This window comes from Ursus arctos, unplaced genomic scaffold, assembly GCF_023065955.2.
Source record: "Ursus arctos isolate Adak ecotype North America unplaced genomic scaffold, UrsArc2.0 scaffold_1, whole genome shotgun sequence".
Taxonomy (NCBI): domain Eukaryota; kingdom Metazoa; phylum Chordata; class Mammalia; order Carnivora; family Ursidae; genus Ursus; species Ursus arctos.
In genome coordinates this window covers 82,554,914-82,627,002 of record NW_026622763.1, presented here as the reverse complement: position 1 = coordinate 82,627,002, position 72,089 = coordinate 82,554,914, and the positions used below count along the sequence as shown (strand labels likewise).

Here is a 72,089-nt window from a genome sequence, read left to right as displayed (position 1 = left end):
AGACTATATAACACACCGGGAGTGAGCCCTACTGTAAACTATGAGTTTGAGGTGACGATGTTATGTCACTGTAGGTTCATCGGTTGTAACAAATGTACCACTCTGATGGGGGACGTTGATACATGAGGAAGGCTATGCATGTGTAAAGGCAGGGGAAACACAGGATATCTCTGTATCTTCCTCTCAATTTTGCTGTGAACCTAAAATTACTCTAAAAAGTAAACTCTTTTTATTAAAGAAAATAAAACAACATATTAAAATATATGTGGTGCTAATAAGCAGTGCCTAAAAAGAAATTTGTGACCTTAAGTGCTTAGTTAGAAAAGGAGAAAGTTCTAAAACGAGCAATTTTCTATTTTATGAAACTCTGAAAATAGGAACAAATTAATCCCAAAATAGAAAGAAGAAAATAATGAAGATAAGAGCAGAATTCAATGAAATAAAAAATGGTGACAGGATAGAGAAAAGTCAAGGATATTAAAAACTGGTTCTTTGAAAAGCTTGAAATTTTTTATAAACATCTAGCTGAACTATGAAATAAAGGGAGAAAATGCAAACTAGCAGTACAAGGAGTGAAAGAGGGGACAAACTGTATAACTACAGACATTAAGAGGGTAATTAAGGAACTATTATAAATATTATAATATATTATAATAGTATAAAGTTATGCCAATGAATTTGACATCTTAGATAAAGTAATAAACACCTTAATAGACACAAATGATCAAATTGAATCAAAAAGAAGTAGAAAAACCAAATTTCCTCATATCAAATTTTAAAATAATTGAATTCATGATTTAAAATATTTCCATAAAGTCCACATATAGAGACTTCATTAGTAAATTCTATCAGACATTTAAGGAAGAAATAATGCCAAGCCTACACAAATTATTTCCAAAAAACAGAGAAAGAAGGAAGACTTCTTATTTTGTAAGACCAATATTGACCTGATTCCAAAACTATGGAAAAATAGAACAAGAAAATAAAACAGGACAATAGTCCTCATGAATTTAGTTGCAAACACCCTTAAGAGCAAGCTATAAAAATAATAATGTATCATGACCAAAAAAGGTTTTTCCCAGGAATGCAATACTGGTTTAACATTAGGGAATTGATTAATGTAAATGACCATATTGAAAAATAATGATATACATCTCATTCAAAATATAAAAAATATTTGATGAAATTTAATACCCTTTCACAATAAAAACTCTCAACAAACTAGAAGAAACTTCCTCATCCTGACAAAGGGCATCTATGAAAAACCTATGGTTCACACCATGCTCAATGGTGAAAGAATGATCACTTTCCTTTTAAGATGAGGAACAAAGCAAGAATGCCAACTCTCACCACACTTATTCAACATTGCTCTTGAAGTCCTCACTATTACAATTAAGGGGAGAAAAGGAAATAAAAGGCAAACATATTAAAAAGAATGAAGTAAAACTATCACTATTCACAACTCACATGACTGTGTAGAGACGATCCTTAAGAGTTTACGAAAAAACTAAACCCTTAAGCATGGATAATAAGGTTACAAGATACTAAGTTGATATTCCAAAATCAGAAAAAAAACCATTTCTACAAGAATTCTACCAATGAACACTTGGAAATTTAATTTTTTAATAGCCTTTCACAATCACATCAAAAGTATGAATACTTAAGGATTAATTTAACAACATATATGTAAGCACCATACATACAAAACCATAAAACGTTACTGAGTAAAATCAAAGGTGATATACATTTTTCAAAAAATGATATAAATAAATGAAAGCATATAACACATGCTGGGTCAGAAGACTTAACGTTGTTAAGGTGTCAGTGCTACTCAAATTCTTGTATCCATTCAATCCCAATCAAAATTTCAGCAGGCTTTTTTATACTAATTGAAAGCTGATCCTAAAATTTATATAGCAATGTAAAGGAATTAGAATAGCTGAAACAATTTTGAAAAAGAATAAAATTGGAGGACCAGTATTCCCTGGTTTTCAGACTTATTATAAAGCTCATAGTAAAGCTTATTATTGGCGCAAGAGTAGGTAAATCATAGATTGATTGAACAGAATACAGAGTCCAGAAATAGACCCACACCTACATGGTCAATTGATTTTATTTTAAAGTAGGCTCCATACCCAGCATGGGGCTTGAACTTATGACCCTGAGATCATCAGTCGCATGTTCTACGGACTGAGCCAGCCAGGCATCCTTGGTCAATTGATTTCAGACAATGGTGCTAAGGTAACTTCAATCAGGAATAGGACTGTATTTTTCAGTAAATGGTGCTGTAACAGCTGGATATCTACATGGGGGGAAATATACCCTGGATATTTCCTCACCTCCTACACAAATATGCACTCAGAATGGATCTTGATTCTCATGATAAACCCTAACCCTTCTAGGAGAAAGAATAGGAGAAAATCCCTGTGACCTTGGAGTAGGCAAAGGAGTAGACCTTCTTAAGGCCACAAACCCATGAATCATTACAAAAATATTTTTGACAAATTGCATTTCATCAAAACTGAAGACTTCTACTCTTCAAAAGATATCATTTAGGAAATATAAAGGCAAGCACTGACAGAGAAAATATTAACAAAACCACAAATCTTTTATCTAGAAATGAGTTGTATACAGAATATATTAAGAACTCTTACAACTTGACGATTCAAAGACAAATAGCCTAATAAAAATGAGAAGTAATATATGAACAGTTACTTCATAAAAAAAGATACATGAATGGCCAATAAATATGAGAAAACATACTCAGCATCACTCATCTTCATGGAAACGCTAATGAAAACTACACCAAGATATTAACTCTGTGTCCGTTGCAATGGCCCAAGTCAAAGTCTTTCATATATGGCTACTGTGAGTACAAAATGACACCACCAAATTTGGAACACAGTTTAATAGTTTCTTATAAATTTAAACATACACTTCACACACGACTAGAATTCCATTCCTAGGTATTTACCTAAGAGAAATAACACATGTTCATAAAAAGACTTGTTTATGTATGCAAATAGCAGCTTTATTGGTAATAGCCAAGACCTGGGATATCTACCAGGTTCACCAAAGATGAACTAATAAAAAAATGTGTTAAACAACCATGTGATGGAATGGTACTCAGCAAGAGATGGAACAAGCTACTGATACCTCAGCGACATGGATGAATGTCAAAAAGCATTGTGCTGAACAGAAGAAGTCAGCATGCTGTGTGATCACATGTATCGAAAACACCAGAAAGGCAAATCTAGTCTGTAGTGACTAAAAGATTGGCGGTTGTCTGGTCCCCTGAGGGACAGGGCATTGACTGGGAATGGCCACAGATTAAAACAGGTGATGAAAATATTCCTGAACGCAGTGGTAGCACACAGGCATACACTTTTGCCAAAACTCACTGTGCAGAATACTTAAAATAGGCACGTTTCATTCTAGGTTAACACAATAAAGTCCTTTTTAAGGAAACAGAGTCACTGGGAAACAGCACAAAAAATGTCAATTTTCAAAAAGTCTGCTTTTGTTTACAGTCAGAGGCAGACAGATGCTTTTAAATAAAACGTTGTGACGGGGCACCTGGCTGGCTCAGTTGGTGGAGCGTATGACTCTTGATCTTGGGGTTTTGAGTTCGAGCCCCACGTTGGGTGGAGAGACTACTTAAAAATAAAATCTTTTAAAAATAAATAAATAAATAAATAAATAAATAAATAAATAAATAAAATGTTATAATCACAACGGCATCATATGGCAAGAGTAAGAATTTGATCAGAAGGAAAAATGGGTTGTAGCAGCTCATTAGTAGTGCAGAAGGGGGTCCAGATCACCACCCTCTTCCCTCCCCCTGACAGCACAGCTCCCCACCCCCACCGTGATTGTAGGTGATTGTAGCCCCCTGACAGCACAGCTCCCCACCCCCACCGTGATTGCAGGTGATTGTAGCCTCATAGTCCGCATACCTGGTGCCCTGTTGCTAGGTCTTGCTGGGAGATGGCATATCTGTGTTTGTCTTTGTCTCTTGGCACACAGTCTTGACGTTTACACAAACTCAATATCTCTCAAACTTTAGCCTGTGCGTCACAGTTTCCATGGTTGAATTTATATGCTACATTCCACACTTAATTGCTTTTTGGAAAGTTACGCGTTATTTCTTTTAACATCACAATTTTTCGTTGTAATGTTCATGAGGTGCCCTTTGTTTTCCCATGCTTTCTATTAGAATCAAGAATAAAGAAGGTAGCGCTTAGATAACAGGACCGTTCATTAAATACATCTATCTACATCAATATATCATTCATAGTTTTATAGCTATATGCATACTGCGGCTTTATGACATTTTTTTAGAAACCTAAAGAAAGTTACATAATAAATGAGGGCAAGTAAGGTGAAGTTAATTAAATTCATATTCATTTTTCCACTTGGACAATGGCTAGATGGGTGCGACAGACTTGTCTCTGCGTTCTGAATGACAACATGAAATGAGATTCGGTATGTCAGAGACTTCAGATCTTTCCAGTGTTTGGAGCTGCCTCATGATTCTTCATCAGTTTGCCTTCAAATGTTATTTTCAAAATTACAAAATCATGCCCATTGAATGGTCCCATGTCAATTAATCTTGCTTTAGCACTTTATGTAAAGCAACAACTGATAAATGTTTACCAGTGAAAGTTATTCTGTTTGCCTTTATCTTTGTTTTTCTGATATTCTCTCTGATATTAATATACAAAGCATCTTCTAGGGGACTGCTAAAAGGTAAGCCTACTTCTGAGTCTTCTCATTTAGATGGCAGATTTATGGGTGTGTGCAAATTTCTCTAGTTATTTTTCATAATCTATCTGTCAGTCTGGCTTTCAGTTTTCTAAGAAAATTTCTAGAAAAACTTATAAACATATAATCTTCATTAATACCATTAGAATAGTTTTAGATTCTTTACAGAATTTCTGAATTTATTGTTACGAACTTAAGGCAACCTTAAAAAGATATACATATAAAACATTACATTGACAAGCATGCATTGCTAAGACCACCAGCAACGAATCATACACTATATTTGATGCTAGTTGTGCTCTATGATAGCACATAAATCTTTGCATTAGAAAGCTGCTTACAAGCCAGAAAGTGGGGATCTCGACTGCAAGGCAAGAGGCTTAGGTCTGAGAAGGTCACACAGAAGATGTCATGGGATATGGAGCAGGAACTATAGTGCTTGGTAGAGCCGGTGGTGAATGCGAGGAGACAGAGCTCAAGTTTCAAACACTTAGCTGTTAACACAGGACTGCGAAGTGCATGAGATTCTAAAGGCTCTGGGTGAAAAGAACTTTCAAAGACTGTGAAATTCTCTGAAACAGGAATTCTGAGTCATTCATCCGTTTATCTGTTGTGTCTATCACAGAACTTGGTACAGAAAAGGCATAAGTATTAGTCAAATGCATAACTTATGAATGAAGTGGAAATCCATCTGGGTTAAAAATAGGGGGTAGTATTTATTCATGAGAGCGATACACCAAGCTCACCTCTCCAGTCACCTCTTGTCTCTTTCTTGCTCATTATCTTCAAATAATACTGATTTTCATTATGTTTTTAGAATATTCAAAGCTGTTCCCTGCTGAAGAATTTTGCCCTGGCTGTGTGCCATCTGCCTCAAACATATTTCCATAGCTAGAAGCTACATCCTCAGATAAAGGCCATCTCTGACCTACTGTATCTTAAGCATCTCCCCCAACATTACTTTCTATCACATCACCCTATTAATGTTCTTCGTAACGACTAACTCAATCTGGAATTATCTCGTCTGTGTAAGACCTCATTTATTTACAGTCTGTGGTTGGTTTAACCAACATCTACTGAATTGTGATGGAAAGCCATACATTTAAGGGAGAGAAATAACATACTATCCCTCCTCTCAAGAAGCTCACAGTCAAATGTAAAGACTATTATGAGGAAGGTTGTTGTGGGGTCACAGAGGGGAGGCACTTGGTTCAGACATGGAGTAAGAAGCAGGCTTTTTGGGGGAGGTAGAGCAGAATCTAAAGAATAGAAATTCTAGGAACTTCTCTTGGGAGGAATCTTTTCCCAAAGAATACAATTTTCTTGAGAATAAAGACCCTATCTATCTTGTTCACTGCTTTAATCCCGGCTCCTTGAGCACAACCTGGCACATGATAAATATTTGCTGAATGAATAAAACAAACTTCTAAATAAAATATGACTTTTTATATCAACATAACTCTGGGTTGAAAATGGCAGAAAAACCTCAACTGGCAAAAAAATAAATAAAATAAGGACTTGATTGGTTTCATCATTTAAGCGATTACATACGGGGTAGAGGAATTGCTACCTGAAACGACGTCACCAGGATGCACACAACAGCTTTGTTGGCCTCCTTGGGGCTGGCTCCATTGTCATCTCTGCCCCGGGCACACATCTTAACAATCAGTCCAGGAAGGCAGAGAGCTTCTTTTTCCTGGGAGCCCAACCTATTTCTCCCTGGTTACACCCTCATCACCAACCCAATAACTGGCCACAGGGAAGAAATAAATGGCTTGATTGCAGCCTAACGGGTCCCATCTGGGAGTTACAAGTGGGGTCAATCCCACCCAAATCACAAGACTGAGAATGAGGGAGGCGTGGTTTCCCAAAGGAAACTTGGGGTCTTATTACTAGAAAGAAAAAGAGCAGATTCTGGGCATCAAACACAAGATGCCTTCTACAGTATCTTTCTTCTAATCCCTTAACTGGAATGAATCATAACTTGATTCAAACCTATCCCTTTTATCTGGATGTCATTTAGCTTTACACAGTTCTGCTATTTCTGATCAGAATAAGGAAGACAGAAAGGAACGGAGAGGCTATGGTATTTAATATTCCTTTGGTTGTTCATGAATATTTCTACAGTTTCTAACAGCTGGTTGCTACTCTGCCCCCCAGAATCCCCTATAGCTCTTTCCTTTGAGCTGGAAGCTGATAGATAATACTCAAGTGGTATAGCCAGCAGAACTCTGGAAAATGCTTGCTCAGCAGGCAGGGAGGTAGATTTTGCAGTTGAGGGGTGTTGAGGGGAGACAGAGAGTAATGTCTCTGCGTTAGAGGAATTTCCTCTGACTTCTCTTCTGCTTCCATCCTCAGGCTACCTTGACTTACAGAGCTCTCAAATTCAGCACGCCCAACTCTGGGATTACCAGTTTTGCTCTTTAGTACCTCCACCTGCCTTTTACCTCTTAAGTACATTCTCGCTCCCACTTCCGCTGCCCTTGTCATACTTTGGACTGATGTGTGTCCCCTGCATCATTTCACTCACCTCCTAACTGCTTTGTGCCTATTTAACCTTTTCTAGCTCATTTTCACAGCTTGAGAGTTATCTCAGAAATATATACCTGCTCCTTTCCTGCTTACCTCTATCAGGGATTCCTCACTCCTTTTAGATTATAGCGAGGGATAGAAGCCTTTCCCAGTATCTTCCCTGCCTCCCTCTGCAGTCACATCTCTGATATCTCCTCCTTCCCAGCTCACACTTCATCATGAAGCCCGGGCAGTTCTCGAATGTACTGCATTCTTCTACACCTTTGTAGCTTTCCACCTGCAGTTCTGACTGCCTGGAACACCTTCCTCCCAAGAGAAGTTCCTAGAATTTCTATTCTTTAGATTCTGCTCTACCTCCCCCAAAAAGCCTGCTTCTTACTCCATGTCTGAACCAAGTGCCTCCCCTCTGTGACCCCACAACAACCTTCCTCATAATAGTCTTTACATTTGACTGTGAGCTTCTTGAGAGTAGGGGTAGTATGTTATTTCTCTCCCTTAAATGTATGGCTTTCCATCACAATTCAGTAGATGTTGGTTAAACCAAAGAGCTACATATTACTGTTGCAGGTGGAAATTTCCAAGATTGTAAATGCGCAACCTAAAACTCTGCAAAAAAGAACTTCTAAACATTACTTAACTCCAACTTTAACCAATGAATATATAAATGTATGAGAGTTATGACAAAAGGAAAACAATGGAATTATTTTGACTACTTCATTTCAAAGGGGAATATGTGATCTAGATTACGTTATAGAAACTGATACCTTCACAAAAGGGAAATTGTCAAATAGGAAATACCCTGAAGAATACACGTTGTATGCTTGATGATGGTATAGCTGATACAATAAAACTAGAGCAGTTGAGCTCCTTTCCAACTCTCTTCAGTGTAACAGAAATTCAACTAGAATAAAGATAGCATTCAAAAGACCGGGAGGGGGGACAGAGACAGATCTCTGTTGACATGTTCTGGGGAGGCCAAGGTGAGCAGACTTTAGAAATGTCTTTGGTCAACAAGAATCTGCTTAACGTCCTGGAGATGTGAAAAAAAGTTACACAAACTCATAGCTTCATATACTAAATTTGTTTTCCTATTCAGCCATTTAAACCATGAATTAAAAGAGCCCATAAGCTCCCAAAATGAAATGTGATGTTGGAAAAGATTAGGTGTCTAAGTAGGAGCTGAATTTAAGTGCTAACAACATTAAACTAAGAGTCAGTGAGAGAAAAGGACGCTTACCGTTTTACCTGACTTCTGCACCATTTATAGATACTTCCAATCCACTGAGTGGTTTTTATAATAGCGAATAAGTAGAAACCCACACAAAAGCTATCTTTAAATGCCATAAAGATGAGTAATCTAAAGATGAAGTGTTCAAAGTCATCTTTGCAACAATACCTGGGCAAATTTTCCATGGTCTCATGAGGCAGCTTACGAAGGATTTAGATCTCTGTATCTCTAGTTAGAGATTCTGTCTAGAATTAAAAGAAGAGCTGAGATTAAAAAGTTATTTTTTATTCTGATCGTCATAAAATACTGGGAAATAAAAATGCTTTTACCCAAAACTATAATCATGTTATTACTGTTTTTCATGTTCTCATAATTATTGGTAATTTGCCATCACAATAGTTAAAATAAATTTTTATTTATTCCCTGGTTGACTTGGCATACTATTAGTTTCTCAATAAAGAAAGTGAAAAGGCCCATATGCTTGAGAGAACAGTCAAAGGCCTTGGAGTCAAACTGAACTGGGTTCAAATCTGAATTCATTCTCTTCGATTTGGAGCAAGTCATCTAACCTCCAATTATCTCTACATTTTTGAAATGGCGATAATTTCACAGTATGCTATGAAGACTATATGATAAAATAGACAAAAAAGGCTGAGCTCAGTTCCTATGTTATTCTTAAACTACCCACAGGGTGGGCCATCTTTTCAGCCTAGAAATTCCCTGGATGAGCAGGCAAGAGCTTTACTGAGCAATTGAGTCCCTATGTGTCTCATGGAGAGGGTCTGAGGGTGAAGGACATAGGCAGAGCAGGCCTAAAAAGAGACAAAGATTGAAATCCAACTCATAAAAACAGATACTTAGTAATTCTTTAGAAAAGATGAGAATGGCCTTTACTGATAAAAATTTATGTTTCTAAAATGAAACAACCCCTGGTAAAAAAGTGAGTTTGGCAAATAGGCAACTTTCCTTCCTGTGATACATGCATCATATAAACTACCATAAACACTAGGGAAATAACTGATCTCCATGAAGCAAGCAGACAAATAGCAATTATTCAGCACAATTCTAATCAGCCATTGTAATTTTTTCCATGTGGATCATTGATATAAGTCTCTGTAATAGGTTTCTATGGGTACCATAACGTATTACCACAAACTTAGTGGTTTAAAACAACATGAATTGAAGGGTGCCAGGGTAGTGCAGTTGGTTAAGCATCCTGTTCTTGGTTTCAGCTCAGGTCATGATCTCAAGGTCCTGGGATCAAGCCCCATGTCCGTCTCTATGCTCAGCACAGAATCCACTTGGGATTCCCCCTGCCCCTCCCACTCTGGTCTCTCGCTCTCTCTGAAATAAATAGATACATCTTTTTTAAAAACACAAAAATTGATTATTTTACAGTTCTGTAGGTTAGGAGCTCACTGGGCTAAACTCAAGGTGTAAATAGGTTTATATTCTTTCTGCGGGTTCTAGAGGAGAGTTTGTTTCTTTGCCTTCTCCAGTTGCCTACATTCCTCAGCTTATAGCCCCTTCTGCCATCTTCACAGCCAGCAACAAGAGGCATTCCTTCTTATGTTACACCACGCTGACTTCCTCTTCTGACTCCTTCTTTCACTTTTAAGGATCTTTGTGACTACACGGGGTTTACCCAGCTAATGCCCTGATGTTAAAGTCAACTGATTAGCAATACCTAATTCCATGTGCAACCTAATTCATCTTTGGCAAGTAACCCCACATAGTCACAGGTTCTGAGACGTAGTAGGCAGATATCTTTGGGGGAAGAAGGGTGGGCATTATTCTGCCTACCATAATCTCCAAGGAAGATCACCTCTGAATTATACACTATTAATCTCTGGCTGTAAATAATACACTGCAACTCACACATACCTTATTCATTCTCTTCCAATGATTCAAAAACAGTGGAATTCTTTCAGCAGCTTTAGCAAAGGTGTTTCCGTTTGGAGGCGCCTGGGTGGCTCAGTCGTTAAGCGTCTGCCTTCAGCTCAGGGTGGGGTCCCGGGGTCCTGGAATCCAGCCCCACATCAGGCTCCCTGGTGGGAGCCTGCTTCTTCCTCTCCCACTCCCACTGCTTGTGTTCCCTCTCTCACTGGCTGTCTCTCTATCAAATAAATAAAATCTTTAAAAAAAAAAAAAAGGTGTTTCCTTTTGGTTTAACAAGTACAGAAAGAGACAATGCTCTGACAGTTAGAGTTATGTAACCAAAATCATTCCTGTTTATACTAGGCAGTGGAATTTTATTTTCTCTGATATCAGGCTTCCTTTGGCTACAGGAAAAATAGGGTATCAAAATTTAATATCCATGTCAATAAGCCATATATGGCTGTCTTCACACACCCCTGTAACTCACCATACTATTCAATCCTTTTTGCATCTAGAACTTCCTGGTTTGCCAAAGAGAAAAATATCTGTTGTGTTAGCAGTAAGTCAGAGTAATGATTTAGAAAGTGAAGCATAGTGTGGTTGGGATCTGAAAGCACAGAAACTGTGGGATGAATTTTGCTCTTAATAGACTTATCTAAACAGAATAATTGTGATTTCAAGCCTAAATACCACTACACATAAAAATACTTGGTTGCAAAAAATAAAAAATAAATACTGGGTTGCTTAGCTTCATTAGAAAAATTAAAATTATATAGAATGTCACTCCCCAAGAACATTTTAGGAAACTAAAGGTTTATGTAAGTTCATTGTCTAGATCAAGAAATGTAGATTAAGGGGGGTCTGGAGCCCAGGCAGGTAACAAAAGTAAATAGATGAGGCCAGGTGGGCACTGGGTATACTAGCACCTTTGTTGCCCCATCTGAAGACGTCAGCCACCACTCAGCTCTAACAGCTGATTTTTGGTTCATAAGATTGTCTGACATTTTTATAATTCAGAAAATACAATTTGATGTGGAAACATTCATATTTTCAAGGCTGACAACTTAACAATATACCGCAATCCTTTGACAGAGCAATAAAATACAGCCATGGACCGAATTTAGCTAATCAGCCAGTGTTTGCACCTCTGAATCTAGATCAGCCAATCCTTAATAACTACCCGATACTTTACTTGATAAAATCAAGAGTGGTATAACTTATTGTCTAGCTGGATGCAAACATCAAAACATAGAAGAAATATGTGTGTACACAGATGAGGTCAAGAGCCTTGGCATGCACCTAAGGGGCTCTTTGTTCCTTGTAGGGAATCGATTATGCCTTCTGTTTTGTCATGGCCCCAGCACATAGCATAGTATCTGTCACATAATAGGCTTTAAATAAATGTTTGTTTGATTAATGAATAACTGAACTTTAAAGAAAATTTTGATTACTCTGAGGATTATACTCATACTTGTTAACATAAAGAAGTTGTGACCTAACCTTAAAATGTGGGGTTGACTTAGAAAGCAAGAACATTGGGGTGCCTGGGTGGCTCAGTCAGTTGGACATTGGACTTTTGATTTCGACTCAGGTCATGATCTCAGGGTCATGAGATTAAGCCCCATGTTGGGCTCCACATTGAGAATGAAGCCTGCTTGGGATTCTCTCTCTCCCTCTTCCTCTGCCCTTCCCCCCACCTTGCGTGCGTGCACATGCACGCGCATGCTCTCTCTCAAAAAAAAAAGGAAGTACCCTTTATTAAGGGTTTATATATATATATATACTATTTATATATATATTTAGTATATATATATATATATATATATACACTAACAATTATTATGTTGCACTGACCAATAGGATCTTTTATAATACAATGCGGCAAAGCCAAATTTTAACTTGAAACTATAATGTAACAACAACTCAAACCAAGTATTTGTATTATATTTTTATGTTACAAAGTACTTTCAATATGTGATTTCTCTTATCACCAGCACATTTTTCTGAGGTAGACAGATATTATCTTCATTTTAAAGATAGGAAACTTGAACTACAAAGGAAGCTAAGTGATTTTGTACAGACTTGCAGAAAATTAGCTATAGAACTGAACTTAATCTTTCAGCCCCTGATCGTTCTCTCCTGATAAGGAGACAGTGTCGGTGTGACAATAAAGTATAGAATCAGATGAATTAAATATCTACAATGGCACCTTCATAAGCAGAATGGGAAAGAAAGTATCTCTGTGTGGTACCGAAGAGGAAGGCAAGAATAAGCGTAGAAGGAAAGTATAGTATTTTTCAAGAAGGCGTGTAGACATCAGGGTACCTTATTCATCATGACGCCAGCTGCATGCATGTTGGTTAAATCCTTCAGCAAAATGAAAGAGATCAACTTCACCTGTGTTGTTTCACTTGGAACACATTGCTCTGTAGTATTTTCATTTCCTATATATATTTGTCTACCCCACTAGAGTGGAAACATCATGAAGGTCAGAAGCTAAGACATAATAAGAGTTCTTAAGCACTCTCTACCCAGAAGAAATCAATTGAATATTTTGATTGGATAATGGGACACATATATATTGGTGATAGTGGAGCGTAATGATTAAGAACACGGGACTTGAAGTGAGTAGATCTGTGTCTGAAACTACGTTCTGTCAATGTCTAGCTGTGCACCTTCGGTCCAGTTACTTCACCTCTACGAGTCACACTGCCATCTGTAGAGGGTGACAGTGATAAAACTGAACCATAAGTTTGTGGTGAGAATTAAATAAGTTAATGTTTGTAAAAACCAGCAGGATGGTGGGTACCTGACATACACTCAATAAATGTGTCCCTACGGCAACATACTGAAGTGTCAAGTTTGGGAAAGTGCTGGAGCTACAGGCTGATCTCTGTAGATTTGAAGAAGGAACGTTTGGTTGGTTCTCAAAAACAAAATTAGATGCTGAGAGAAAATCTTTTAAAGAGACCCAAAATGTATTTTTAAAACAAACTTTTAATTTATTCCACATGCCATTTGGAATATAGTAATAGACCAAAGAAGAAAAAGGCACGAGTGCAGTGTGCCTTACTATCAGTACAAATGATTACAAACAGAATCAGTTTGCAGACACAAGCTCACTGACTGAGAAAACCGGGGGGCATGTCAAGGTTTACAGAGGAGTGAAGGCCTGAGATTTGGCTGGTCATGGAGGAGACATTCAAAAGAAAGAATAGGTGCAATACTATTTTGAGTAATTTTCCTTGTTTCTAGAAAGAAACAAGTATTTCACAAATTTATTATCTTATCAAAGTCCAGCCACTTTTTCCCCCTAGTGTGTACTTGTACTTAGCTTTTTCATGGTTCAAGGTATGTTTTCAGACCCTAACTGCTCCTATGCACAGGCAAAAGGAATGCAATGGTAGAAGCACATTAAAATGAGAAATCCTAATTTCTTAAAAGGGAAATGACACATAAGGAATGATCTCTATCATACTTAGAGTGATATTTTCATGAGAGAAAACTAGAGCCAAGCAATTGAAACATTTTCTACCCAAAAGTAGCAGAAAAAAATGACCAATCACAGAGCAAGTACCACACAACAATTTAGAAGAAAATCTGATGACAAAATAAGGTAATAAACTACTCCACTGACACTTCTCCTTTTGTGTCTTTACTATTTATAGAATCCAATTGATGCGAGCTGAAAACTTCTGTGAAGTAACACTCTGAACCCTGAATTTTCCGTTCTGGGGCTCAAGCAGAGGAAAGCCAGCCAAGCTCCTCTAACACAACCAGACGGCGCAGCTCCTCAAAGTCACACGTGTTGACTCAGGGAACGTCCTTGGTTTCCCCTCTGCTTCCTTCCGGGTCTGGGTTCAATTCCAAGGGCCTGGGAGACTCCAGCATTGGAATCTCCTCTCCCAGCCTCGAGCTCCCGTCTTTGGTCTCCTCACGGACCGAGGGCGGCAGGCAGTCCTGCTCCGAGTGACTCCAGACGTAGCCGGGTAAGGTCACGTGGGTGTCGGGCTGGCGGCCGGCCGTCCTGGTGGTCTTGCCGGAGAGGAGCACCGTGCGAGCGCTGGCTGCCGCCTGCGACTGGCTGCTGGTGCTGTGGGTCAACGTGGTGAGCACGGAGCCGTATCTGTGGCCGCCGCAGGGGGGCGTCCTCTTCCAGTCGACGGACAGGTTCCACCGACTCCACAACTTCTTCAACTCAGACTGAACCTAAGTCGCAGGAAACACTGTGCGTCAGAAACCATCGGGGGACTCTGAGAAACAAACTGAGGGCTTCAGAGGGGAGGGGCTGGGGGAACGGGATAGGCTGGTGATGGGTAGTAAGGAGGGCACGTATTGCATGGTGCACTGGGTGTTATACGCAAGTAACGAATCATCGAACTTTACATCAGAAACCAGGGATGTACTGTATGGTGACTAACATAATATAATAAAAAATATTATTTAAAAAAAAATAAAAAAAAAAAAAAGAAACCATCAGGGGGACCCTGCAGCCTTGTTACATGGGTACTTGCCCTTCAATGACGGTTGTCACTGAGTGTCTGCTGTGTGCCAGGGACTTGAGGTACACACTCTCTCAACCTCAAAAACCGTGGAGATGGGTGTACTACCAGAGATAAATAAACAGGCTTTGCGAGAGGTGAAGGGACTTTTCCAAGATTAGTATTTTAATGGAAGTTGAAATGCAGCCCATAGAAACATCGGACAGGGCGCCTGGGTGGCTCAGTCAGTTAAGGGTCAGACTCTTGATTTCGGCTCAGGTCATGATCTCAGGGTCCTGGGATGGAGCACCCTGGTGGCTGGGCGTCAGCAGGGAGTCTGTTTGGGGATTCCCTCTCCTTCTGCACTCTCCCCCACCCTGCTTGCGATCGCTGATCTCTGCCCCCCCCCCATCTCTCTCTCAAATAAATCGAAGAAAGGAAGGGAGGGAGGGAAGGAGGGAAGGAAAGAAACCTCTGACTTGGTGGGAGAAGGAAAAGAGGATTCTGGGTTGGAAGAGAAGGACAGATAAATAGGGCCAGCTGTGGCTGAGGAATGGCATGGAAGGTACTCAACCTGAAATGTCATACTATCCCTTTTGCATAGGCATACTGAAGGAGGAAAAAATGGGAAAGAAGCTTTTATCATGAAAAGCAGGCACTGTGAATGCGTTATTAATGGGGTGGGGCTCTTGCTTCCAACTGTGGTTGAAGATTCAGTTCTACTGCTATTGCCATTTCCCAAAAAGGAGCTTATCTGGAAGTTCCATGGAAAAAGGTGGAAATCTGGTAAGCATGGTGTCACCCAAAAGAACAGTAGAGCTACCTCTCTCCCGCCAGCCCCTGAGTGAACTGAAAGCATCCTGTCACCATTGTATGGTTTTAAAAATATCAAAGTATTCTTTCTTGTCCCAAGAAAACTTTTTTTTCTTACTTTCTTATAGAACTTGAAATTGAATATCAGTTTCAGTATTAACTGGAATATGAAATTCACTGTCCTTCCAAGTATCAATTTACATTCCAGCAAGTTGGTTTTTTGCTATCAGAGTTTCCAATTGAATTAACATTGAAAAGTGTTAGAAAAGAAAGACTCTAGCTTATTTACATTAATTCTTGCTTTCTCAGAATCATTTATGATTGACATATCTCCTTTCTGCCTGCTCATTTTTTCCTGTAACTCCTGGGGATCCTAAAGAGATTCAGGTCCCATGATGGCCATTTACAAGCTTACTCAGAGCTGGACCCGTGGGACGTCCCGGGGACTTCAAACCTACCTCCCCATTGCAGTAGCAGTAGATGATAGACACAAAGAATCCCTGCAGAACAAAAAGAATGTTAACCTGCTGACAGCTCATGACGATCACAGCACTGAGGTGTCTTGTATCACAATACATACATTGAAAAACTGGGTTGTGTTATGCTTCCTTCAGGAAACTATATGAACTGTTCTCTCCTGGTGTTTCCGAAACTTTAGTTTATATTATATTTGTCTGAGATCCTTCCTTGGTGTCAGCAGACCCAAACAAGTAACTGAATAAAACACCCCAAGACACACAAATAGCTGATTTCTATGATATTAGCTTCATTTATGTTGCCACTCGAAGATCACAGAATACCTCCTGGTTGGTAAGAGATATTTATACGCTGTGAATGCTGGAAACGACAGACATAGGCTATTACATGGTAAAAAGACAAAGAAACTTTTCGTTCACTCATTCAAAAATATTTATTGAGCTTCTACAGGACACACTGCTCAGCATGCCAGGGACAAACAATTCAATCAAGACAGACAAGGTCCCTGTTCCCTTCGAGCTGCATACTCGAAGGAAAAACAGATGATGGGTAAAAATATAAACAACGAGCCACACTCGAAAAATGTAAGATAATAAGGGCTACGCAGGCCAAGCAAGTGGTGTGAAAGAGAAGAACGGTGAAGATACCTTGAATGGGGAACTCAAGGAAGACTGTGTTGAAAAGATGGCATTTAAGCTGGTGGGAGTGACAAGAAGCCAGGCCTTGTGACTATTAGCGGGGAGTGCCTTCCAAGGGGAACAGTAAGTCCGAGCCCCTGAGACAGGAATGAGCTCAAGGAACAGAAAGTGTGGAAGCGCTAGTGGGGCTCAAACTTAGCGGGCAACCAGGACCATGATGGAACGCGACATCACAGTCGGACAGGGTCCCTGCCACAGAGGGCTGTGCACGCCAGCAAATGGCATTGGATTTTATTCTGAGTGCAGTGGGAAACCTCTGGGGACTTCGGGTGGATAAGGGACGAATGAAGAGTAGATTTAAGGTAGCAGTGGGAGGCAGCAAGCTGGTAGCCAGGAGGAGAAGTTAGGTGTCCGCAGAAAGCCATGTGAGGCATGATGGTAATCGTATTTTCAAGTGAGATAAAATGGGTAGAAGCTACTTTTGCTTCTTGGTTGTCTCCCTTTCCCTTCCCCCCCCTTTCCTGTCTGCTTTTTCTTTGGCTTTCATTTATTCTCCATACACGCACGCCGCTCTGCACGCCTTACAGATTCTACGACAATATGCTTTCTTGTCTCACTGCCCCGGCGGGTTTGTGAGCAGCACAGGCTCCAGAGAAGGAGGACTTTCCATGGCCGTCTGGGGACAGGTCCACGAAAGCCAGACAGAGGGGCAGAGAACAAAGCTGCAAGGGGGCAATAAAAGCAAAATGCAAGAACCACATTCCTAGCTGGCGCTGTCTACCTGAAAGGAGTTGAAGAAGAGCTCGCAGTGCATGCGGACCTCCCAGCCGCGCCCCGCGAAGGAGTGGGGCAGGCACAGGAACACGATGTAGTGCACCCCAAAGACCAGCACGAGGACCAGGGTTGATTTGGCGAGTTTCCTGAAAGAGAATGCCAAGCCTTTTTATTCCTCAACTTCGAGTGCCCTTCAGTAGAGACGCTTGCTGGGAAAAAAGCAAAGCGTAGCCGGGCTAACAGGGGCTGCGTTTTTCCCATCTCTTTGGACCCCGTGGCTTCTGCTAGCGTTTCCCCCCCTCCCTCCTCTTCCTGTCCTTTCATACTAAGTCATTTATTCTCATTTCCCATGATTAGTCCCTTAAATCATTCTAACCTCATTTCCACTCTCCTGGCATCGGACACTATTTTCATAAAGCCGTGAAATGCCCTTTTTTTCTGTCCTAAGTTTATTTTCACGTCTATGTTTGAGACTTAACACAAGTATGCCCTCCATCCTTGTTAACTGCCTTTACTTTCATAGACCGCATTGTGGCTCATTTTGTTCATTTTAAAAATGAACTTCTCCCTCATTTCTTCTTACATTTGGGTCTGCATTAATCATTTCATACTTTCTTATGGTCTTATGGATTTGCATGTGGTCAATACTTCCTACTTTCTCCAAATATCCTCTGTCAAATATTCTACAAAATACTACAGTCCTAGGTTTTGTGGGGTTTTTTGGTTTGTTTGTTTTTTTTTTTTTTTTTTTTTTGCAAGCTAAGCAATTTGACTTTATTTCCCTTAACTACCTCTTCATACCCATTTTCTTGTGTACCTGGAGGAACCCCAGGTTTCCAAGGTGTTGCTTGATTCTAAAATGACCCCCAATGATCCTCAGCTGGTATTTACATTCTTGTTAATTCTTTCCTCTTGAGTGTGGACAAAGACCTGGAACTCGCTTCTAACTGATTGATTACAGCCAAAATGATGGGATGTCACTTCTGTGATTACATTTCATAAGAGTGTAGCTTTCGTTTTACTAGCAAACTCCCTCCTTTGTTTGGTTCAATGAAGCAAGTAACCACGTTGTGAGCTACTCTACTGAGTGGGAGAGATGGCAAGGAGAGGTGGCATCAGCCAACAGCCAGCAAGAAACTGAATCCTGTCAACAATCTCATAAATTTGGAAGTGGATTCTTCCCCAGTCTTAGGGTACGAAGACTGCAGCCCTAACTGCCATCTTGGTTGAACCTTGTAAGATCCTGACGCAGGGTCCCAGCTTACCCATGCCCAGATTCCTGACCTACAGAAACAGTCAAATAAGAAGCCATGGATGTTTGTGGTAATTCATTTGCACAGCAGACAGCTAGTACACCCAAGCACATCATTTGTTTCTTTTGTAATTTTTATCCAAGAAACTGTCAAATCTGGCTTCTTCTTTATTTCTCAAATATCTCCTTCTTTACAAATCATTTACACCTCAGTAATCTCAAACAATTATAACCTTCTCCCTTTCTTACTGGTCTTTCCTCCAGCTACCTACCTTCCTTCCTTCCTTCCTTCCTTCCTTCCTTCCTTCCTTCCTTCCTTCCTTATTTATGTACTTACTTATATACTTACTTAGTTCTCTTCTTGGAAATAAGCTGTGTGGGTGAGTAGAGATCACACTGGACTGAAGCTAAACAGAACTGGATTTGGGTTCCAGATTTGCCATTAACTCCCTGAATGATTGTAATTTAGTTTTCTTTTCTCTAAAATGAGGGAACAGGGCCCAGAAGTTAATAAGAGCTCTCACAGTCTAACGCTTTCCTAGGGATCATCTTCCAGACACATCCACTTTCATCTTTCTGGCTCCTGCAGGAGCTGGGTGTCCCACAGAATCATACTGAAATGCCTAATTTAGGCATTTGGAGTTGCACACCTACCCCATCTCATACTCCTCTGCCTCCTGTATCTCTCACTAGTGCCCAGACCATCTGCTCCTCTTGGCTCAGAGCCATCTGCTCTCTCTCACACCAATAGTTTCCCTCGTGGTCTATGGGCTTTCTCCTATGCTGCCCTAGTCCCACACCTCCTACCTTGACTCGCCTACAGTCTACTTAATTTGAAAATTCTACATTAAGTCTGTTTCATTCAGGGCAGCATCCCTGATAAGACAATGGATTTCTCTGACCTAACTCATCCTTTCAACTTTCAGGGGCTCCTTGGGATATGCTTGTCCTCCTGAATCCTGACTAGTGACTACCCTCTTCCTATCACTGCATATATGAGCAAGACACTGTGAATACCTTCACGATATTATAATTCAGTCTAATCAGATAAAGGGGGACAGCATTAACTACATTTGCAGAACTTTAGAAGTCGTGGTTAACATCACTCTGAAAAGAAAATTGCATTTCCTCCTTTAAGATGAATGGATAAATCCCCCTGGAGACTATTCTCAAAATCAAGCTAATTTGACTGCTCCTACTGTGTGTGACTAGGAGCCAAAAACTAGGTTAAAACAAGAAAGGAGGAGGGAAGGAAGGAAGGAAGGAAGGAAGGAAGGAAGGAAGGAAGGAAAGAAAGAAAGAAAAAGAAAGAAAGAAAGAAAGAAAGAAAGAAAGAAAGAAAGAAAGAAAAAAGGAAGAAGGAAGGAAGGAAAGAGAAAGAAAGAGAAAGGAAGGGGAAGGGGAAGGGATGAGAAGGGAAGGGAGAAAGGAAGAAAGAAAGATGGAAAGAAGGGAAGGAGGGAGGGAGGGAGGGAGGAAGGAGAGAGATGGGGAGGGAAAGAGGGAGGAAGGAAGGAAGGGAAAGAGAGAAAGGAAAGGAAAGGAAAGGAAAGGAAAGGAAAGGAAAGGAAAGGAAAGGAAAGGAAAGGAAAGGAAAGGAGGAAGGAAGGAAGGAAGGAAGGAAGGAAGGAAGGAAGGAAGGAAGGAAGAAAGGAAGAAAGAAAGAAAAAAGAAAAGGAGGGAGGGAGAAAGGAAGAAGGAAGGAAGGAAGGAAAAGAGAAAGAAAGAGAAGGAAGGAAGGAAGGGAGAGAGGGAGGGAGAAAGGAGAAGGAGGGAGAAAGAAGTACAACACATTGTGATATACCACAAATGTTGGTTCAATGCAGAGTAAGTAAAGGCAGTCAGAGTAAGATTTAGTGGGAATCCTGCTAGCTCAGACATCTGGGTTTTCCCTCTCTCTTTATCTATGAGTAGGCTCTTTCACAACTCTGTAGAGATAAAAGTTAATCTGTAGAAAACCAGATAGTAATTGAATTCATTTTCTCTTGCTATGAAACAAATTACCACAAATTTAGTGGCTTAAACCAATATCCATTTAGTCTCTCTCAGTTTCTGCGAGGTCCTAGCCATAGTTCCCTCAGGTCTTCACCACAGACCTTCACAACATGTCAGATCACTTCTTCAAATCCCACAGAAGGATCTCTCTTCAGGCTGCCAGTCACAGGAGTGACTACTCCATCACCTTTCCAATATAATGTAACTTAATCAGGGGAGAGACTATCCCATCATAGGTCTTGATCAAGAAGGGGTGTGGGGATGAGGATTGCATAAGGCATGTACACCAGGGGGTAGTAATCTTGGGGGGGGGGGTGCATCTTAGAAATCTGCCTACCGCAGCAGTGCAAATAATTTCTGTCCATAGAAATGCAAATTGTGTCCAATGGAATGCCACTAATTATAGCCCTGTGGATGTTAACAATTTGCTAATTTGCATTCATTTGTGAATTCATTTTAGCATTCATAATTCTCTTTTAAGCATGTGTAATGCCTACCAGTTCTTTCATTAACGAGTGAAATAAAATCTTTGAAGTGTGTTCATTTATATTTGTGTAAGAGTTACGATTACATCCTCTTTTAAAATGTATCCTTCAATGACAGTGAACAAGTTGAAGTAGTGGCATGTGCGGGGCCAGTGTGTACATGGGTCATCTGTATGTCTGTTCTCTCATAAAGATGGATTTTTCCACTCACATCAAATCATGCCTCAGTCCTGGAAGCTGATTTGCTCAGCGTCCATCTGGTCACTCATGCACACTGTACATCTTTGCAGCCCAGCTCTCTGAAAAGGCACAGCTGTCTAATGAGATAATCGGGGGTGCACCAGCTCAGAGTGGCCTTCTGGCTTGCTGGAGACATGGTGGTGGCTCTGTGTCCAAGGGCAAAGCCATGGGAGGAATATAAAGGAATCAAATGGTGTGTGGGACTCAGCGTCCTACTTAGAAAATAGATACCCAATCCTTGCAATCTCTCTCTCCCCAGGTGAATAGTGCTGGAAAATTGCTACTTTTCTTTTAAGAGTCAACTTAGCTTTTTAAAAAAGTAATATTTCCCCTAAGCCTTTTTCAATCCCTCTTGAGCTTGAATTAATCTTTCCCTTTTTTCTACACACATAACACTTTGTAAGTGCATCTCTACTGGTACTGTTCTCATTTCAATTAAATCAATCTCTCTCTCTCTCTCAAATTTTTTTCCCAGGCGGGAACCATGTCTTCTTAACTTTGAATCTCTTGCGTGGCACAAGAAGGGCACTCAGTCATGAAGCTGTTGGCTATCATGTCCTTGTCACTTCCTGTACTGGTTGCCTCCTTTTATTCTGCCAACCATGTGAGAGAGCCATTATTTTCCCATGTCCAGATGAGGACAGAGGCTCAGAAAAGGAAAGTATTCACCCAAAGTTAGACAATGAGTAGAGGATTCAACCTGAAAATCTGTCCTCTTTACTATCATATTGCATAACAAACACTGGTTGAATTTATTCCAAAAATAAAAAATAATAAATATGATTGTCTAATATTGAATGGAAAGTCAAATTAGCCAAAACATTCAAGTGTTCTTTTCTTCTGAATTTTGCATTTTTCATATCTCATGTTCTTCTAGTCCTAGTAATCTTCTCTTACTTTGCAAGGGTATTGAGTTGTAATTTAAAAGATAAAATAATACATTAGCCCTGTTATTAAATCTGATAATTATTTAATTTTCTACACAATCTCTTGTGTGTTTAAAAATCCTTCTTGCTTTAAAATAACTGATGTGAACTACAGCTATGTAGAATGTCACTTTTGAGGGAAACTGGGTAAATGTTATATATTACATATATATGTGTATTATTTTTACAAGTCTGTATTACTTGTATGTTTTATTTTATCTCTGTATTACTTTTATAACTGCATAAAATTCTGCAGTTATCTCAAAATAAACAGTTTCTTAAAAGTTGACTGTATTAATTCATTTCAGGTTTTTTTTAAGATTCTATTTATTTATTTATTTATTTGAGAGAGAGAGAGAGAGAGCGCGCGCAAGAAAGAGCAGGAACAGTGGGGAGGGGCAGAGGGAGAGGGAGAAGCAGACTCCCTGCTGAGCAGGGAGCCTGACATGGGGCTCCATCCCAGGACCTCGAGATCATGACCTGAGTTGAAGGCAATTCATTTCGGTTTTAAGTCACCATATGAATGAAGGGATACTATGTACTTTTCCAAAGTCTGTCTTTGTGCGTGTGCACGTGCACACCAGGAGAGACTATCTCAGCTTTGAAAGATGTTTTCAGTCTTTCAGAGAGTAATATCCATGGGAATGTGTTTAAAACCTGTTTTAGGTGCCACCATTTGGAAATATAAATAAAATATACATATATTTTTTCATCGTTAGCAAGAATATTTGATATTTGAACATTTGTTTGACAAAGGTAATAATTGAATGAAATATAAGTTTAAAGGTACAAAAAATGAGTGGGTATAAATTTAAATACTCTGTTAAACCTCATAGGTAGAATTTCACTGGGACAGAGACACAAATTACATTTTTCTAGGTCCCTTTATTTACAAAGTGAGAAGGTATTTAAATTTGGTAATCTAAGGCCTCAGAAACGAAATACTGAATTGAATTCCCAAATCACTACCAAGTAAGTACCCACATTTTTCTCCAAAAAGAAAGAGTCATTCCTCACCATATTTCTATCTGTAGCTTAACTTCAGACATTAGTAAGAATATTAAATATGTTTCAGCTATTTAAAACAAAACAAAACAAAAAACGTACTTGGCTGGAAAATACTTTCCCTGACTACTATTAGTCTAGACTCTGTTCAAATTAATGGCTCCAAAATTTAAAAATTTCTGGGCCCCAGATTATTTAAAATTTATTCTGAATTCTGAATAGTAGACTATTTTAATCCTTGATAAATGTTTCTCTTCCATTATTTTGAGAAATAATCTCCCATGAATGAACTCAAAATATCGTCTACTCTATTTTTTAAGAAAATTCACTCTTTTTTCTCCCCAGAGTTTCTCAAACCTCTTGGGTAACTTTTAAGTGAAAGTACAAGCTCACATCATGCAGAACTAGAGAAATAAAGAGCTTGGGTTCAGGGCTAGAGAAATAAACAGCTTTCAAAAACCTTTGCACTGTTCCACTTTACAGAGAAGAATGAAAAGCTATTCACATTTTCCGTTGTTCTATCATCCTTTGGCCTTTGTCTTCATCAGTGGGATGTGACATGAGACATGCTATGAGTATAGCAAAGGTCCTTCACTGGAAACCCCTGGGCACAATTTACTTTATAACACTACTGCTTGCAGCATATTGCAAATGACTGGAGCCTACAGCTGCTGGTTTGTTCACACTGTGCACCCTATTCCAGACTCCAGTCCATACCCGTCATCGTTTCTTCCTGACAGTGAATGTTGTCTAAACAGTAGAGGGAAATGACTCAACGACGGGCTTCGAGAACGTTTGTGACACAGGACCAAAATGCTGACTATGGTTTCTTCCTTTCTGTGTCTCAGATAGCATTTCATAACAATCCAAGACAAAAAGAGATAGTTATTGCCTTGGGATTATAAAGAGCAATCCACATCCACCAGACTCCTGGATGTGTATATCCAGTTGGGTAGAAACTGCCATTATTCAGAACTCCCAAAATGATCATTGGAAAAAGTTGGCACACCCTTAAGATAGTATGATAATGATCATAAACACTCAATTTGCCCTTTTCTTCTTGAAAGACTGTGGATCTCACTCAATTGGTACATTTGAAAGTTCTTAAAAATTTATATTCGGTAGGAGCCAGTCTGATGGACAGATTGGAAACAATACAGCAAACCCACTTTCTTGCTATTTTCAGTTATGACATATTATTTTAAGAACGCAGATAAAATTGTCTGCCAAAATATCAAGAGATTTTCTAGGAAGTCACAGAGTTTATGGGAAAATTCCAAAATGCTAAGAACAGTTTAAAAAATTATACTTAATTAATACTTAAAATTTAAGCACATTAGGAAGGTTTTGGGTTATCTAGATTTTCCTAAAATACACATACTTTTCTGATAAATTGCACAATTAAGCCAAATGAAAATTCATATTCATAAACTTATCTCTCAGAGACGTTTCAGATCAATCAATATCTGCTCTTCACTCTAAATAGTAACCCAAATATTTCCTCTGGTGGGTGCCTGTCCTGCAATTACCTGTATTGCTTTCTTGTGTCATGCCCAACTGCGTTGGTCTCCCAGATTTTGGTAGCCAGAACTCTAACCGTATTCAGAAACAGAATAAAATTGAGCTGAAAGAGAAGGCCATATTACAAAGCATTATTAAGGTAGTCTTCAAGGTTTTTATAAAAATTTATATAAATTGAACTTCTTTGTATTCAAAAACTGAAAATTACCTATTCCACAAATGTGAATGAGGGACTCTGAGATAAGCTATTGGACAGCTAGCGATTCTTGAGTTGCCCTCATGAAAACACAGAGATAAAAAGTTTCAACAATACTGGAAACTAGAAATACCAGAGGATGATTTGCCAGAATCCAGGGGGAATTTCCAAACCAAAGTTCAGATCAAGTCCGGTGGCAGACTGGCAGGATAAAGGATAATAGTTATTATATAAATATAACCAATTGCCCTTTTGGAAATGAATTCCCAGCTTCTGCATCTATTTTAGAGGAGAGGAATAACAGAGTGGTTTGGAGGATGCTGTCCCTCTTATGACATATGAAAAGTATTGGGTCAAGTATAAGGTGTTTTTTGAAAAAGCAAGTGGTGGGAGGAGATGGATGAAATAGATACAGGGGATGAAGAACACATATCTTGATGAGCACGGAGTATTGTATAGAATTGTTAGAACATTATGTTGTATACCTGAAACTAATGTAACACTGTCCATTAATTACACTTTAGTTAAAAAAAAAATTTTAAAACACTTCTCAGATACACACACACATGAACAAGATGCTGTATGACAAAAGGCCCCCAGTGTAGGCGGTCAGATTGAATTCAAAATATTACAGGTGTGCGCACCCCCAGAGACAATCAAGTTCTGGTTTTAAAATGGGGGGAGGGGCGCCCGGGTGGCTCAGGCATTAAGCGTCTGCTTTCAGCTCAGGGCGGGATCCTGGCATTCTGTGATCAAGCCCCACATCAGGCTCCTCCGCTGGAAGCCTGCTTCTTCCTCTCCCACTCCCTCTGCTTGTGTTTTCTCTCTCACTGGCTGTCACTCTCTCTGTCAAATAAATGAATAAAATCTTTAAAAAATAAAAATAAAATAAAAAAATAAAAATGGGGGGGGAAGTGTTGGTAGGATAAGCCCTTTTATGTCTGAGGGTCTCAAAAGAAGTGAAGAGATCAAAAATGAAGAAAAAGAAAAGATCTCCAGATCCAGGTCATAAGGAGTCCCTTTATTCAGGAAGACATCTGCAGTCCAGAAAGGGCTACTACTTAGGAATAGTGGAAAACTGGATTGCCAAGAGTAGGTTTGTGTCAGTGACAGAGCAATAACAGGAAGAGAAGAACCAGCAAGTTCTGTATTCTTGGAAATAAATCATCTTGTAGAGTTTTCAACCATTTCTGGAATTTGGAGAATTGCGGATGTTGGGTAATTCGCGTGCCCCACTCCCGGATACAGACGATCAGGTGGATCAGCCCTTAAGTCCTGCCACCTTCTTTGCCATCCCACCACTGACTATGCTGCAGGGACCTCTCATCTGTCACTAATTTCACAGCTTTCTATAGGAACCAAGGGCTGAGTCTTGAGTCCCATACCCTGGAGGAAGGACAAAGGTGTGCTGTGAGCTGATGGAAGGATTCTTCAGGCTAGTAAGAGCTGCCATTTGTTGAGCGCTCAAGTTTAACTCACATGATTGGGACAAGCATTTTTATGTCCCTTTATCATGGATGAAGAAATACCAGCTCAAAGAGATCAAGTGATCTGACCTACGCTACCCAGCTCTCGGGGGAATCTGAACCATCATGTCTATGTGAGTCTGTACTGTGAATTCTTAACCACCACCTTATACTTTCTCTTCAGGAGGGTAAAAAGATGCAAAACATGAGAGCTGAGGATCTCCATTCATCCTCACCCACAGCAACACCTGGCTCAAGACGCAGACTATTTTTCAATAAGAGAGTGAGAGCTGCTCACAGATGTCACATGAGTGCTTCTTTTTGAATGGCCATTTATGTCGTGCCCCATTAATTCCACTCTCCCTACGACCACAGTCCCCAGCAATACGATGCAGCTGGAAGTGAAAATGGTGGGAATCGATACCGCGTAATTACTGTGCAAAGGACAAAGCAGTGGGAGCTGAGGCCGGCAGCACTGTGGAAGCAGTGCCAGCTGGGGAGTGTCACCGGTCATTCCTGTCCCTGGAAAAGGAAGAATTACAGATGGCTTGAGACTGGCCGATCCTAAACTCCATCCCTATCAAAAAGCCCATGACCAGGAACTCTGTTCTCAGGCCGGTAGAGCACACTAAATAAATACTGAAACCTGGCAGAAATGTGACTAAAGAAGATACACATCCAATACGTCTGCTTAATAACTAAGAAGATGCACTGAAGGATAATGAAGTGGATCGCGGAAAGAATTAAGAAAAACTAAGATTGGGTAAAACGTGTTGCCTTAAAAGATCAGTTAACAAAATATACCCATACACACACATACTGATAGCTCCAACACTGGCTGGGTAAAATTCCAAATAATTACTCTGAATTACTCTGAGTAGGGAAGTATAGAATAAAGGTTAATTAGCAACCAAGTTATCAACTACTTATTTACTATCCTAAGTGTATGAGGTGAATTGACTCTTAGTCTTCACAACAGTTCAATGAGATAAACACATCATTTTCCCCATTTTGTGGGTGAGGAACCTGAGTAACAGCTTCCACAAATTATTCCTGGTCACACAGCCAGCAAGCGGCAGAGCCCTGAGGCCCATGCAGCCTGGATGATGCCCAGTGGGGACTCAACCACAGCAGCATGCTGCCCATAGAAGAGAGTTGAGTTATAGCAGATTGAGATAGAGACAGAAATTTCTTAAGGAGCAGGACGGATTAAGAGAAGATTGGGAAGAATCTAAAATCAAGTTTTAAAATCAATATTAGAAACAGCAAACAGTAGATCTGACAAAGCAGGAGAGCACAGTCAGCAATGTAGAAGACCGTTGAAGACTCTTCCCAAATGGGGGGGTAAGGAACAAAGACCCGTATGATGAGGGGGGAGATGCTTACATAGATGACATGGAATTGAGAATCATCAGGCAGATTTATTCCTCCCTCTGTAGGAAAGATTATGATAAATTGCACGAATCAATAAAAATATGAGAGGAAAATTCCTGTGCTAAAGGAAGATCTGAGTCTGTATAAGTGACATTATACACTGGGCAAATGGAATGAAAAAGAACGAGACCAAGTGGAAACTTCCAGTGAGATTTTTAAATGACATTTTAAAAGATGTAGAAATAATTCTAAGAGAAAATTATTTAGAGAGTCCTTGTCTCTCTCATGTGAACTTCTAAAATTTTGCTTAAAGGTCTACTTCCGGCAAAGTACAGATAAAACAAAGAAATAAGAAACTGAGAAGTGAATAAAATGACCACTCATAAGCATTAAAACCAGTCACACATGGAAAAAATTTTATGCAAATACAGTTTTTAAATAATGCAAATATAAACATTAGATTTTTTCTCAATTAAAAATTTAAAGATGTATTCAAAGTGAACCATGCATGAATTGAAACAAAGAACTCAGAATTTCAGCCTTGAAACCTCTGGCCCCTCAGGCTATCTCAGAGACTTTGTTCCTAGAGTCCCCTTTGCCTGGATCATTCTTCCACTCCCTCTGCTCTCCCTTCCTTACCAGGTTAGCTCATTCCTAGATTTCAGGCTGACTGTCAGCTTTTCTCAGAAGATGTTCCAGCCCCACCACAGCACTTGCCACATTTAAGGGTTTGCCTCACCCACTCTGCTTAAGCTTCAGGAGAATTGGTGTCTATCTCCTCACTGTATCATAGCCATTGCCTCACACAGCACCCCCAATGTTCTTGGTGTTTAATCAAGATTTGTTAAATGAGTGAATGGATAATTGATTGAACGGGATATGCATTCTCCAAACCCTATAGCAGAATTTTTAAAAATCATCCTCAAATCAACATCAACATGTTACAGGTGAATAAGAAATTGTTATATTTACAGATATTTATTTTCAGAACAAAATTAATGTTTTCTAATGACTCTAGTTCTCTTAAACACATATAGTTCTCTTAAAACACATAGTTTTAACACATATGAACAAAACATAGACAACAACAGCACAGTAACTTTAGATTCTGTGATTCCAAAATCAAGTGGTTCCTCCTAAATCTATGCTGAAGTCTGTGATTATGTCTAAAATTCAATTCTCTTGACAGGACTTCTTCAAATTAGAACCTGTAAATGCTTATCCTCTAAAACTCCTTTCCTATATTGCTTAGAAATTCTGATCACATTTTATCAGATTTTACTCCCAGATACACAAAATTTCAATTAATAGAATTTCTACTATTCTAATATCCAAAGCCAGAATTAAGTGAGGGATCCAACTTATATTTAAAAGTTTCAGTGATGTGCCTGGGTGGCTTAGTTGGGTAAGCTTTCAACTCTTGATTTCAGCTCAGGTCATGATCTCAGGGCCGTGAGATCGAGCCCTGCATTGGGCTCCGTGTCTGGGGGGAGTCTGCTTGAGATTCTCTCTTTCCCTCTCCCTCTGCACCCCCCACTCATGCTTGCTCTCTCTAAAATAAATAATCTTTAAAAAAATAAAATTCAAATTAAATAAAGTATTGCAAATAATTTTTGATAGCATATATGGAGCATATCTATTTACATAAAACCATGCTACATATAATGCAAGTCTGAAAAACAAATATTTTATCCAGAGTTAATATATAAAAAAGCTATAAATATTATCTTAAAAATGGAAGGATCTTTCCCCCATAAATTCAAGAAACAATCTTGACCTGTTTTGGAGTGCAAGTAAAAAGAACATGGTCAAAAAATGTAGTTATAGTTTTCTTTTGTCACACTAGCTCTGTGACCTTTATCTGTGTGGGCTTTGGTTTCCTTCTCTAGAAATGAAAAGGTTGCATGAAATGAACTCAGAGGTTCTGTAATCATACAGAACTTGGCTTGTGCTCTTATTTCACCTCTTCCCTCTTACCAGCTTCCCAGGGCATCTACTTTGTACACGGGTTTTATTTTTTCACCATTTATTGAGTGGCCACTATGTGCCAGGAAGTTTGCTAGACACTAGAAATGTAGAAGTTTAGGGAAAATATGGTTCTGGTTCACATAAACCTTATAGCTTAGTGCACAAGACAGACATTCAGCAATCAGAAGTTTTATGCATTATGATGATTTTTTTTTAAAGATTTTATTTATTCATTTGACAGAGAGAGAGACAGCCAGCAAGAGAGGGAACACAAGCAGGGAGAGTGGGAGAGGAAGAAGCAGACTCCCAGCAGAAAAGCCCGACGTGGGGCTCGATCCCAGAACTCCGGGATCACGCCCTGAGCCAAAGGCAGACGCTTAACAACTGAGCCACCCAGGCGCCCCTGCATTGTGATGATCTTGAGAAGGAAAAACCTCACCTTGCTCTATGGGTTGTAACAGACGACCTAATTTAGATCGGAGGCATCAAGGAGGCCACAATGAAGAAGTGGCATTTAAAGCAAGGAATAGAAAGAAGCACATGGCAGGCTTCCAGGGGTACAGCGCAGAATATGGAATAGCCCTGAGGAGGCAGAGGTGGACAGGTTCAAGGAACTGAAAGGAAAACAACGTGGCTGAGGTATTGCATGTAAAGGGTGCAGGCACGAGGGACAGGGTCTTCCCTAGACTATTGGGAATGTTGGATTTTATTTAAGTTCAGGGAGCTCACTAGGTAGAGACACTGACCCTGAAGTTAGAATCCCACTCCACCATTCACTAGCTGTGTGATCGTGGGCAGTTTCTTCATTTAGAAGATCAGGTAAACCTATGTCAATAAAGCGCTAAGAACAGTGCCCACTGCCTGGCACTATGCAGAGCTTGTTATTATTTGCATCGTCCTTCCTGGCTTCAGGATACTGAACAGCTGAGAGAAAGGAGCACCTCACTCAAAATGCCGGGATGGGGTTCGGGCCACATCTCTTCCGTTACAGACTGGTTCTACAGTAAAAGGAGGGAATCTTAAAGGGAACTATGATAAATGAATTGTAATACTTAAACAAAAAGGTAACTCTGTGAACAGAAAGGTGCTCTTGAAACTTCTCTGATTTTTTTTTAGAAGATTTTATTTATTTCTTTATTTTAGAAAGAGAGGGAGCACGCATTGGGGGGGGCGGAGAGAATCTCAAGCAGACTCCCCACTGAGCACAGAGCCCTGCAGGGATCCATCTCACAACCCCAAGATCATGACTATGATTTTTGAGATTAAATGGATGTCATGGTACTGGAAAAACACTTGAGAATTCTTGCTTTGGAGGTATCATCATCTAATTCAAGAAGACAAAAATGGCTTCCATCTGTTTTCTTTAAAATGCACGTGCATTGAGTTTACCATCATTTCTAGCTCTCTTTCCTCAATGGGGAATCTTCTAGAACCTCTATAATCACCTAACTTCACTGTTTTTCTTTGCAATTTAGAAACCTCAGCAAATACACTTCTCATCCGTATTGACAATGTGAGTAACTAAGATCTGTAAACAAAAAACAAAGCTTTGGTTTAAAATCAACTGTTTCGATGGAAGACGTCCTATGATTTACTTTTGTCCACTGTCCTTTGCTTCAATTCTTAATTTTACAAGGATCTCTTGGAGTTTTAATATGTCTTTTCTTTTCATCAAATGAAAACTCAAACTTAATGTTCTTAAATTTGCCTACATTTTCATATAATATTTAATTATCTCTTATTTCATGATTCCAGTACAAGGCACTGAGGACACAAAAAAGTAGTAAGACCTGAGTTATCCCCTTAAAAAGAGGATGGGAAGCGGATGGACAAGCAAACACAGTGGAGGAGAAACTAGGAAGAAAGAAAATGAAAGGCTGGGAGGCACAAATGAGCACAGGGTATCACTGGATAAAAGGGAAAGCAGAGCAGGAAACACCAGACATTACTTTATAAAGGTACTTTGTATCTTTAAGTTCACTGATGTTCCTCAGGGACATAGTTCATCACTAGATGGTTTGATGGGAGGGTTTATCACTAGATAAGATAGCAGTACTTCATTAAAATTAAAATGATAAGAGTTCATAAATTTAAGTCATTCATTCATTTATCCACAGTCCGTTTCCAGCCTCTCCTAGGTCACTGAATGGGGTCTAATCTGCTAATAGGCTGTTTTCGCAAGGATACAAACTGGCTTCTCTAAAAGCATTCTATATTTTATTTCCCCCTATAAACATTTACTCAATGGGCGTTTGAAATGAAGAGTCTTTTTCAAGCTTCTCTATTTATCTTTCTGCATTTTTCCTATGACATAAATAAGTTTTTCTCTGATTCTGGATAGATCCTACGAAACCTCAATCCCATTAATAGCTGTCCCCTGCCCAGCATGGCAATGTAATGACAAACCCGGCGATGCATTATGCTGTAGAAAATAAAATGAGAAGAGCGAGAAACTGGAGAACAAAGACCAAAAAAAAAAATTTAGTTAAAAATTGGGCTGTTGCATTACTTTCAAGTGATTTAACAGTTAATATGGGAACATAGGTCCTCTTTTTAAGATGTTAATAATGAATTAATGCAAGTATAGTTTCTTCATCAAACCATGGAGAAGCTTTTGAGATAAAGTCTTCAAGGGAAATAAAAAATAAACATTTTGGGGAGTTATGTTAGACACAAAGAAGTGTAGCTTTGTTTCCTTTCACTACACACAGTGTAATATGCAGGTGAAATACTACAGGCAGAAAAGGTCATCGCAATAGGCATTGCTTACTCCAGTCTTTTTCCCATGACCTATCAGACAGGATTCTGTGGGATATGTTTCCATAGGGAATCATCTTCACTCCTTGGGGACAGCATGCCAAGTAAGCTCTAGTCAATGCTTTATAATGAATCGTACTATCATTCTTCTCTCTCTCGTAATTCCTCTGTTCTCTGGCTATTTGTCTCCTTCTCCTGACCTACTACCATCAGAATGGTAAAGTGGAGCTCTAACATAATGGATGTAAAGGGGGAAGAGTTTTAGGACCTTCCAACTGCTTGAACTGTTGAATATTCAATATATTGAATATTGAAATATTCACAGGTATTTTGAAGCCCCAGAATCAAACTCAAGTACTAGCTGGTTAAACGGAGGGTTTGTGCTTTCTGCATGGATCTCCATGTCTGCCATGAGTATGGCTATGATCCCCAGCCCAGACTCTCCCAACAGCTATTGCTGTAATGTAAGTCTCCTAAATCTTTGTAGAACAAAGAGAGACAACACTTTCTTCTGGTTTTAGCAGCATCCTTTTTCTTTCTTTCCGTGACACAGGCTTTTAACACTTACCCCAATAGCTGCTAAGATTGGGGCTTGATAAATCCACTTGAAGTTTCCAGCACTAAGTTCCCAGCATCTGAGACATGAAAAAGAACTTTCGTGAATAAATTGGCAAAACAAATAGGCAGTGAGAATTAAGTAGCATTTTAAGTTTAACTGAACATTCCAGTCTCAAGTTCTTGATTAAAAAATAAGTCGACAAAAAGAAATCTCATAAAACACTCAAACCAGTAAAAAAAATATATAACGGGTCCTGGGTTCTATACAATTAACTATAAAGGATTATAAATATCGTTTATTTTTATAGCAACAAGATTTAAAACCACATTTCCAGAGCCACAAAAAATTATTGTCTTTTAAATGTGGTGCACACAGGGGCGTCTGAGTGGCTCAGTCTGTTGAGAGTCTAATTCTTGGTTTTGGCTCAGGTCATGATCTCAGGGTTCTGGGATAGATCCCCATATCAGGCTCCACACTCAGTGGGGAGTCTGCTTTCCCTCTGCCTCTCCCTCTGCCCTTCCCTCCCACTCTCTCTCTCTCTCTCTCTGAAATAATCCTAAATAAATAGATAAATGTGGTGCACCTGATATTTCATTTTTCTTATCACTAGAAGATAAAGTCCTCTTACTTCCAGAAGTTCCAGCAATTTTACATTATACCTCCACATGCAGAATACTGACAATAATGCGTGTCATTCTTATCCATCAAAACGCAATAGAAAGCTGACAGTAATGCAAATGATTTTTGTTGGTAGGAATGCAACAGAAAGCGAGATGCAAATGGTTTTTGTGCATAGAAATGAAAACTGGTGTGTTCAGTGGGATGTGATTGATCCTTACCTTGTGAATACTGAATTGTTGCATGCATTTATAAATTTATTTCGGTGTTCGTTTTGCTAAATACAGGCATGTGATTTCTTTATTTCTTCTTTGAACAAGTTAATAACATCTTACTGCTTCCTTCAATAATTAGTGAGTTAAAAAATCTTTGACAAGTGCTCATTTTATATCTGCATAAAATCCATGATTTTATCTTTAAAAGTTCGTTTTTAGCAGTCCTTAGTGAAAATGCCATATAATTTACCTATTTGTTATGTTTATCCTCTGCTTCACTCCCACCCCAGCTAGAATTTATTTTCTCCATGAACAGGGATCATTGTTCTTATTTTCTGATGTATTATAGGTGCCTAGAATAACAGAGCATATAGGCAGTCAACAAATATTTATTGCATTGAACTGAATTCAAAATAGGTTTGACTCAATCTCGCTCAGTCTGGTTTATGATGTAGTTCTTACACTGGAATAAATGGAACAGTGTTGAGAAAAACTAGTTGCACTTGAAATCTTAAAGTAGCAGTTTAAAGTGTTTTTATACATGAAAGATACATAAATAAAAGCCTCAGTTTCTTTCTTCTTAGATAACACCTAGCACTGATTGTGGGGATAATAAGTGAAATTTTATAAAGAAATTTTAGGGATATAATGATAATTTTTTAATTCTAGACGATAAACTTATCAAGAAGTTACTTTTAAATTAATGAACAAATTCTGGATAATAAAAAGCTATTTCAACTATTCCTTGAAGGTGAAACATTTTCAGTACATGGGTAATGACTATATTATTTTTACATTTTAATATTTCTATATAGGCAATACATTCTCATTTCAAAAATCAAACTGTATAAAAAGACAACCATTGAGACATCTCAGTCCTTCCCATGTTCCTATCTTCCTCAGCCCCTGCCTCTCTCCTCATAGGTAATGTCTTTTATGAGTTTATTTGATATGCTTCCAGTGTTTTCTTATGCATTTACAGATACAAATATTACAATCTTATTTTCCCCTACCCTACAAAAAATGCAGTGTATACTCGGTTCTGCAACTGTCTCTTTCCTTTTATCAGTGTATTTTTTTAATTTCTTTTGATATCAGTACCAAGACAGCTCAGTAGCACAGCATTCCATTGGAAGGATGTACCACAATTGAATCAACTAGACCTCAAGACCAAAGTGTAATTTCAGCCCCACCACATTGAAATCTGCAAAGTCAATGGACGTGAAGTTTGCATAACATGGAAATATCAAAGACATGGAAATATCAAAGACAGGGAAATTTTGCACTTGCACATTATTAAACATTTCTTAGCATTATCTGCACATGTCTACGCTTCACATTATTCAACCAGACAAGAAGGATAAAAGAGTGTTCCTGAGTTGTGCAGAACATCTATCACACTGCCCTAAAAAGGTTTTCTACTAAATGAAAAGTGGCATATATTATTATAGGAATATAAATTGAATACTGATTCACTAGCTACAAGACTCCTAGATTCTGTAAATTTTCTTTTTCTTTGACATTTGGTAATATCTTCACAATCTTCTCTCTTTGACTCAATAACATTTCATCATTGTGTCTCCTAACACATTGCAACTCAATTGCACAATTCCAGCTCTGCAAAATACTTATATTTGGAAATAGGTCAAAACCAGTTACCCCTAATAACAGGAAAAACTTGACTTTGGTAGTTTTCAATGTCAAAGCTTCAAATTTGCTCCTTGATATGAAAGGCGACTGAGATTTCAGGTTTTTTTTTTTTTTAAGAAAATGCTATTAATCCTTGTTTTTCATTAATTCTTCCCTGTCCCAGCTCACACTGTGTTTGGTAACATGGCTCAGAAACTACCCTCTATTCAGACTTTGTAAATGAAATTTTAACACTAGAAAATGCAGAAATGAGTGTCAGTAAAAATGCAGTTCTGAAAGGTGAGGATGAAGCACAGAGGTCTGCCTAGAAGGTAGGACTCTCTACAGTCAGAATTGGGAGCAGGAAATGCATTGTTCTGCAGGCGGGATCCAGGGAAATGAACACTGCATTGTGTCCACAACTCACAATCTGAGAAGAGGAAGTACAGAAGCTCTGAGAGCCATGCAGATTTCCTAGACATGATAGAGGCTATCTTTTCTTTTCTTTTTTTTTTTTAAAGATTTTATTTATTTATTTGACAGAGATAGAGACAGCCAGCGAGAGAGGGAACACAAGCAGGGGGAGTGGGAGAGGAAGAAGCAGGCTCATAGCATAGGAGTCTGATGTGGGGCTCGATCCTATAACACCGGGATCACGCCCTGAGCCGAAGGCAGACGCTTAACCGCTGTGCCACCCAGGCGCCCCTATCTTTTCTTGGTCCTTTGCATTATGGGACCCATCTTTCCTGCAGGCATTCCATTTCCTTTGCATGAGCAGGAGGAAGGTAATAAGGTATCATATAAGGTGTTTTGCTTTTGCAATAAAAAGAAAGAGAAACAAAAATACTCACTTTTTAAGCTCATTTGTCCAATCAAAACTATCCAACTCTTTTACCTTACCTTAGCCAAATAACTTTTGATAGAATTTTAGAACTATAAGACTTCCTTTGTATATTCAATAGCATTTAGAGTGTCTTCCAAAACTGGATCTGATCTGCTTACCTTTAAATGGCCAAGATGCACAGAAAATCAGAGTTCTAGCTTTGAAAGGCCAGATCAGAAAAGGAAGAATCTCAAACTCTTCTAGGAGACAGGAGCAGAGACCCCATTTGTCCTTTGGAGATGCTCAAGGTCTCTCTCTACCTGAACTTTGGGACAGAGCACTATATGTAGGTCAGATTACCCTCAAGGAAACCCACAAAAACTTTCTATCTAGAGACAAGCTAAGTTCCATGAAAAATCAACTTAGGCAATTTTGAAATCATGCCATGTATGTGATAATACAGTTTTATTTTATATGCAAAATAAACATAAAATGACCCCTTAACCCAATTATCACGCTCAGATCAGGGCACTATAGAATTCAAGATTTTATTCCGAGTTGATAGGAATAAATATTTTGCAAGAGGAGTCACATGCTCTAACTTTCATTTAATTTTTTTACATTAATTCAACTGTTTTAGAGCAATATTCAGTATCAGTTGAATTTTTTTAAAAATATTATGTACCTAAAGGATTCTTCAGCTCAAAAACAATAAACTGTTTTCCTTGAAAAACAATAGTTTTTGCTTGAAAATACATATGACTATTAATGGTTTATGGTTTAATTTATGATTTTCAAGAAAGAATACAAGATAACTAAGAAAACTAAATACCTAATTCAATATAAAATGCATTGTGAATATATTTGCTTGCTTTCTGGGCTCAAGACTTGGAACGTTGAATGAGTCAAAATTGCTACAGGGTTTGAAGATGCAACCTGATGTCTCTGTGTCTTTTATTCATCTCCCAAATGAGGGGACTGAGCCAAAAAATGCCTTAGGATTTACCTTCTCTAAAATTCCAAATCTAAGTTACACGGTTCCACATCTCAGGGTAAAATTATTTAGCATTATCTAGTACCTCTTTACTAACTCAACCCCCCCCCCCAAGAAATCAAATAGCAGACACTGTAAGTTTTCCTTGACATTTCCAGTATCATTGTACACGTACAGCAATGATGCTAATGTTGATAATATTATCCCTCAATTATTAACGCCATATTTGTATAGAAGCTGGAGCTTCCAAAGCCCTTTCATAAATGGGCTCTTATCTGATTTTCAAATCTAGCCTCTGCAGACTCAATCTTACTCATAGCCACAAATATTCTCATTTTACAAATGGGAAGGCTGAGACTGAGGGAAACTGCCACAGATAACGAATGGATTAGAAAATACATTTCATAGTAACTCACAAGCTGCATTGAGTCAAACTTCATCTTTGCTCAATAGACACTTAGCAAATCGAGGAAATAGCCAAATAGATTCATAAGAACTGACCAGCAAGCATTGGAGAGTTCTCTATTGTAAAACACAGAATTTCATCCCTGCCCATTTGTAATTCATAGCTGTTGTTGTTGTTGTTGTTGTTAAATCTGACAGTTCCACATGCACATCACGAGAAATAGGATAGTATATAAGAAAGGGATAATTATAGAATCTACAAACAAAATGCTACAGGAAGTTGATAAGGAAGATTTTACATGGGGGAAGAGTGCATTTGAAACACACTGAAGTGACAGAGTCCTTGTAGTTATGGTTTTCCTTTCTGAACACCATGAAATGCAGTTACAGTTTTATCACGTGAATGAGAAACACACGTGCTAGGAGACAACGTTGTATGTTTACATGCAATACAAATGCACAAGCTTGAACTCATATCTCAGCAAAAAACTGAACTATTGAAAAGTCCGTAATAGGTGATGGACTATTTCTGATTAAGAGAATAGGAGGAACTACAAGTGGTAGAAGGACAAAGGGTAGATATAATGAAGGTAAGAAAAACTGTCCAATGTACAATGGGCATTGTCCACCATGCACTCCTCATTACCGGGGGTCTTTAAGCCACTGAAGGGTAAGCAGCAGTCAGTGATATTGTAAAAGGAATCGCTCTACAACCTTCCTCCTCCACAGAAAATAAATACCACTGATCTTAATAGAAACCTCTAGTCTGCCCATTGTATTTATTGAGCCTCTGGAGCCTGACTGTCTAGACAAATTCCTTCTCTATCACTTGTGGCTAAAGCAATGCCGGGTACAACTTTTCTGACCTTGGGGTCTCATAGGGTTAAGAGAAAGTTCAATTAAATCAATATTTGCAGAACCCTTAGAAAGTGCCTGGAATGTGGGTATCATTCAAAAATGCTAGCTTCATCTTTATTATTACTTTTCTCCAATTTTTCCTCTGCATGCTGGTAATGATCTTTATAAAATGCAAACTTGTTGTCATTATCACTGAAAAAAACCCTAACCATCATAGTATGACCTATAAAGGTCTGGAAGATTTGGCCCCCATCTCATCTCCAGCCTCATTTTTAAGCTCTTACTTTAGCAGAATCAAGGTTCCACTGCCTTGATAGGATAAATATCATCAGCTAGGATTAATGAAAGGATAAGTCCTGCTTTCTAATGGAATAACAATAAACAAAAACATTATTTTTGATCAGATATCATGTATAGGTATAAATTAATGAAATGATTAAGGGAATAATACTTGCCAATAAGTATTTAATACTTACTATTCTAAGCCCTAGGGTGTTCTATATACATTCTCTCATTCAATCTTACTACATCCCTGTGAAGAGTAATATTCATTTACCCACATTTTATTGATGAGAAAACAAAGCTCAGAGAGGTCAGGTAGTGCATTTGTTGTCAGAGAACCAAGAAGTAGCAGAACAGGCCTGTGAGTTACCTGCACCTGAACTCTTCCTCATCATGTTCCCGTTTAGTGCCTCCTAGCTGTCAGGCTCTGTGCTATGGTTTGTCTGTATTAATGTCATTTATACATTATTATCTCTGTTCTATATTAAGAAATGGACATACAAAGAGGTCATGTGTGTTTCCCATGGTCTCAAAACTAATAGCTGAACCAAGACTTGAATTAAGTCTGAGAAAAAGCATCCTTCACTATCACTCAGCACCACTGCCCTGTACTTTAATATGCTGCTTTAGGGGCGCCTGGGTGGCTCAGTCAGGTAAGCTTCTGCCCTCGGCTCAGGCCATGATCCCAGGGTCCTGGGATAGAGTCCTGCGTCAGGCTCCCTGATCAGCAGGGAGCCTGTTTCTCCCTTTCCTCCATGCTCATGCTTTCTCTTGCTATCTCTGTCACTATCTAAGTCTCTCTCAAACAAATAAATAAAATCTAAAATAAAATAAAATGCTGTTTTAAATTAACCCCTGGCTACTTGAAAATCCTAGTGAATCACTAGGATGGATTCCACTTCTAATGTGTTTATTTTTTAAAAAACATTTAATTATGCCATAGAAGACCAAAAAAAAGGGGGGGGGATGGTTTATCACCTACTTCAAATAAGTAGGTGATAGTGGAGCCCATATGTGTTAAATATAAGTATAACTGGGCACTAAATATCCGTGATATACCTGGGGCGCCTGGATGGCTCAGTCAGTTAAGCTTCCCATTCTTGGTTTCGGCTCGGGTCATGACCTCAGGGTTGTGAGATCAAGCCTTCCGTAGGACTCCCTGCTCAGCACAGAGTCAGCTTGAGATTCTCTCTCTCCCTCTCTCTCTGCCCCTCCCTCCACTTGCACTCTCTCTCTCTATCGCTCTCTAAAATGAATAAATAAAATTTTAATAAATCAATAAGTAAATATTCATGATACACCAAATCTTTGAGGCATAAAATATCCCTGATACACAGGAAGTGCTCAATATTCTTGACATCTTAATTTAGCCCCTGATTGGTGAAACCCATGCCCACATATCCGTTGCCCAAGGAACACAAATAAAACCTAGAGCTGTTTAGTAGACTAGCTGGCAAACTACAGCTATGACCAGGCATACTTGCCTCCCATCAATATGAGAAAGCAAACGTGTGTCATTGGCCCAGGACACCTTCTGTCTGTGGCTCTCCTCGCTACAACCCCATCTCTGGTCTTCATACCCACACCATCAAGTGGGGAAGGCGGATGTGGCACAGGTTGAGAGAGGAGATCTGAATATTGCCCATCCTGGGACTCAGGTGGTGTGGTCCTTCCACATGCTTGCATCATAACCTGTGTGTTAACTTATCCATCTCTTTCCCTTTGCTTCTCACAATATATTTTAAAATGATATCATAAACTAAAGAGGTCAAGCATCCTAATCTGGTCTGTGAGTCTTTCTGTTCCATGAGCTCTGGGATGGATAGCTTGCTGGTAATGTATCAAAGCCTCCGATCACATCAAGGTAATTTCCTACATGACATCCCTGAGGGGACATGTAATTAACAATAGCGGCAAGTGTCAATTCCAGGCAGGAAGACAGAGTCTTGAGAAAATCTGAAGCTCTCTCTTTACCTCTCCTTTTTCACTCACCTTGCATCAGCCAGAGTTGCTCGTGCCACAGCCCAGGCCACAACAAATGCTGCTGGGAACCCTGCAATCAAAAAGAGATTCAGAGACCATATTTACTTTAATATTAAGGGAATTTTTAATCTCATACTCAGCACACATAAGAATATACTGGTAAAAGTTGAGAGAGAAAAACAGACACGAAAAATGTTGATATATCAACAAGAAATTCCACTTAGTTTTCTTCTTGTCCACTCAACTATGAGCCAGGTACATTGTTGTCATTTGTTCCTGAAAGTCTAAAGATTGAAAGTTGGCCCAATTTTCCCTTGAAGGATGTAGGATCAAGCTATACGGGCAGGGGATAGAAGTTACTGGGGCCAGAAGCAGGCAGCGGTTGGAGCAATGGACTTTGACTCTTGCCACACGGACAGCTGCATCCTTTCAAGGAGGAGTGAAGCAACATGACAGATGTCATCAGGAGCAGCAGGAGGCTGTCATTTTAAAAAGTTAGAACTTGGCCATTCAAAAAGTGCAAGCCATAGAGAAGCTATACTGAGAAGTTATTAAATTGGGAAGTTTTGATCAGGCTTGCCTCTTTTGGGGGAGTTCATATTGGCTCAAGACAAGCATTTACATGAATTTAGGCTGCAGGGAAGGGTGGCTGCTCTGTGAGTTTGGTGATTTGAGTGTGAGGTATGTATCCCTCATAAATGTTAGACACCATGTGAGCTAGCAATGTCAAATCTATTACACGGACTTTCCAAGAGTCCGAAAAGGCTGCCTACGGTAAAGGATGACTGTTCAGTTCATGTTATAGTTGATTAGACTCTGACATCACACACAAAAAATCACAAATCATAACTTTTAGGGAACATGACAAAACAGGGCCAAAGGACTTAACGGACAACTTCTCATTCTGTGGAATTTATGAAAGTGGTTTAAAGAAAGGAAAGAGAGAGCATAATGGAAACACTGCAGAAATTAAGAAGCACCTTAAAATGGAGAGAAAAAGTTTTAATCTAACTTAGACCATTCTTTATTAAACACAATATTAAATTCTTTTAAAAACAAACTTGTAATTTTTCAAATTTTTTTTTAGCAAAAAAAGTGAAAAAGAATAGGTTCAGATGAAGAACACCACCACTGAAAGTGAAAATAAAATGATACACTGCAATAGAAAACTTGTTGGCCTCCTCAGTGATCATCTAGTTGAATTTAACTTCAGCCTGCCTATGTGGCTATTTAATTTTATGATTCTACATTTGAATTTTATTTATTATTTGCATAGAACATCTAAATTTCAAATGTCATAAAAAATATGTTTGAATTCTATGAACCAGGAAATTGTTTTTGTCAAAATAGATCTACCCAATCCTGGTTATTTCTTAGGTTCAGTTCACATATTTTATCTATCTTTCTACCCACCTATGTATCTACGCACCCACCTATCCATCCATCCGTCCATCCATCCGTCCATCCATCCATCCATCCATCCATCCCATAACCATTCACTAAGTGCCTATGTATGTGTCAAAGATTGTTCTAGTTTCAGAAGATAAAACAATAAACAGATCAACAATATCCCTGTCTTTTTAAAGCACACTCTGGAAGGAGATGCAAGATTAATAACATAACTTTGGTTATCAATCAGCACTACGAAGAAAAAACAAGAATGATGCTGTATAACGGAGTAGAGCTCCTTCTGACGGGGAGGTTCAAAGAGGCCTGAAGTAGCCCCCCTTCCTGTTCTGCTGCCTTGGCTCACTTTAAAAAGTACCTGCCTTTGATCAGCATTTTCACATTTTCTCATTTGCAGGTCTTTATCTTTTGCTTCCTTTATAATCTCCCAATCAAGCGATTTCCTGAATGATGTTCTATACACACTGATCAATGGGGCTTGAGTTGGAACTCGATCTTAGATGATAATTATAACAAATGTCTTATATCGGACAACATGTCTTAATGAAATTACTTTTCTCATCATCTTGGAAGACTCTCACTCACAAAACTACCACAGAGGCAACCACGGAGGAAAAAGAATCGAAACCATTCTGGGATTTAAGGATTTTTGACCACCAATCTTAGTATCATAGTATTACATAATTGAGAACACATAAATCTAGGTGGAAATGTTTGAAATTTAGATGTTATTTTAAATTTAAACGCTAATTGAAGTAAATTTTAATGTAAATTTGAATGGTACTCAATATATGCATTTCCTTTGAGAACTGAGTTATCTTCAGAAAATGTCAGTATAAATAAGTGATTCTGAGAGGGAGGCAATCTCTAGTTTAAAAATAAACAGATGTGGGTTCTCATGTGGCTCCATCACTACTTTCCTTTAAAATGAGGTTTTGGACTAACTAATCCTAGTCAAAATGTTTTAACAATTAAATCCTTCCTTCAAATAAAAACGTATGCAGCAGCCCAGTGCATAAAACAGAAATGCTTTGAAGTCAAAGAGGATAAAAAGGATCTTCTCATCTTGGTCTATGTAGTTTCATCTTGTTTTGGATATTTTAGAAGCTTCGAAGAACCACACCTCAGCCTTACCCTCCTCATGTGGTACTACTTAGTATAGTGAAATCACAGGTTGATCATAAAGTGTAAAGTTAGTCCTAAAAATTAGATCCATCATGACATAGGATGCCTAGCTTTGCTACACACAGTGTCTTACCAACCAGAAACTTTCGATTCCCCTAGGAATCCATCTATGTTAACTGCTCAGACACGAAGTTCTAGGCTATGCTTTCAGTTGCCTCACTACTCATCACAGACTGCTGAGATTCAATATCCATCACCTAGGTTTCTATTTATTGAACTTTAGAAAAGCTACTCCTCCTGAGATAGAATTGCTGCAGGAAACAAAAGAAATATTTTAAAAATACATCTAATTTGTAGTCCAAAAAATTGCTGTAGAAGAATAGAGTAAGGCATTGTGAGAAAGGACCAGTCTGAAACAGAAGAGCTACAATAAAAAAGAAAATATATTTACTGAATTAAATATTGCCAGTGGGCAGAAACTGTAAAAGGTCAAATTGATGGAGATGAAGGAAAATCTTGAAACCAGGTGAACTCACGGAGATAAATCTACAGAACTGTTACAAATGTCAATCGAAACGTGACTATAATTTGTTTTCTTTTAAAGAGGTAATAATCTACATAATCTTTAATGGTTAGGAGTAAAACCCCAAATTACACCTGAAAAATTTGGGGAAAATGATAAGCAGAGAGATTCAAATTCTGTATCTTTCATAAAGTAGGGTTAAAATATTGATCTTTTATTGACTCTAATTGTTAAATGTAATTTTAACTTTAAAGCAACCTTCAGTAGAACTAATACTGGCCTTAAAAATCATAAGGGAAGGGTGAAGAAGACTTTCTAGGTTTTTAAATTTTGCTTGAAGTCAATTGAAGATTTTTAATTGTGTAAAGGTATTATATTGGTTATCCTAAATAATTTTTTTGGAGAACAGGTTTCATAAATATTTGGAATATAATATGTATGATCAGAACAGACAAACACAAAAGAAAATAACCTACTGGGTCAGACTCATGCTTATTGTGTGTAGAGACTTCAACACATTATATCTGTATTTCAATTATATTTACTGCCAACTGGATAATCAAAAAATAATTGCTGAATTGAGATCACCTGATACAGAGATAATAAAACTGGAACTGTATTATCTTCTCCTAATTATTTTCAGAGAATACAGAATATGAAAATATTCTACAAGAAAGCTTGGCAGCGGAGACATGACTGCATGACATAATCAGGATAGGTGATCTTATATGATAATATGTACATTCTGGCATCTTCTCCGACAGCTGAAAATTAAGAATGGTTGCTAATATAGAGGGAAATTACCACATTAAGGATAAAGAAATAAGATTGACACGTTTTAAATATAGAATCAAATATATAGAAAGAATAATGTATACTTGGAAGAACAAAATGGAACCAAGAATAAAGTGCCTTATTTATGAGAAAATTGAGGCAAGAAGAGGGAAAATTAAGAATGTGGTTGGTTGAAAGAAAAATATAGTCATCATTGGAATCTGCCTTTACTCCTCTATACATCTTGTTTTGTGATGATGTGTAAAAACAGTTATTTTAAACATCTGCCTTCAATTTACTAATGGTCAGATATGGCATCTGCTCCTCTTTAGATTGTAATTTCCTTTCCTTCCAATTTATTCTTGAGAATCAGCAAAAGCAATGTAAATAATATAGCTCCACACATCACTATAATGTGAGTAATAAAGGTCTGACTATTTATTTAGCTGAAGAGAGCTTAAAATTATCATGATTGGGTCCCATGAGTAACAAAGGAATCCAAGCAAGTTCTCTTCTCTAGTGAAGGCAATAAATCACATCATTGGAAGAAAGTACGAAATTGGTTTCATTATAAATTACTCTAGCAAAGGATCCTGCAAAGCAGCTCTAATGTTTTTGGTAATTGTTTTTCTTAACGGAGTTTAGAAAAATGAGTTAGAAATCCAAAATGATATTCTAAAATCAGACTGTCAGTGGTGAGGGGAAAATAGTCTATTAATCAAATAGACTTAGGTATTTAATTCATTAAACAGTAGCTGCAGTTAAGTAATGGAGAGATATTCTTTTTTTTAAAGATTTTATTTATTTATTTATTTGAGAGAGAGAGCACATGTGCATGCACACGCGTGAGTGGGGGAAGGAGCAAAGGCAGAGAACCTCAAGCAGACTTCGAACTGAGTGTGCAGCCTGATGCAGGGCTCGAGGCAGGACCCACCGGGGGCTCAACCTCACGACCCTGAGACCATGACCCTGAGATCATGACCTGAGCTGAAACCAAGAGTTGGACACTTAACAGACTGAGCTACCCAGGCAGCCCAGTAGTGGGGAAATACTCTTGAAAGAATAGTACTATAATTATGTACAATCTAGACTAGAGCATTTTTTTTAATGGAGTTGCAGAGAGTCAGAAGGTAGACCAAGTGTGGAACTGTAATTCTATAAAGATTGGTTATTAGTGTTTTAGATTGTGGTTAATTAACTGTGTGTGATATATCACAAGTAAAATGCTTTTCAAAGCAAACTTCCATGGGAAGCCTACTTGTTTTCATGTTTGTTCTTAACCCATCTGATGAAAAGAACACTTCAAGTAACGCTGCTTATCTACTGTAGTCATCATTCCAATGCCAAAGTTCTTGTGGACAAATCAATAAATTTGTATAGGAAGGGAAGAAATTCATAGAAGCTCACTGGACTGGTTTTTTTTATTATTATTATTATTCCGTTTTTCATAGAAAGATCTGAAAACTAGTTTCTCGGGTTTAAGTGAGACAAACTCCTGATTTTAAAGAGGAACAGCCTACGTGGTAGAAGATGTGAAGAACCAAGGCAAAAGGAAATGTAGATAAAAGTAAACTTCATTATAACCTGCGGCCCATTGACAAATACTTGAGGCAGGCAGAATTTGACATTCCTCCAGGAACTCCCAACTGTCTTAACGTTAATACCTTGCTAGAGGAAAAAAACAACCTTAACTTGAAAATAGCTAGGACCCCATGATCCTGTAAGTCTTTTTTAGCATATGAAAATCCTTTTGGAAACTTCCTTTGTCTTTACCTCCCCCAACTCCAAAGTATATAATCAATTGCTCCTCACAATCCCAGAACAGCTCTTTCTGCCAAAGGGGTCTTGTCCCTGAACTTTAATAAAAGCACCCTTTTGCACCGAAAAATGTCTCAAGAATTCTTTCTTGACCATCCACTCAGGAACCCTACTTCGATCACATCAATTGAGACCAAGTAAGAGTTCTAGGGGAGTTGGCTATCGAACTAGTAAGTCCATAGAGAAAAAAAGAATTTATTATGTATGACCCGTGCTGTAGAAATCCAAAATATAAAATGTAACTCAAACAAATGTGTACATTCGTTGTTGAATATTCTTTTTTTTTTAAAAAAAGATTTTATTTATTTATTTGACAGAGAAAGACAGCCAGCAGCCAGCGAGAGAGGGAACACAAGCAGGGGGAGTGGGAGAGGAAGAAGCAGGCTCCCAGCAGAGGAGCCCGATGTGGGGCTCGATCCCAGAACGCCGGGATCACGCCCTGAGCCGAAGGCAGACGCTTAACGACTGAGCCACCCAGGCGCCCCCTTTGTTGAATATTCTATCAACACCTTTACCAACTTCTAATAATTATGTTGGTATACAAATAAAATTTTGATTTGAAGGCAAACTACCAAAAATTATTCAGGAAATTTCCAAAGTATCCTAAAAAATAAAATATGTTTGTTTTTTTGTTTTTGGTTTTTTTTTTTTTAGCAACTGCTAATCAAAGGGAGAGCTTTAAAACAGACCAACTGCCTTCAGAAATAAAACTTTATTTACAATAACCATTTCATAATAAATGAAATGTAATAGTAAATAGACCGTTTGCCTTCTTAAAGGTTACTCATCAACTAGCAGGAAATTCAATATTCCCTACTTCACATTTTCAAATGTTAAAAAAATATATTAAAGACAAACAAGCAAAGAAATATTCTTATTTTGGAGGAGAAAAAAAAAGCCCTTCAAATTTAATCTTGAGAGGCTCAGTTAATTTTTTTCTTATGCCGAGCACCTTATAATATGGATATTAAAATAACAATGGAGATCTGCAATTGTTAATCATGAGTCTTCTTAATTGTAACCACATAGGAGCTTCAATTTCTCCTACATTTGAACAAGTAACATACTTTTCCCCCTGGCATGCTGAGTTAGTGCCTAGCCCAGTGTAGTGCTGAGAAGGCAATTTGGGAATGTGAGCTAAATATCCTTTTTTTTTAATTACTCATGCAGAAAGTAATTTGAATTATTTCCTTCCAAAAGACATGGTAGTCTACATAATTAGTTTATAATTTATATGATTAAATGCAGTCAAGATGGTCTTATAAATTCCTTTCTGGTATTCTCATCATATATCCTAAAAACGCAAACAATTCATCACTATAGCTTAGAAATTAAAAAATAAAAATAGGATGAAATTATTGCTAAATCAGGACATTGATAAAAGACATGAGCATAGCAGTTCTAAATGTGCATGGTTAACAATGTGTTCTTTTATATTTCCACCAAAGAATTCTCTCAAGAATCGGACCTAAGAACACTAACCGTAGGTTAAAGGTGAAAAGTTTGTTACCACTGGGAGGATTTTAGGCTTGATCTTAATAACCTTCTCCAATGAACAATGGAAGAGAAAGAAGGAGGTCTAAAGGTAAGGTGGAGAGAGATTTCAGGAAAATGGCTGAAAGTGTGCTAACGACAGGTGATATAGGAAAAGGCTGGGGTTCAGAACAAACAGTCGAGAAAGAATTCTTGAGATGTCTTAGGTGCAAAAAGGTGGTTTTATTGAAGCATGGGGACAGGACCCATGGGCCGAAAGAGCTGCACTCAGGTTGTGATGGGCGTCTAATTGTATACTTTCAAGTTGGGAAGGGGTTAATGCTAGTGTAAGTCCCTAAGGAATTTTGGAAACAAGGTTTCCAGGGCCCTAGGGGACCAGCTATTGTTAAGAAAAGGTCATTTATTACCTTTTAGTAAAAACTCAGTCCTGAGACTCTTCAGATGTATAACAATGGACCATATGCTTGGAAGATTATTGCTAACATGTATCTTATGGGGTAGAGATAAAGGAAGTTTCCAAAGGACTTTTTATATGTTAAAGAAGACTTACAGGATCCTGGAGGTCAGCCTCATGTTCAGCTAAGACTGCCTTTTGCCCTTAGCAAAATGTCAACATTGAGGCAGCTTGAGTTCCTAGAGGAATGTCACTCTGCCTGTTTCAAGGACTTGTCAAGGGGCTCTAAGTAGTAAGGAAATTTAATTTTTTCTTTTGCCTCTGTTTCCCACATCGAAAGGTTTAACAGAAATCCATAATCCAGTTTAAAGGGAAAGGAGATATAAATACCTTACCCCAGCCTATCAAGATGAAGCCCCACAGGTATTTGGTGTCCGAAAAGAATGCCACAAAGATTAGACTATGCAGGTAGAGACCTTCCACCAAGATCCAATAGTAATTTGTAGCCAAGAAGTAAATGAACATCACAACAGCAATCTTGCACCCAATCTGTTACAAATAAACCAGAATTGCATCATATTAGAACTCTTAATTATACTGCATGCAACACCAGACCATGAAAAAGTAGTTCTGTATTTCTTTTTTATGATCTGTTTCCTGTATATAGGAAAGCCAAGACTGTTGAATGAGACCAGAGCAAAATTATTTTAAGACAGCATCTCTAAGACTATGGGCTTGATTCTACTTGCTTAAATAAGATTTTTTCTTTTAGAAGTTGTCAAAAAATCACTTTTCCTTAATTTTTCCTGTGTATGAAAATAATACTTGATCCTCAGAGAAAATTAGGAAAGTACAGAAAAGCATAAAGAAGAAATATTAGCCATTATTCTACCATGATTTTATTTTATTCTCGTCTTTTTTATGCCCCAAAAGTCAATGGCTAAAATAATAAGCATTTACTACATCTTAGGAACCTATGCATTGGCTAGATGATTCTGTTGATGTGGGCCAGCCTCTGCTAAATCTCGCCTAGGCTCACTCACAGAGCGCGACCCTTCATTGGCACACTACCACTTCCACTTCATTCCATCGGATAAAACAAGTCACAAAAACCAGCCCAGAATCAGAATCAGCAGGGACTACAAAGTTACAGGGCAAAGGCCAAAGCCACAAAAAGGGCAGTAATTCATACCATCAAGACATATAATCTATTATAGTTAATTCCCAGATATAGTGCATCAGTGGTCTAATTAACCGAATTATTAAGTGATTCTATTTACTAAATAACACCAGGACAATTCAGAGCAGAATCAAGTACCTTGGAATCTTATATTGGAACAAGTCTGAATCTACAATAAAGAAAGTAAATGTCATGGCCTTTTAAATGACACACTTCCGGTTTAGAAAGTGGGCTTTTTACTTTTGAACATGGTAAGCCATGACAGCTAGTATGAGCCATACATCGAATGTACTCCAGTCATGTGATTTTTGAAGTTTCCATTCCAGAATGTTCTTACAGAAAGAGCTCAAGACTTTTAATAGTCTAAGATGATGAGTAATTAGGTGTAAAGCTTAAGGAAGAATTGAGGCAGTAAACATCATTATATAAATTGGTCGTCTATCTTGGTTAATTCAGAGATTATGTAAGTCAAACAAGTTAATATTGAGTGGACTGTAAAATTCTACTTGTCTGTGATGTTGTAGGAATCAGTAATGAGAGAAAATGGTGAAAACACTTACATATTGTGATTTGTCCACAGAAGGCATTTCTATGGAACTTTGCAGGTCATCCTGCGTCAACAGGGACTGCAGTTCCTTTACTCCCATGTGAGCATGGACCACTTTGTCCTTGACAAAGATGCTTACAGCTCTCAGCATGAAAGACACAAACAAGTGCATGTGGATATAGTTCCTAGTGCAGTGCAATCGTCTATGGAGAGAAAATATTCAGTCTTTAGATTTGGACAAAATTAGACAAAGGGAAAGAAAATACATATGAGTCCATACTCCTCCAAAAAAGAAGAAAATATAGTAAGCCTGAACAAAGACAGAAACCCATGATTTCCAATTGAAACAACTGGGACCAAAAACTAAAATGTAACTTTTTGAGAAATAATTTCAAATTTAACCTGATCTACTACCATGTTTATCCTGATTTTGCAGAGTTAACTATCATGCTTTATTATACTAAACCATTATACTAAACTATTTATTAAAATAATAAATGACTAATGGAGAACCATTTTGAAAAGGAGTAGATATTATTAAAAGTGGAGCTTTCAGGGGCACCTGGGGGGCCCAGTCAGTTAAGCGTCTGCCATCAGCTCAGGTCATGATCCCAGAGTCCTAGGATCAAGTCCCACATCGGACTCCCTGCTTGGTGGGGAGTCTGCTTCTCCCTCTCCCCCTGCTCCTGCTCTCTCTCTCTCTCTCTCTCTCTCTCGCTCACTCCCTCTCAAATAAATAATAAAATCTTTTAAAAAAATGGAAAAAATGGAGCTTTCACATTTTCAACATATACTCTACAAGGAAAAGTAAAATATTTTGATAACATTACACAACTTTATGTCCTAGTAATGTTAAAGAGTAAACAAGTTTACATTAACATAAAAAGCTTTGGGTTTATAAAAGAACCTTAGACACAGGTTAAGTCATAACACACGTAGGAGTAGATACAGTATTACTAATTTCCCATACAAAAAGCTACCTCCAAAAGAGACCTTTTCTTACGTTTGATGGAAAGAAACACTAAGAAAGGGTTGTAGAATCTGGCCCAGCTCTACAATTGCTTGACCGCAAGACAGTACAACTTTCCTATACAATGATCACCCTATTACTACTTCCCTTCCAGGGAGGACAAAGTACGCAAGTGTAAGAGAGTGAGAAAATTTTTAATCCAATAATATATTTTCACATTTCATAATATAATAGGAGTAGGCCAACTGAGAATGAGCTAAATTTAGACATTTTGGAAATACTATTTTGTTAGTATATTGTCCATTAAGCCCAGACAGTCCTCCTCATTGATCAGTTCCTTTTGGGGGAGTGTCTTCACAGCTGAGTGGGATTTGACCAGATAGTTTATCAGGTATCTGTGGAAATTACTGACTGCGAATAGTGCCATCACATATCTAAACAGGTACTGATTTTTAGAAGACTCAACACTATTGACTATCCTAATAAAAAATTATTTTGTTTTGTGAAACAAAAGACTTTCTGAAATTTTTGTGTAACATTCTGTTATATAGTAATTATATAAAAAGTATTATATAGAATTTGTTAAATAGAGAGATAAATTACTATGTAAGTTGAAGAATTACTACTTAGTGATCTGTATCCTCCTGAAATGTTATGTGGCTTTTTTTCTCATAAATATTCATCTATTATGCTGAACAACCAGAACCACCCTTAGTATAATGGAATGAACTCTGGATAGGAATTAGAAGATGAAGGTTCTGTTTCTGGCCGTACCACCTATGACCTTTTGACCTTGGATACTGAACTTCAGTTTCTCAGTCTGTAAAATAAGATAATACTGCCAAACCAATTTCACAAGGCTGTTTTGAGGAACCCCTCCATAATTTCACAAATCTGTGTTCCCCTTCTACTTTAAAAACTTCATTAGCTCCTTATTCTCTACCCTTACAAGATAAAATTCAAAGCCTTTGACAAAGACCAGCAAAACCCAGTGCCACAAAATCTAGTTTCTTCCTAGTCATTCCCATATGGCCACTCCACCCCATGCATCAAATTCTGCATTTGCATGGGACTGTTCTATGTTCCCAGAGTCTACCCTGTTCCCTCTTGCCTCTGAGTTTTGCACATTCTGTTCCCATCATCTGCAATATACTGAATTCCTTCTCATCATTGCAGTATCAGTTCACGTCAGTATGTTCTGGGAAGTCTCTCTTATCTAGTCAGTTTTAGCCTCTTTGGTGTTCCCAAAACCCTTTATAAAAACCTGAATTATAGTATTAACAATATTTTATTTGATAATCATTTAATGAGTCAGTCTCTCATATGTACTGCTTTTCTAGTCTGTAACATATCTTAACTTGTCCTCCATCAACACTAAAAAGAGTCTATCATATGGTAGAGAAAAACGCTTGTTGTGTAGATAGACTAGTGAATCAATAAAGAAAAAGTTTTGGAAATATAAACTATATTGCCATAAGATGAGTAATTGTTTTAGAAGAAGTAGTTGGAATATTAAACTAGTCATTTATTTATTAATTCAACAAATATTTATTAAGCACCACTATATAATCAAGCACATTACAACCACTAAGAATGCTACAATGAGAAAAAAAAATGCTCTCATGTGGCTTTACGTTCTAGAGGGAGAGATAAAAGATAAAAAGAAAAGAAAAAAATAAATAAAATAAAAAGATAAGTAAAACATCAGATAGTACATTAGACAGTGATAAATCAAAAGAGAAAAACAGCAGAAAATAGGTACAAGAAGTTTCGAGGAAGAGGGGATTGTAAGATGATCGGAAATAAAATATAAAACATTTTGTTTTTTAAATATGTCATCTGCCCTCATTTCTTTTCCCATGCATAATTTAGCACTGCAGTCTTAAAATTGTATTGTCTTAATTAATAGACCTCAAGACGTTCCATTTCTATCCTCAAGCCACTGCCCTTGGCCAGGCCACCATCTTCCTGTCCTGAGTTACTCTAACAGCCTCCTCCAAATGGGCTTCCTAACGTGCTTCCCACCAACTCACACTACACCTTACAAATGACCTTTCATGTCACTCTTCTGCTTAAAATCCTTCAATGGCTCCTCATCACTCTTAGGGTCAAGTTCAAATTTCTTCATATAACCTACAGGTCTCAGAACATTCTCAACCCTGCTTACCTCTCCAGTCTCACTGCCCATCCCTCATCTGCACCCAAACTCCGAATTCTCAAATATTCCACGCTTTTGATCTAAACTTGGGTTTGGAATTCTGTCCCCCAGGGTTCTCTTTGGGTTAAATCTTATTTACAGTCATGCATCTTTTGAGATCTCACTTCCCCCCCTTGTCTGCCTTCCCAGTTACCACACCGCACCTGAATCCTACCACTTCTCACACTGCACACGAGTTGTTTTCTCTGCTACGTGTATCACAGACCAGCCGCAAGCATCGTGAGCACACATCGCCCGTACCTGTCGTGCGCCGCTTTATCTCGACGCTGGTGCTCCAAATTTTGTACTGATATACATTAAATGGAATTGAATTGGGCAAAAGTTTCAGTGGATAAAAAATAAGCCATAACAGAAGCAATAAATATGACCTCTTTAGATACAATATCAGATCATTTGGGAGATTATTTAAAATGAATTTCTGTCCAATGGCACCAAAATCATTCGGGAAAAATGAAGTCTTTGCATCATGAACAGAAATGTTTGTAGGCCATTCTGCTCTGCTCTGCCACACTTCACAGACAAATTCACCGTAGTGCCGAGCTCTCGGCTTAATGGTTTCATGTTCCTTTGATGTTTTTAAAGTTGTTTTTTTTTCAGTTTTTAAACAACAATAATAACCTTGAATTTCCTCATGATATATAAATTTTCAAAGCCAAATACTATTATAACACCAGGCTGAATTCAAAAATTTGTGCTGGGAAAAGTATTTGGGCCAGAAATTGTGAGACCTCTGCGTCTTCTATGCATAGGACCCAGAACCCGTCCATCACGGAGAAAGGGATTGGGACTCACTCACCTGAAGTAACCAATGATGAGAATAGCCACAGCCAAGGAACCAAAGGAGACAGAATACCCAACTGTGTACATGACAGAGAGGCGTTCAAAGAATTCTTGCTGAAGGGGAAGAGGTTTAATTAGAAAAATAGCTTTTCACAAGTAGATGTGGATAAACTTACAAATCATGCTTCTTCCTGTTTAGAGACAGGCAGTGTGTTATCACATTTATATAACATAGAGTATTCATCTGGCCTTTCTTTGATTTCCTAAATTCAAGTCCGAGGGTTGTTTTTTGGGTTTATATTAAGATTTTATTTATTTATTGGAGATAGTGAGAGAGAGGGGCACGACCAGGGGGTGGGCACAGGGAGAAGCAGACTCCCCACTGAGCAGGGAGCCCGATGCAGGACACCATCCCAGGACCCTGAGATCGTGACCTGAGCTGAAGGCAGACGCTTAACCGAATGAGCCTCCCAGACACCCCTCAAGTCAGAGTTAAAGATGTAATAATAATAATAATTGGCATTTCTTGCTTAAGTGAGGTCAAATTAAATGTTGCCGTATTTACTTTGTGAATTTCTATGCTGTCCATTTTAATTAATTGGAATTGTATACATAACATGATAGTTGAAGTAAACAAAACACGTATTACAGGGCTATTGTTAAGAGAAAACTAGTAAAAACAATATGTCGTTTTTGGAATATTATTCTAGTTTTCCTTAAGTTTTTTGTTGAGCTGTAATTTACATGAAATAAAATGTACAGATCTTAAGTGAGCACTTTGATGGGCTTTGACAAGCCACGTTTGCTGTGCACCTTGCCAACCAAAAAACCACCCACCACTCACTCGCAGGTAACGACTGTTCCAATTTCTGTCATCACAAGTTGGCATCATCTGTTCACGTACTTCTTGTACTTTTTGACTGTTCTTAGACTTCTTAGAATTAGTATATACTTAGTATGCACTCTTTTTGTCAACATACTGTATTTGGTATTCACCAATATTGTTGCATGAATCAATGGTCCATTCTTTGTAATTTTTAAAAATAATTATAAATTCACAAGAACTGAAAAAGATAGTAAAAAAATGTCCCATTTGTCCTTCACCCAGTATTCTCCAATGGTTACATCTGAACATAATTATACTTAAATATCAGAGGCAGAAATTTGATATGGTGCAATTTGTGTGTTTATAGTTCTGTGTCATCTTATCACATATGTAAATTTTTATAACTGACACTGCAATCGAGATACAGAACCATTGTATACCACCTTGAAGACCTGCCTTGTGCTGTCCTTTACAGTCACTCGTAGACCCCTCTTCCCCAGCATCCCCGACACCTAGCAACCATTGCTCTGTTTTCTACCTCCATAATTTTGCCATTTCATAAGTGTTATAGAGATGGAATCATACAATATGTGACCTTTTGAGATTGCTTTTTTCACTCACAATAATGACCTCAAGAGCCATTCAAGCTGTTGTATAGATCAAGTTTGTTCTTTTTTATTGCTGAACACTATTGCATAGTATGTATGTAACCTATGTATATATAAAATGTTTCAAACGTTGTAGACAGCATACCTTTGGGTCATGTCTTTTAATAGATTTTTCAATCTCTGTTAATTGGTATAATTGGATAATTTTTTAAATGTAACATTGATATGTTAAGGCTAAGTCCATCATTTTATTTTTTTATTTTCTGTTGTTCTGTTTTTCATTTCTCTGTTTTATTTTTCTTGCCACCCTGTAGGTTACTCGAACATTTTGTAGAATTCCATTTCGATGTCCCTTTTTGTTTAGTGCTTTCGGTGGTTGTTCTAGGTATTATATTGTACAGCTTAATGTGGAGCCTTTGACTACTGAATGTTTACTTTCCTTCTTTTCTAATTAAGCTATAATTAAGCTATAGTCTAATCAATCATATAATAAGCTATAAACCTCCTTCTAAGCTCTGCCTTTGTTGTCTCCCCGATCTTTTTTTATATATTCAGCTTTCATAGTTCAGTTTAAACTTTTGCCATGGGTCACATATTTTCCAACAATTTGTGACTTGTCCACGTATTTTATTTTAATTGATTTTCAGTTAATTCCTTTGTGGTCAGAAAATACACTCTGTATGATTTTAATCTTGAGATTTATTGACTCTTGTTTACAGTCCGGCATATGTTTAGTCTTGAAGAAACTCTGGTGTGTAATTTAAAAAAATGTGAATTGTGTAGTGTTTGGTGATTGTATTCTATAAATGGCATTTTCATCAAACTGTGTGAAAGATATCCTATGGAAGTTTTCATCTCATTGTTTTACCAATTATTGAGCTATTTTGATAAATTCCAACATGGTGGGATTTGACCGTGTCTCCCTTTTGCTTTGACAATGTTTGCTTTATGCAATATGAAGCTCCTACATGCAGGACCATTTAGGATCATTATCTCTTCCCCGTACATGGATTCTTTTACCATCCTGCTATGTCCCTCCACCTTAGTAATACTCTGTCTTGCAGCCTACTTAGCCACACCAACTTTCTCATGCTTGGGGTGTGCACGGCATTAGAACTCATCCACCCTTTTAATTTCAACAAATCTATTACCTTCACATTTATCTGTATCTGTATCTGTATCTTTAGAGTACATTTCTTGCAGACAGTATATACTTCAGTCACACATTTATTACCCATTCTGTCTTTTAAGTGACTGTTTAGTTCATTTACATTAAACACAATCATTGCTCTGATTGGGCTTAAATATAACACATTGGCATTGGCATTCTAGATGTCCTATCTTTGTTCCTCTGTACCTACTACCTTACCTTTTATTTGGGGGGTGGTGTCAATCAAGTATTTCTTAGTATTTCGCTGGTGTTATTTTTTTAGCAATCATGCATCCTGAGCTTATCAGAGCCTCCATTTAAATAATATTGAACTATTTCACAAACTACATAAAAGTTTACAAATTTATACTCAATTTTGCTGCCCAGCCCTTGCCCTTTTAGATTTTGTCTACATAACTTATAAACCTTAATAAGAGACTATTATGTTTGCTTTAAGCAGTCAATAGACTTTTAAATGAATTATAGATAAAGATACAAAGATATAAGTGCGGTAATAAATAAGGTAAGAATATAGTTTTGTTCATTATTTTAGTCTGCCACTTTTATCTATCTATCTATCTATCTATCTATCTATCTATCCCCATTCTGGTCCTCCACATTCCTTCCTACCTATTCCTGTTCCCATCTAGCGTATTTCTCTTTGACCTAGAGAACCTACTGGAACATTTCCTATACTGAAGGTATGATGAAGATGAGTTCTCTCATATATTTTCTGTCTGAAAAGTATCATTATTTTACCTTTATTTTTAGGCATATTATTACCTTAAAGATGTCCTCCCATTATATTCCAGGCTCCATGCTTTCCTGACTAAAAGGTTGGCATCTTTTTTATTGCTGTTCCCTAATGTGCCCTTTTTCTCTGTCCACTTTTCAGTTTTCTTTTTACTGTGATTTACAGCACTTTAACTATGATGTATTTAAGTATGATTTTATTTTAGTTTATCCTGCCTTTGGTATGATAAATTTCTGGAATGTATGGGTTGATTTATTTCATCAATTTAGAAAATTCTTGGCCATTGTCTCCTCAAATATTTAATTCTCTCTCTTTACCTCTAATTTCACATGTTAGACAATTATATGTTGTCTCACAAGTCTCAGATGCTTCTGTTATTTTAATTTATTTTTTCTCCTAATGCTTCCATTGGAAAATTTCTATTGACCTCTCATTAAGGGCATTAATCTTTTATCGTGCTGTATCCAGTATGCTGTTGAGCATATCAAATGAATTCTTTATTTTTGAATTGAATATTTCAATTTTAGAATTTCCTTTTGGTATTTTTTTTTTTATTGCTCTGATTTCCCCATCTGTTTTATGTACCTTTTTCACCAAATCATCTAACATATTTATAATAGTTATTATTAAGCACTTATCTGCAAATTCTAATACCTGGATCATTCGGTTTTTTCTGCTCTTATTTTTACTCCAGATTTTGGGTCCCTGCCTTGTAATTTCATATCACATTCCAGGCCCTGTAAGTGAAAAAATTAAATAGAGACTAAAGTATATGTTGTCAACTGCCTGGAAAGGCAGGCCTTTTCCTCCGTCAGGCTTCTTGGGTAGGAAGCTGCATTACTCTGTTGTTAAACTAAGCTGAGCTTTGTTGTACTTTTTGTTTTTGGTGATCCTTTTATCCTGGTTTTAGGTTTTGAGAGCCGAATCAAGATTCGTTCAGCTGACCTCGAGATCTTAGCGCTAGCAGCCTCTAGTGGCCATTATACGGATTTTAGTCCACCTGACCTTTTCCAAGCCGCAGAACTGCTGCTGCTAGTTGAACCATCCATCAGGTTTTTGAGTTGCTAGGGATTCTACTTTGCTTTCCCGCCCTTCTCTGGCATGTGGGCTGTAGCAATCATGCACCATGTGCCTTAAAGCACGTCTCTCAGCTCCTCTGTTCTGTCTCATGCCTTTGGCTAACTGCCACCTTTCCTTCTGAGAGCACCTTGCACATCTCAGGGGATGTCTCTTAGCCCACCTATGCTGTCCCCAGCCTTTGGCATATGGTCTCCACACACTCAGTGAAGGCCCCATGGGAAAAAACTGGCTGGTGGGGGATAGCTCACTGTGCATGGGGCTCACTACTTGGGATTCTAAGCCCTTATGCTAACCTTTGTCTGTTAAAAGTTGGTTTAAGAGGTACCTAGGTGGCACATTTGGTTAAGTGGCAGACTCTTATTTCGGCTGAGGTCATGATCTCAGGGTCCTGGGGTCCAGTCCCGTGTCCAGCCCCAAGTCCAGCCCCGCGTCCGACTCAGCACAGTCTGTTTCAGGATTCTCTTTCCCTCTGCACCCCCTCCCCCCCCCCACTCAGCTTGCTTGTTCTCTCTCTCTCTCAAATAAATAAATATAATCTTTTTTTAAAAATCCTTTTGGTTTAAAAGCCTTGCTCTTTTCTTTCTATCCCCTTCTACGACCTGGTTGTTCCTCTTCTGCTATAGACCCAGGGATAAATAACAGTCATGGGTCTCTTCTCTTATAAGAAAGTCTTGCCCACTTCTAGAATTAGGATCATTTAGACTTCTTGGCATTCTCAGCTCACTGAGGAGTTATTACAAAATACTGATTTTGCATCTTACTCAATCTATTCCTACTGTCAGAACCTCCTGCTTCCTAAAAGCAAAAGATTTTGCCTCTTGCTCCTCTAAAAAAACGTTTACTATATATTCTTATCCGTTAATAAAATACGAAATCTTTTTATAGAAAATATTTGGGGCGCCTGGGTGGCTCGGTCAGTTAAGCGTCAGACTATCGGTCTCAGCTCAGGTCTTGATCTCAGGGTCATGAGTTCAAGCCCCATGTTGCATTCCAAGCTGGGTGTGGCGTCTACTAAGAAAAAAAAGAAGAAAGAACGAGAAAGAAAGAAAGAAAGAAAGAAAGAAAGAAAGAAAGAGAGGAAGGAAGGAAAGGAAAGGGAAGAAAAGGGAAGAAAAGAAAAGAGAAACTATTTGGATAATATGTGAAACACAAAAGGGGGGGATCTTCTGAATTCCTAGCAACCAAAAAGAAACACTGTATTTCATATATTTCTTTTCATTCTATCTCTATGAAGCATTTTCTATTGTTCTGAGCATCTACATTCCCAATTTACATACAACTTTATTAACTGATTTTTTTTTCTGTTAACTGTATCACAAAAGAATTTTCTAAGGCCACAGACTTTTTACGAAAAGCATTTATATGAGTTTATTTAACCTTCTCTGGAGCGTTTTTCACTGGAAACCTAAATTCTTCAGAATAGTCACTGTAAAAATTAATGGTTCAATGAACATTTTGTCGACTCAATTCCCCCCCATTCCAAATCCTTATAGTTGGATCTTAGAAGTAACTGTATAAGCTCAAAGGGTATGACCACTTTAAAGTTCTTTTAATACACATCGCTAAATCGCTTTCCAGAAGTTCATTTAACCTTTAGACGAATTTGATAAGCTTATGGCCTATCAGAAGAGTTATTTCCCATCTTTTTACTAAAAGTAACTGTCTCCTATAAAGAACTCATCAAACTCAACACCCAAAGAATAATCCAACCAAGAAATGGGCAGAAGACATGAGCAGACATTTCTGCAAAGACGTCCAAATGGCCGACACACACATGAAAAAGTGCTCAACATCACTTAGGATCAGGGAAATACAAATCAAAACCACACTGAGATACCACCTCACACCAGTCAAAACGGCTAAAATTTACAAGTCAGAAAACAACAGATGTTGGCAAGGTTGTGGAGAAGCGGAACCCTCCTACACCTTTGGTGGGAATGCAAGCTGGTGCAGCCATTCTGGAGGACGGTATAGAGGTTCCTCAAAAAGTTGAATAGAGCTACCCTACAAGCCAGCAATTGCACTACTGGGTATTTACCCAAAGGATACAAATGTAGTGATCTGAAGGGGCACATGCACCCCAATGTTTATAGCAGCAATGTCCACAATAGCCAAACTATGGAAAGAGCCCAAATGTCCATTGACAGATGAATGGATAAAGAAGAAGTGGTATATATATATATATATATATATATATATATATATATATATATATATATATAATGGAATATTGCTGAGCCATCAAAAAGAATGAAATCTTGCCATTTGTAGTGATATGGATGGTATTATGCTAAGCAAAATAAGTCAATCAGAGAAAGACAATTATCATATGATCTCACCAATACGTGGAATTTAAGAAACAAGGCAGAGGATCATAGGGGAAGAGAGGAAAAAACAAAACAAGACGAAACCAGAGAGAGAGACAAATCCTAAGAGACTCTTAATCTTAGGAAACAAACTGAGGGTTGCTGGAGGGGAGGGTTGCTGGATGGGGTAACTGGGTGATGGACATTGGGAATGGTATGTGATGTAATGAGAACTGGGTATTATATAAAACTGATGAATCATAGACCTGTACCCCCAAAACAAATAATACATTGCATGTTAATTTAAAAAATATTAAATATATGAACACTGATAAATAAATAAATAAATAAAAGTAACTGTCTCATTTTGTCGAGTCAACAATAAGGAAATTATTTAAGGAACAAGACGATAGATGTTTACAAAATCTTTGTCTTATTTCCCCCCAATAAAGATGTTTACTCTCAATGCACGCTTTTTTGTTTTTTTTACTTCTTTTTCCTTCTATAAAAACTTTCATTACTGGGCACTTGGGTGGCTCAGTCACTTAAGCATCTGCCTTTGGCTCAGGTCATGATCCCGGGGTCCTGGGCTTGCGCCCCACATGGCGGGGGTGGGAGGGGGGGTCCCTGCTCAGCAGGGAGTCTGCTTCTCCCTCTGCCCCTCCCTCTGCTCTTACTCTCTCTCAAATAAATAAATTTTTAAAATCTTAAAAAAAGAAGAAGAAGAAGAAAAGAAGTCCTGACTATTAGTGCAAAATCAAAGTAATCTTCTTCAACTCATTGCTTCCCTTACTGCTCTCCCTACTTCCCCCTCCCCCCCAAATTCAAGCATAAAGAAAAATGTCTAATGCTGGTAGAGTTTATGCATGAAAGACTGTTCTCAGGGCCCCCATAAAAGCCATTTATACATCCATCTATCATATTAACCCCTAACATCATATGCATATATCATCATGCATTTTACTCACGAGGTCTGAGTGATAGGAATTTAAGCATGACTTAAAGCACCACGTATCACTTGAAAGTGACTATCTAGAAGTTTCCAACGTTTACATGTGATTGCCATACTGCAAATAGCACTGATGAGGAATTTGGAGATCAGGATTCAGCTTTAGATCCTGTCATCAGTGAGCTGGGTCACTCTAACACCTAAACTCTGGTTCTGAGTTTACTCACGTGTAAAATTAAGGTGCCGTCTGAAAGACCTGTGGGGTGCCCCTTGCTTCTCCTTCATTCTACAACCCTAATCTTTCCTATACTAATGAAATCACCTACTGGCCGATCTTAGGAAATGACAAATATATCTTTAAAACACAAATCTCCTTTAGGAATACAGAGTGAAATGAGATGTAGCCATTCATAGGTAACAAGACATCATAAATCATGTTGCTGACTACCTATTTCGATTTTTAAGCAAAATATAATGTAACATAGCTTAATGATATAATGTAAACATAATATACCACAACATAATACTCGCTGACACAGATTTGTAAGTATATACGCATATATCTTAGCTAGATAACTCTAACCTAAAGAAAGTACCAGAATGTGTCCGGTCTTACACCATTCCTTAACTGGATAGCTAAAAAGATTCCAACCTTGCTTTTATCTTTTAGAACATTTGTGTCCTAGAATAAAGGGGTTTTTATATATAATAGTTGGCAATCAAGAAATGCATAAAAATATTATCCCATTTTCCCTGTGGTGTTCACGAACACAAAAGTTATCATTACCTTTCCTATGCTGCTATCTGGCTGCGTAGAGCGAAGGCAGTCTGAATAATTAGCCCATGTTTTATTTAAACTGTACATAAAATCCCATGTTCCATTGGGGTTACAGTGTCGGAAAGCAACTCCTATAAAGACATGAAGAAAAACATTGAGATTGCTCAATTCTCTTGGCTTTCATTAGGGGGAAAAAAAGTATATTTCTATTCCAAATTAATCATTTCAGAAAAATGCAATACCTTTATGATTGAAGTCATAAATATAAGGAGGGCATGGGACAGCCAACAGTTTCCCCACTGTTCCTCTGGGCCAACAAATGAGTCCATCCCATTCTGGGTAACAATTTCCCTCTAATAAAGAAAAAAATTAAAAAACAAATAAACAAAAATGCAGTTAGAACCAGACAGTAAATGCGCTCAAAATACAAAATTTCAGGTTTCCACCTGTAGCAAAATGTAAGACAAACTGGTAGTTGTTGAAACTAGAATGGGGTCGATACAATGCAAATGTCCTAGGATTCATCCACCTAGCCTCATTAAAGGTCCATTAATAAGAACATTTGATTTGCATAAATTAAAAATATTTTGTTGATTCCACTATGAGTGAGTTATAGCAAATAATACATAAGAAACACTGGAATTCATTGTGAACAATGGCAGTAAAATTCTATCACAGTTGTAGCTCCATTTTTTACCTTAGATTTTTAAAAATTGCTGTTAAAAATATGATATGTGAAACAGATTGAGCTTCCCAGGTAAGCTCCAAGATTTGAGTTTGCCTTTTTACCAATAATTCTTTTCTTTCTACCAATAATTCTAGTAATTTGAGTCTAACACTCATCTCAAACAAAATTCTCACAAGCTTTACTCTCCTCAAGAATCAAGTATAAAGATTTGGAGTGGGGGGTATTGAACGGACAAAATGCATCCAGAACCCTAGCACTTCTCAAAACCTCCATTGCCACACCCATGGTCCAAGCTTGTCAAACCATGATATTTACACAGAACAATCTGGACTTTGGAACCTCCAACTTTGTCTCTTTTCAGTCCTATATCTGAACTGATAATATAATGTAACTATAACACAGTGTAACCATACATTTGTGAAGTTGAACCGGGATGAATGATATTTTGGGTTTTGTTTTCAACTACTTGAATCATTTATAACTAGGTATTTGCATTTACATTTCATTTTCTTTCATAGACATGAGGAAAATTTTTTTACAAAAATTTTTTCATAAATAAAGCAGAATATCTTACATATATAAACACATTCACACACATCACCTAGAATTGACACTTGCTAATATTTTACCATATTTATTTCCTCTAATTTATTTTTTGCTGTGGTATTTTAAAGTAAATTGCAGACAGCATAATGGCTCACTCTTAAATATTATGATACCCATCTCTCAACCTGAAGAGAATTTAAAGGTGGAAATTTTTTAAATTAGCTAGTGAATTCAAAATGCTGTTAATAGTTTTTTACACATAAATTGAAGAAAGTTTTCACTGAAAGATACATCTGGTCTTCCAGGTTCCGCTCATGCTCTCCTTTCATGCATTCACACAATAAGCCAAAGTCTTCCAAAGGCTTCCCATCTCACACCCAGCAAAAGCCAAGTCTTCACAAAGTCTGAAAGCCCTGCAAGATCCGCTTTCCCCAATACTTATCTCCCTGACCTCAGTTCTGCTTAGGTTCTCCTAGCTCTGCCTTCAGTTCAGTGCGTTCACCAGATGGCCTTAGGCTTCTTCCCCTCTACCCTATAGACTTTCACTCACAGGTCACTTCTGAGTAAACTTTCCCCACTTACAGTTCCCTTCAAAACTCCTTATCCCCTTCCCTTCTGTACTTTCTACCTGAGCTCTCATCGCCTTCCAATAGTAAGTGTTATTTTATTATTGGTTTCTTAAACCACAGGGACCCTGAAGGTGGGGAGTTCTGTCTGCTTTCTTCCATGCCTTGGCCACCCAGCACTTGGCAAGGGCTTAACAAATATGCAGAGTCAACACGTGTGTTCTTCAGGACTGGTCTCCATTAGTTGTGTACTGAACTTCCAAGAAGAGAGCATATCCTCTGTTTCAAAATGAGATTACTTTTAACGAGTCTTCTGTTCATTTTTCTATTGCTACCATAACAAATTCCCGCAAACGTAAGGGCTTCAAGTAACCCAACTTATTATCTCACTATCTCTGTAAGTCAGAAGTCCAGTGAGGTCAGCTGGGACTGAGGTCCCCATTTCCTTGCTGGCGATCAACTTTTAGAAATCACTTGTATTCCATGGTTCATGACTCCCTCCCTCCATCTTCAAAATCAGCAAGGCAAGTCGACCCTTCTCACGTTTCAAATCTCTCCTCCTCTCTCCTTCTCCATTACTGATTCGTCCACCTTCCTCTGGAACTTTGAAGGCATCAAGAGATTACCTTGGGCCTATTCAGATAATCCAGAATAATCTCCCTATTTTAAGGCCCGTAACTGTAATCCCACCTGCAGTGTCCTGTGCCATGTAACGAAGCATACACAGGCATAACACCAGGTATTAGGGTATGGACATTTTGGGGGACCCTGATTCTGCTACCACAAGTCCTATCTATTATAGCTCTCTCAATTTTTTAGTTAACCAATTACACTACTGGAGCTGAGGAATTTTGTTCTAGCAGATGTTCATGATGTCAAGTTGTTTGTTCAGTTTTGAATAGTCATGCAAACCCTGATCTGTACAGAAAAGAATTCAGCATAAACATGAAATTAACTTCTTAGTGTCCTCCATACCACATAGAAACAAATAACTTGATTTGCTTTGGGGATTGCTGAAGCAATAAGAAAAAGAAAATGTCTTCCCTCGCCCACACTGTTCTTATAGAAGAGAACGTTTTCCTGGAAACAGCCTCACTTTGCTCACATAATAAGCGTGTGCTTTACATATCACAAGTAGCCCAGGAACCCATCACACTGGCTCTTGCTTCTGGTGCACAGCTTCACTGGCTTCTTTCCACCATTACCTGTGTTTTGTTTTTTCCTTCTTGTTCAAACAGAGTGCAATGAATCAACCTCTTTCACCAACTTTACCCTAGACACTCCTCTGTATCTTGCTACCATTCCATATGGCTTCACATCCATTCACTTTGCCTTTAACAAGTCATGCATCTTCATTTATCTGTACTGTCCATCCTTTACCAGATATCTATTGTGCAATCTACAAAAATTGGACCTGGACACACATTCTTGTGTTCTGATAACTACTTGTCCCTCTACAATGTATCCTGCAAGGGTGTCTGGGTGGCTCAGTCAGTTAAGCACCCAACTCTTGATTTTGACTCCGGTTATGACCTGAGGGTTGTGAGACTGAGCCCTGTGCAGGGCTCCGCACTGAGCGTGGAGCCTGCTTGGGTTTCTCTCTCTCCCTCTTCCTCTGTACCTCCCACTGCTTGCACTCTCTCTCTCTCTCATAGATAGATAGATAGATAGATAGATGAGATAGATAGATAGATGAGATAGATAGATAGATAGATAGATAGATAGATAGATAGATGAGATAGATAGATAGATAGATAGATAGATAGATAGATAGATAGATAGATGGTAAGATAAAATGTATGCTGCAGTATCGTGATATTTTCAGGCAAGAGTTAGTTACATGATGGAATAAGGTCTTCATACAAGTTTAAAACCCAATGACCATTTATTCTATGATTATGTAGTTTTTAAACTACTATGGAGACAAATCTGCTGATATTTTCCTCATGCTCTAAAGGAGACAGTTTTCTAGTTCCCTACAAGATACCACCCCACACACATACACACACACTCCCCAAAATTCGTAAAACCAACATTCCTCAAAAATAATGTTTCTGTAGATTGCGTTCATCTCTCTAGTGGCTCTTTGATAAAGAGAATAATAAATATTCACAAAAGTTGAAAGGATCGGGGAGGCCATGGCCTCACACAGCTAACACAGAGATCTTAATTAACATCTACTCTTTGAACATCAGTTCACATCCTATGTGAGTAAATACTTTCATCAGTTACCAAGAAACTAATTAATTGCCTGGTGATCTACCAATCTCTCTTCATAAATTAACACTATTAATTACATTCTTTGTCATCTTTTGTGTGTGCCAGGACAAACTACTCATTAGTGACACTTGTCAAACCATGATTCTCACACAGAACAGTCTAAAATTTGGAAACGCCAACTTTGTCTCTTTTCAGTTCTATAGTTACCCACAATAGAGTGTAACCATATATTTGTGAAGTCAAACCAGGATGAATAATATTTTGGGTTTTGTTTTTAACTACTTGAATCATTTCATAGCTAGGTATTTGCATTTATACTTCCTTCACTTTCATAGACATGAGGGAAATTTGTATTTTCTTTTTATTACAAATTTTTTCATGAAGTATTATATACATATACAGCACCAGGAATTGACACTTGCTAATATTTTGCCATATTTATTTCATCTGATTTATTTTGTGAAGACACAAAGGGTAGGGTGAGAAAGTCCTACATTTGCCTAATTAGTGTTCCAGATGGAAAGGCTATGAGGATGAGGGAGAGCAAAGCTTCAAAGACAAAATAGCAAACCACTCTCACTAATGACTAAAGACAGATCCTCAGACTTCAGAAATCAAATGAATCTCTACCTGGATGCAGAATAAAACTGCAGAACATCAAATGCAAAGAAAAGCTCTTAAAAGGAGCCAGAGAGAAAAAACTGATCATCAACAAAGACTGAAAACTGACTTGTCATCAATCACAATGGAAGCTAGAGTAAAAATGAATAATACTCAGGTGCTAAAAGTAAGTAATTCTCAACCAAGGATCATATGTCCAGAAAAAGTATCTTTGAAGATTGAGACTGAAATAAACACGTTTTTTGGACAAAAAAAACACTGAGAGTGTTTACCGCAAGCAAGTTCTAGCATAAAGAAATCTTACAAAAAGATACATTTCATCCTGAAGAAAAATTATAATGTATAATTCAGATAAAACTATGACTTCATTAATATAAAATTATATGATAATAGCATATCATTTGGAAGTAAAGTATTTCAAATTGCTTGTATTATTCAAGAAGGAGAACTTATAAACTTTAAATGTTCTTAAATTAAATATTTGGAAAAAAATTAAGTATTTGGAGATTAGAATGAAGTAGATCAAACCTGATATTTCATTATAGAGTAGAGCTTTCTTTTTTTCTTTTTTTTTTTTTTTTTTTTTTTTTAGGGAGGAAGAGGCAGGGGGAAGGGCAGAGAAAGACCCAGTGCAAAGCTCAATCTCACAACCCTGAGATCATTAACTGAGCTGAAATCAAAAGTCTGAAGCTTAACCAACTGAGCCACCCAAAAGCTAGGGCATAGCTTTTTTTTTTTTTTAATTTTTTATTTAAATTCAATTTAGTTAACATATACCGTGTTATTAGTTCCAGTGGTAGAATTTACTGATTCATCAATTCCATATAACACCTAGTGTTCATTACATCAAGTGCCCTTCTTAATGCCCATTACCTAATTACCCCATCTCCCCCCACCTCCTCTCCAGCAACAATCAGTTTGTTTTCTAGAGTTAAGAGTCTCTACAGTTTGCCTCCCTCTCTGATTTCATCTTATTTTTCCTTCCCTTCCCCTATATTCATCTGTTTTGTTTCTTAAATTCCACATATGAGTGAAATCATTTGGTATTTGTCTCTCTCTTATTTTGTTTAGCATGATACTCTCTAGTTCCATCCATGTCACTGCAAATGGCAAGATTTCATTCTTTTTGATGGCTGAGTAATATTCCATTATACACACACACACACACACACACACACACACACACACCATTTCTTCTTTATCCATTCATTTGTCATGAACATCTGGGCTCTTCCATAGTTTGTCCATTGTGAACATTGCTGCTATAAACATTGGGGTGCAGGTGCCCCTTTGGATCACTACGTTTGTATCCTTAGGGTAAATACCTAGATAGTGCAATTGCTGGATCGTAGGGTACCTCTATTCAACTTTTTGAGGAAACTGCATGCTGTTTTCCAGAATGTCTGCACCAGCTTGCATTCCCACCAACAGTGTAAGAGGGTTCCCCTTTCTCCACATTCTCACCAATATCTGTTGTTTCCTGAGTTGTTAATTTTAGTAACGCATAGCTTTAAAGACATTATCTGCTGCCTTCAGACTGTTGGGAATTTAGGAAAGCTCAGTAAATAGCACCTCCCTTTAAAAAAAAATTCCTTAATTATACTCAACTATCAAGACAAGGCATTTTCCCATATAAAACATTATAATTTACCTACTACTCCAAAGAGTCCAATAAGACTCAATGGTCCGAATAAGAACTGTGGGTCATCACCAGGCCCCAAGGAGCACAAGCCACAGGTTTCTGTGTAGTTACAACAGTAGAGCCACCCCAAGAGCACCAGAGCCACCACAAGCTCACCTGTAGTGTTGCTGCTTTGTTTTTCTAGTTCCCCACTTGACTGTGGAACTAGTTGAGAAATTACATAGAGAGTCAGGCATATGGAAATTAAATAATCATTTTATTATTAAGAAAAATTTTTTTGAGAACAGGGCCTCGGTTCATGCTTTTTTGTTCTTCTGATATTTATTATAGTACCTAAAACCGCAAGCGATACGCACAAGAACAGAGCCTGCCCCTCCAAGCTCACTACCTGGTTAAGGGTAAACCAGGATGCATGCTCTCTGCAAGCAAACAGACCCCAAAGAGAAGCCTGAGAGAGAGACCAATGTGCACGTGCCCAGCTGCTGTTCTGAAACTCAAAAATTGGGCAAGTCGTTCTGTCCATAGGGAGGGAAGAGCTTGTGGTTAAAGAAATGAAAAGAGCATGATTCTGCTACTTGCCCCTCCACATGGAAACATGTAATGAACACCCTATTATGACTTCCCAGGGGAATTTGAGTCTTTTTGAGAACTGGGGTATGGTAGGGACACAAGAAGACATAATTTTTAGCACCTTTACCTCCTTCCTGGAGCTGCGATGTGATGTTGAGTTCACACTGCACTTTAGCTTTCAGCACAAGGACAATCTGCTCCTCAATTGTGACGGTGCCATCAGAATCCAGCTGTGGAAATGAACAAAATACAAACAGAAAAGTATTCCCATGACCTCTTTTTTAAACCATGATATAATCTTTCATTATCTACCTTCTAATACAGTTGAAAATTCAAGTTTTGATATCCAGCTATCTGAAATAGTCTTTTATCTGAATCGAACTTTCTACTAGATCTCTTTCACTAGACACTTTGATACCCAGTCCCACCTTGGAAGGTGCTTCTAACATAAAAGTGAATAATGAATTCTTATTGAACGAGTTCACCTAGATTTGACTTTAATACCACCAGTGATGGAGAGGAAATTCTACTTTGGAAAACCTTCATTTCAATGAAATATATTTTATTTTAAATATGACAGAATAGTCATATTTTGTTTGTTCAAAGCATGGTGCTTGGACCACCTGAATCTGACACTCATATAAAATGTAGCTCCTTAGGCTACACATCAGATTCGGTGAATCAGAATTTATTTCCGAAGGTGGCGACTGGTAACCCCCATGTTTCACAGGAACGCTTTGTGGTTCTTGCACTAACTTTAATGGGTTTGAGAACCAACATATTTGAAGGTACAAGATAATGATGAACACCATTCTATTAGTCAAGATGCAATCAAAGAAACAGAACTAGTAAGAGACTGAGATAGACTGTAGAGGGGCACCTGGGTGGCTCAGTCGATTAAGCATCTGCCTTCAGCTCAGGTCATGATCCCGGAGTCCAGGGATCAAGCCCCATATAGAGCCCCGTATTGGGCTCCCTGCTCAGCAGGGGGTCTGTTTCTCCTTCTGCCCCTTACCCTTCTCATTCTCTCTCTCTCAAATACATAAATAAATTATTTTTTTAAAAAGATAGATTATAGAAAAATACAGGTAGAGATAGAGATAGAATAAGTACTTGTTACATGAATTTGACTAAAGTATTGTGGGAGGTGGTTAAACAATCTCCAGAAGGTCTTTTGGTTTTTGGTTTTTGGTTTTTGTCTGACACAGTAGCTAGAAATCTATAGGTCAGGAAGTCAAAAACAGAAGATGGGTGTAAAGAGAGGGAGAGTAAGAACAAGCTGGAACCATGAGCCTGTGCTAGAAACCATGAAGACACACTAAAATGCATGTGAATTCTTGGAGCCTCCAGCCCTCATGTTGTAAGTGTCCAGCAGAAGCTGACATTCTTTATCAGGGGCCTAAACACACACTTAGCTCAGGAATCAGAGAAGTTAAAGGAGGACTCAGGAAAAGATGGAGCAGCTGCAGGCCTGGCTACTAGCCCTCCCCAGTGAGATGAGCCAACAGATAAGCAACAGTGTATGTGAGATATGAAAGTACCTGCTTTGACCATCTGAGTGTAAAAAACAAAATGGCTTCTGCTTCACTTCTGCCCTCCAGTGCCCATGAAAAAAATGTCTTGTGTGTCACCCTAACCAGAAACATAAAGGGAATGGGAATTCTGGGAAATACATTTTAACATAGCCAAGTTGACATATTACAAAGTCATCAAAATCCACCTCTGCCAACATGGCACCCTTATACATCTCTTTAAACCACAACGAATTTCCAGAAAACTCAATAACAAAGTCATGCTTCATCTAACATGATACAATTCATTTGGTATAAAGAGTGATTCCAAAAGAACAGAATTTTAAGTAGAAAAAGTCTGTATTCATCATCTCTAGCTATATAACAAATTTACCCAAAACTCTGTGGCTTAAAACAATAAACATTAATTATCTCACAACTTGAGAGAGGCTTAGCTGGGTGGTTCTGGGCTCAGTCTCTTATGAGGTTTCAGTTAAGACTTCAGCTACAGATGCTGTCACCTAGACTCGACTGGGACTAGAGAATCCACTTCTGAGATGGTGAACTCACACAGCTATTGGCAGAGGGCTTCAGTTCCTCAGTGTCTGATGAGAGGAAATGTTAGTTCCTCACCACACAGTTCTCTCCATACGGGTGCCTGAGTGTCTTTACAACATGACAACTGGCTTCCCACAGATGAGTGATTCCAGAGAGAAAGCAAGGAGAAACCCACCATGCCTTTTATGATCTAATCTCAGATGTCACTCATGGTCATTCCCATCATATTCTGTTAGCTAAAAGCAAGCCACCAAGTCTCACTTGAGAGGAGAGGAATTAATCTCTATCTTTTAAAGGGAGGCATCAAAAAATATATAAATATATCTTTAAACAACCACAAATTTCTACAG

At 38.2% G+C, this 72,089-nt stretch overlaps 1 protein-coding gene across 1 annotated transcript; it reads right to left on the bottom strand.

Moving 5' to 3' along the window:
- Nucleotides 1-13,977: 13,977 nt before the first annotated feature.
- Nucleotides 13,978-69,897, bottom strand: PTH2R (parathyroid hormone 2 receptor). The gene is made up of 12 exons (XM_026492054.4): nt 69,798-69,897; nt 63,060-63,170; nt 62,827-62,948; nt 54,383-54,480; nt 50,412-50,601; nt 49,067-49,220; nt 41,146-41,206; nt 33,339-33,405; nt 25,018-25,112; nt 17,593-17,731; nt 16,155-16,196; nt 13,978-14,611 (listed from the first exon to the last, which is right to left on the bottom strand). The coding sequence occupies exons 3-12, from the start codon at nt 62,902-62,904 to the stop codon at nt 14,216-14,218; spliced, it is 1,320 nt and encodes a 439-aa protein (XP_026347839.3). The 5' UTR covers nt 62,905-62,948; nt 63,060-63,170; nt 69,798-69,897; the 3' UTR covers nt 13,978-14,215.
- Nucleotides 69,898-72,089: the final 2,192 nt, after the last annotated feature.

Coding starts and splice junctions, on each gene's coding strand:
- PTH2R (XM_026492054.4), bottom strand. CDS start 62,904: ATGTACAGTTTAAATAAAACATGGGCTAATTATTCAGACTGCCTTCGC. Junction 41,207..49,066: donor CTTCATCTTGATAGGCTGGG/GTAAGGTATTTA, acceptor TTTTGATTGCAG/GGTTCCCAGCAGCATTTGTT. Junction 25,113..33,338: donor CAATCTTAGCAGCTATTGGG/GTAAGTGTTAAA, acceptor CTTCTCTTTCAG/CTCAATTTTATTCTGTTTCT.